Source organism: Cricetulus griseus, chromosome 7 (assembly GCF_003668045.3).
Source record: "Cricetulus griseus strain 17A/GY chromosome 7, alternate assembly CriGri-PICRH-1.0, whole genome shotgun sequence".
Lineage (NCBI taxonomy): Eukaryota > Metazoa > Chordata > Mammalia > Rodentia > Cricetidae > Cricetulus > Cricetulus griseus.
Window position 1 is genome coordinate 110,654,276 of NC_048600.1, and position 65,709 is coordinate 110,719,984.

At 53.3% G+C, this 65,709-nt stretch overlaps 1 protein-coding gene across 1 annotated transcript; it reads right to left on the reverse strand.

Annotated features, from left to right (window-relative positions):
* Window positions 1-7,852: 7,852 nt before the first annotated feature.
* Srcin1 (SRC kinase signaling inhibitor 1) lies at window positions 7,853-48,907 on the reverse strand. The gene is made up of 19 exons (XM_035448011.1): window positions 48,718-48,907; window positions 39,692-39,715; window positions 34,621-34,816; window positions 33,924-34,122; window positions 33,404-33,497; window positions 31,912-32,789; window positions 31,246-31,338; window positions 30,979-31,022; window positions 30,519-30,706; window positions 29,402-29,577; window positions 23,321-23,451; window positions 23,061-23,208; window positions 22,520-22,766; window positions 21,701-21,935; window positions 19,773-19,927; window positions 19,358-19,510; window positions 18,604-18,726; window positions 14,937-15,083; window positions 7,853-8,847 (listed from the first exon to the last, which is right to left on the reverse strand). Exons 1-19 carry the CDS (start codon window positions 48,790-48,792, stop codon window positions 8,713-8,715), a joined length of 3,441 nt encoding a protein of 1,146 aa, XP_035303902.1. The 5' UTR covers window positions 48,793-48,907; the 3' UTR covers window positions 7,853-8,712.
* Between the last annotated feature and the right edge of the window lie 16,802 nt (window positions 48,908-65,709).

Consider the following 65,709-nt stretch of genomic DNA (forward strand, 5'->3'; position numbering starts at 1 on the left):
GTGAAGCAAAATAAACCCTTTATTGACGGTCGGTGGTGGCGCATGCCTTTAATCCCAGCATTTGGGAGGCAGAGGCAGGCGGATCTCTGTGAGTTTGAGACCAGCCTGGTCTACCAGGACAGCCTCCAAAGCCACAGAGAAACCCTGTCTCGAAAAACCTAAATAAATAAATAAATAAATAAATAAATAAATAAACCTTTTATTTACTAGGTCGATTTAGATATTTGTTCATAGCAATAAATAGAATAAATTTTGAAAATGGGAGTTTAGAATAAGAAACGATGTGAGCAGTTACGGAGCTAGGGTAACTATTCCAAATACAAGACAGAAATTCTAACTAGGAACAAGGATATTTTGTAACAGTCTATAAGCCGCCAATCAGGAGATAAAGCAGGTGTGTTCCCAAGGACAGTCCAGATGCAGGGAGTCTAGCAGGCTTGATGGGAAACTATACAATTTGGTATGCTGGTTGGAGTCTTCAACAGTGCATACTCAGTGGTGGACAGAACTAAGCACACAGCAGAAAGTCCAGCACTGTTAGCCAGCTGTACTCAAGGGTTCTGAAAAACACTCCAAAGGACAGAACACACCTTCTCAGGTACACGTGGAACATTCTCTGGGGTAGACCATAGAGTAGAGCTTAAGCAAGTCACCACGCATGTCAAAGAAGACGAGTCCACAATCTTGTTCTCAACCACAATGGGATTAAGTTAGAAATTGAGAGGTTTGGGGCCACTGAAATGGCTCATCAGGTAAGGGTGCTTGCTACCAAACTTTACAACCTGAGTTTGATCTCCGCAACCCACTGCGTGGAAAAAGAACTACTCTTTTTTTTTTGTTTTGTTTTTCGAGACAGAGTTTATTTGTGCAGCCCTTGCTGTCCTGGAATTTGCTCTGTAGACCAGGCCTAGTGCTTGGGATTAAAGGTGTGCACTACCAAGTACACACACCTGGTTGAAAACCACTCTTGAAAGTTGTCCTCTGAGGCTGGGGCTTGTGGCCAATGTCTTTAATCCCAGCACTCAGGAGACATGAGTTCAAGGCTACCCTGGTCTACAGAGTGAGTTCCAGGACAGCCATGGCTGCACACAGAGAAATTCTGTCCCTAAAAAACAAAACAACAAAGCAACAACAAAAAGAAAAGAGAAAGAAAGAAAACTGTCCTCTGATCTCCACACACTCACTATGGCACAGGACCACACAGAAAAGTAAAAAAGACTCACCACAAATCAAGATATATGGCTCAGAGGCTGGGGTATAGCTCAGGTACGGGGCTCAATGCCCAGTACCACACAAGCCAGGTTGGGTGGTGCATGCCTGTGATCTCAACAATTGGGAGGTAAAGGCAGAAATATAAGAAGTTGAACATCAGCTTTTGCTACATAAAGAGTTTGAGGCCAGCCTGGAATACGTGAGACCCTGCCTAAAAAAAAAAAACAAAAAAAAAAACCCAAAAAACAAAAAACAAAAAACAAACAAACAAAAAACGGATAACAACATTGATGTTTAGACAAGATAAATAGAGCAATGTCAATACAATAACAAGAGCTGAAAAAGACATGGAGAAACTAGAACCCTCTTAGGTGGGAATGGAAACCAGAGCTGCTGCTTCAGGATGCTGTGGCTCGGCCAGAAGAGCATGTGCCACGTGCTGGGTCATGCTGGTCAGGATTTGATTCCCAGAACCCACATAAAGGTACGAGAAAGGAACTTACTCCCCAGAGTTGTTCTCTGACCTCCACATACAGACTGCGGCACGTGTCTGCTGCCAGACATACTTGACCATTCATGTCCCAATGATCTAAAGGTGGGCTGACACACACACAAATACCATGTAGCATGTACACGATGGAGAAGGGCTGGGCTGGAAAAGAATGAAGTCCCGATGCCTGTTTTACCACAGTCGCTTCTGCCAACATGGTTTGAGAAAAGAAGCCAGGCTGCTGTGTGATTCCATCCATGGGGGAAAGTATAGGGTGTCCACACAGGGGAAGGAAATGAGTAATTCCCTAGGGACAGGGAGCCACAGAGGAAGAAGCTGAAATGGGTAACAACAGCTGGGGGTCAGCATTTTTGCAAGTATTGAAAATATTCTAAAATTAGATTGCAGTGCTGGCTGCACATCTGCAAACACACTAAGCTGCAGACCTTAAGTGGGAATTTTATAGCATGTGAAATGCACCTGAATAAAGCCATGAAAACTGACAAGCCAACTGCACTCAGGCCTTGCTCCCCTGCCCATAAAGTTTGCTGTTTCCTGGGAAACGTTTCTCAGAAAAACTTCAATTCTGCTGAGCATGGTGGCACACGCCTTTAATCCCAGCACTTGGGAGTCAGAGGCAGGAGCATCTCTGTAAGTTTGAGGCCAACCTGGTCTACAAAGAGAGTTTCGATACAGCTAGAAGTCTGTTAACCAGAGAAACCGTCTGGAGAAACCAAAAATAAAAAGGAAGAAAAATTCCAATTCTATTAGTGTTGAAGGAGAGAAATGCCCCTCACCCCAGCACACACAACTACCACTTTTCTGGCATAAGTGAGGATGGGATCGTGATTACCTGGTCCAACTAAAGTAGTCAGAGATAGTGCCCATTGAAGGGAGTCCTGGGTTTCATTCTGGACCATCATTAAGTGTCACCACCAAGACTCTGACACTCCATTCTCTTCTCCTGAAACACTGGAATGTCACCCACACTGTGACAGCTACAGAAAGAGCCATCTCTGCAGAGACTGGGCAGGTCTTGGACACTTTGCTACTGAAGGGTGCATTGCTCCCACAGGGGCCTGTGTTCGGTTCCCAGCACCCACATCAGGTAGCTCACAACCTCCTGTTCCAGGGGATCCTATACCCTCTTCTAATCTTTTCAGGAACCTTTCCTCACTCATGCACACAAACTCCTCCGCCCACCCACAACATGCACACTTGATTAAAAGTAAGATTTTAAAATGTAAGACATCTTCCCATCACTCGCCACAGCTTCTGGAGACATGCAGCTGCCAGTGCCTGGCCACGACCCTGCCCATCTCCCTGACTGTCCCCCCTTGAGTTACTGGGATTTTATTTCCTAGAACCCAAAGACTACTTCTCCCCCAGCCCTGTCTAGGACTCTCAGTTATCAACTCTACAAAGTGACTCATCTGTTTGGCTGGTTGGTTGAATTTATTGAGACATCGTCCCACTCCATAACCCAGGCTTTTAACTCCAGGTAATCTTCCTGCACCATGTATGGGATTACAGGTGTGAGCCTTGTCTGACTTTTGTTTTTGGGGGAACAGGTCTCTCACTCTAATTCAAACTGGCTTTAGAGCATCCTGCCTGACTCAGTACACACACGCCCCCAACTGCTGGGATTATAGGCATGCTATTCACTTTTTGTACATTTTATTCATTTATTGATTTACATATCTTATTGGGGCGGGGCACAGTATTTATGTGGTGGTCAGAGGTCAACTTGCAGGAATCAGTGCTCTCCTTCCACCATGAGGCTTCCACCTTTACCTGCTAAGCCATTTCTCAGGTCTTGCTTGTTTTGTTTTGAGACAGGGTCAGTCTCATGAATCCCAGACTGGCCTCCAACTCACCAAGTATCACAATCTGACTTTAATTCTTAATTCTTCTGCTCCCACCTTCCAGGTGCTGGGATGACAGGCATGTGCCCACTGCCAACTCCACTCCTCCTTTTGTTACTGTTTTTGAAGACTGGGTCTCACTATGTAGCCCTGGCAGTCTGTGTAGACCAGGCTGGCCTCAAACTCATAGAGATCCACCTTTATTGGGAATTTGATTCACTTTCTAAAGTTGTATTAGTATTATGGGTGTGTGCTCATTCACACAAATATGGAGGCCAGAAGTAGGTGTCTTCTTTCTCTATTGCTCTTTAACCTCTTTTTTGAGACACCTGGAGTTCACCTATTGGATAACATGGCTGACCTCAGAACCTTCTTCCTGCCCTAGTGTCACTATACCTAGTTTTTATATGGGCAGTGGGAATCCAAACTCAAGTCTTCATGTTTGTATGACAGGCACTTAACCTGCTGAGCCAATGTTCCAGCTCTTCCATTCCTCATGCTTAAAGTCTCTGAACCAGGGGACCTCAGGGCCTGGTCATCCTGGACAGGTCCACATTGCTCATTGCACAACAGTTACAGGGTTGTCTGTCCCTTTGTTCCATTGCTTGCTGTCAGCCACAGTTTGTAGGTGTGTCCTGTTTCCCGGCTGGCTCCCCAGCCAGAGGCAAGCACTTAGTCCTGGGAGCACTAGGCACAGTAGCCAGAGCTATTCGGAAGCCATTTGAGGGTGAGGAAGTGCCTGGCATAATCTCTAGCAAGCAGGTGACAGCTTTATTTGCTCTCCACTCTAAATTGCCAGTGGAAGGGGAGGGGAAAGGAGGAGGGTTGGCTGTTCTCTTGTTTTCCAGGCATATGAAGGGAAACTGACAACAGGACCTGCTGATGTTCTAAAAGACACAGGGACAGCCTCTAGGTAGAATGAGGTCCAGCTGCATTGGCATCTGAGGTCTTTGGGGGGCAATGGCAGGAGGTGACCCATGAAGCATCATTCCCAGTCAACAGTGAGCAGTTTCTCCATTCTGGCTTGCTAGTGGTCCTTAGAAGAGAATGAGACTAAGGGTTCCAAAAACTGCTGCCAGGTTGTAGCTTCAGGACCCTGCCACCTCATGGGACTGAGGTAACTGAGGAATGGCTGGTAGAAAAGATCTGGTAATTCCAGGCTTTGCCAAGCAGAATATAGGGAAGTCTCTAAGTCAGAACATGCAGGAACCATGGCAAGACCTTTGAATTCTAGTTCCCCCCAAACCCTGAGCAGGACAGTCTGCCCATTCCCTGTACACCGCAGGGTCCATTTCATTGCATCTGGGGTGTTTCAAGTGTGAGTTACCGTTAGTTCCACAAGTCTGAAAGGACATGAAGGGTCACCCCTCGAAGAGGGCCAGAGGCTGAACCACAGCCTTGGGCTGCCCCACCTCTAAGCATTGGTTTTGGGGGCCAGGGAGAGCTGAATCCAAATCGTGAGTTCACAGACTGCTAGTTCTGTGGCTCAGGGAAGATGCCCATGGTCTCTACGCTACTTTTGTCATTCACTGGTGTAGAGTCACCTCGCTGGTGGCCATGAGGACGGGATGGGGCCTCTCCTGTGTCATCCAGTCAGAAGCTGGTTCTTTAGTGGGGTTAGCAGGGTGTGATGCCTCCCAGCATTCAGGAGGCAGAGACAAGGAGATCTCTGAGTTTGGGGTTATCCTGGTCTCCAGAACCAGTTCTGGAATAGCCAGGAGTACAGAGAATCCCTGCCTTGAAAGTCCAAATAAATAGATAGACAAATAAATAAATAAATGAAAGAATGAGTGGGGTCCGTCTTCCATATCTGGGGTATCAGTAATCATGTGTCCTGGGTGGGGCCAGCCCCATGGCTCCTGTCCTGTCTGTCCTTTCTCCAAGCATGCCCACCGTCATAAGGCATGCTGGCTTCAGGGAGTCCCCACCCCTCTGCTAGTTACCCCAATTCCTTCCAGGTCCCTGAAGGTGAAGAAGAGAAATAACGAGGCAGGAGCCCAGAGGAAGAAGATCCAGGAGAGGAAAAAGAAACAAGTTTTATTAAAGCCCCAACACTCGGCTAGAAAAACCAAAAGGAAGGGAAGGAGGCAAGGAGGCCGGGAAGAAAAAGGACAATAAAAAAAGAGACAGAAAACACAGCAACCCTTTTCATTTAGAAATTGTCAAGTTACACTGACAGAGGTCACAGAATATCCACAGAAGCCATCACTGCTACACCAACACAGGCCCTACGGGGTGGATGGGTGGGTGTGGAGCCAGGCTGGCCTTGGGGGCCACACTTGGGACCCCACTAAAGCCTTGACCCTGAGGCCCCTGGGGAAACAGTTTATTGTGGAAGGGGCCAGAGAGAACCCCCCATGCGAGTAACACAGCACAGCGGGCAGGGGTGAGGGGACCATGTACAGAGTCCCCCAATGTGGCAGTTTCTCTGGGTCAAGCACACACTGATGGACAGAGCGGCAAGGCGCATGCAGCTGAGGGGGGTATTGGCGTGCTGTGGGCTTTGAGAAGGTGCAGGGAGAGAGGCCGCAGGAGGGGAGGCGGGCGAGTGGTGCAGGGATGATGGACCTCGCACACATGCACACGCACACACACACACACAGAGAGGCCCTCTCACACGCCTGCCAACACCTGTACACAACCATACCCGCAGCTCGCGTTATCTCTATCCGTCCACATATGGTCCTCACATGAATAGCCAGGCAGGTCTGCACACACGTTACACGTGTTCTTACTGCCAGGGTTCCTTTCACACAGTCATGCTGACGCCCAGGTAGGTTACGTTCACATACATGTACACAGCTTCACACATACAATATGAGCTTTGCCTATGCACACACACTCCATGCATGTGCACACACGTAAGTTATGTAGGCGTGTGCTAATGTGCACACACAGAGGCTGCACACAATCCCATACAAATGCCTCCCAGCACAGGAACCAGAGTGAAGAACTATGCAAATCCCACAGGCCCTGCCTGAGAGCCTGGGCAGCCCCTGTATGGATGGTCACTTCTCCCAGCCCTCCCTCCACAAAGGACACTCAACTCAAGACAATGACAGAGGAGCGCGCACTCAAGTCACAGGGCTGAGGGGGTGTGGGGGCAAGCAAAGAGTAGCAAGCAAAGAGAAATGGAGTGGAGGGGCCTCTACCCCTCCCCTCCCAAGCCAGGGGTCTCTGTACAGCCAAATCAAACCAAACTGCTTCACCAACTACAGAAGCCAGGCCACACGCCTGTCCCCCAGCCCCCTCCCCTGCCAGACAGCAGCAGGGAGAGTGCGCTGTGGTTTTCTTTTTTTTTCTTTTTTAAATATTTATATATATTTATATTACGTATATTATATATATAATATGTAAATATATTTTTAAAACAATATAAAATGTTAAGACACTTCACTTAAATGTAAAGAGTTGCTTGCAATTAAAAGTAATTGCATCATTGTGAGGTCCTTTTTTTTTATCCCCTATTTTCTAGGGTTTTTTTGTTTGTTTTGTTTTTTGTTTTTTTTTTAATTTTTTGTTTTTTTTTCCTGGGAGGGATTTTTTTTTCTTCTTCTTCTTTTGTTATTTTTCAAAAAGGCTTGCTTGCCTTGGTACAAAAATGACCCAACGCTAGAAAACAAGGGTGAATCAACAAAACAGAAGCAGAAATTAAAAAAAGAAAAGAAACACACCCAGTTTTCCCTCCCTCCCCAAACTCAACAACTACTACTGGCCTACCCTGCCAGGCTCCAGGGTCTTGAGGTTCTGTCCCTTCAATGGTTCCTTTCTGTGCTTACTGGGGGACTAGTCCCAAGACCACATCTCTGTGCTTACTCTATTTGTGCTCCAAATGGAGCCCCCTCCAACCATCTAGCCCCCCCCCATAATCTTCCTTCTTATTCTGGACTCTCTGTGCCTTCTGGGGACCAGGTCAGGACCAAGCCAGCCTCTCCCTTTGCCTCCAGGACCCACCCAAAAGCCACTCTGCCTTGTTCAGGACCCCTGCAAGGTATCCATAGACTGGAGTACTAGCTGGTGGCTCTGCCTTGGGGACCCTCAAACACCTCAAAGTGGTCACCAGATCCCCATAGACAAATCACATCTCACTCCTTCCCTGAAAACCCTCAAATCATAAAGGCTGGTTGAAGGTCAAGTTACCCCCAGCTAAGGGTCAGAGTCTTTACTGTACCCACCCACCCCCTCTCTCTTCTCCCTATTTCCCTCACAACCAGACCCTTCCCACCCTCCAAACTTGTTTCTAGGCCCTTCCATCTTGCCCACCCCACCCCCATAAAATAAGTTAATGGCATTTAAAGTGCTAAATTAGGAAACTAAAAGTACCAAACGCCCCTCTCAGGGTTGCCCTCTCCCAAGGCAGAGCCCCAGGGGCAGGGTGTCTACAGGAGTACCCCTCCAGAACAAGGGGCCTCCTTCTGTCCTTTGCTAGCACCAGCCAGACACCGAGCAACAGTGAGCTGGCTCCTCCCCTGGCACCTAGTGCCCCCCCCCCACAGCCTTGACACCCTCTCTGGGGAATCTCATCCAGCAGGCCCGCTTACAGGCCCACCCTGGTTCAAGAGGAAACCGCAGACCAGCAGCAGATTTGTGTCTCTTCGAAGGCTGGACAGGCAGTGGAGTGTCTCCCAGGCCACGGTCTATCTTGTCCATTGCCAGCCTCATGCTGGGTCAGTCCATGTCCATTTGTTCCTCCAGGAAGGAACCCAGTGACAGGAGGGGGGGGTCTCTCTCCGCTGCAAGTCTCCGTGGCTCAGAGTTTGTTCCAAGTGTTCTTGGGAAGTTAGGGGAGGTTGGATGGACTTAGGAGGGAGAGGGTGAAAGAGCAGAGGGAGAAGATGACAGGAAGTAGGCCGAGTGAGGCCTGCTAGGAAACAGGAAGTCAGGGGAAGTTGGTGTGTTTGGTTTTTAGTTTTCTCTTTTGCTCTTAAGAAAGAGAGAGAGAGAGAGAGAGAGAGAGAGAGAGAGAGAGAGAGAAATTAAAAGAGAATTACTAAAAAAACCAAGACACCAGAAGGAGATGAGAGAGCTGAGGGCCATGGCCCCAAACTCCTTCAGGTGTTAGAGCAGGGAGGGTGGAGTGGGCATGAAGGAAGCAGAGAATGATGGCAGGAGTTGGGGGGGAGTGAGGGGTGGCATGAGGGCCTTCTAGAAGGAGATGGAAGAATTCCTTGCCCCAAAGGAAGTCAATACGGGGATGGAGGTTCTGGAACCAGAGGGCTTTTCTGAGACTGGGCTCGAGGTCTCATTTGACCCGCTCATCTCTTTAGATGGTTTAGTGGCCTGGAACAAAAACAGGGGTCGGGGTCAGAGAGAGCAAAGGAGAGCCTTCATGCTGGCTCCTGGCTGAAGTGTTGAAAAATGGGAAAATTCCACAAGTTCCCAGAGAAAACTAACTGCAAAAGCGAGAAACCAGAGGGGTATCTGGAGAGAGTGCCTTCCGAACTGGGGACAGGGTGGGGTAGTGTGGAGGGGCAGAAAGAAGGGTGAGGAGAACGTGGGGTTGGATCAGAGGCCTGGAAACCAGAGTGGGGGTGGCTTCAGTCCATGGTTACTGAGAGGAAAGACAGAAGACAGAGGAGATGCCAGAGAGACCCAGCCCAGGACAGGCAAAGGGGACGAGGGGTGGGAGGGGAGGGAGAGGAGGAAAAGAAGTGAAAAGTTAGCAGCAACAGGGGTGCGACTGAAGACTGAAGCCCGGCAGAGGGGGCTCGGTAGTCAGCCCAGCTCAGGCCCGCCGCAGGTCCTCACCAGAAGGCCCCTAGCGGAAGCAGGAGTGAGCCAGAAACTGGGGAAGCAACCTCCACCATGAGCATGCCCCCCCCAAGCCCAGAATCGGCACTGTAGCTCTTCCTGCTCATGTCCCCCAGCTCTGTGTGCTCCTAACAGCCGGAGACCAGGCTATGATCTCAGGCTAGCTCGCCCAGTAGGAAGCCCCCACGCACACTGCTCGCACACATAGACCCTCCTTACTTCTATATTGCCCGCTGTTCTCCCACACACACACACCCCCCCAAGGCTTGTCCTTTAGAGTCATGGTCTCCAGAGCATGGTTTCAACGCCACTTGCATCATCTCCAACAGACAATCCATGGCATGTGTCACAAATGCAGATTCCTGGGACCCCTTCCAGAATCATCTCTACTTTGGGGTGGGAATGTGCATTTTAACATTTTTAGCAGATGTCACTCACTAGTGGGTGAGAATGACACAGACCTGACTGCTCAAGCCCTGTAACTGAATCCATCCAACGACTCACCTGGAGTTTAGCTACCAGTGTGATAACTGAAAGGCCTTGATAAAAAAAAAAAAAAAAAAAAAAAAAAAAAAAAAAGCCGAGAGGTAGCGGCTCACGCCTTTAATCCCATCACTTGGGAGGTAGAGGCAGGTGGATCTCTGTGAGTTTGAGGCCAGCCTGGTCTACAGAACTAGTTCCAGGACAGCCAGGGCTACACAAAGAAATGCTGTCTCGAAAAAAAACAAAACAGGCTAAGTCAAGAACATAGCAAATTCCAACCCAGTCTGGGCTACATAGTGAGACTCTGTCTCAACAAACCAAACCAACAACAAAAGCCACTATAAAGAAAAATAGCAAAGAGAACCCTGTGTGGTACACCCTAGTGACCTGCCGGAGGTTCCTGAGATCAACACTGGGCCTGTCCTTTCCTAAGGACCTATGGGGCCACCCAGCTGCTATCCCAAGTAACCTGGGGTGGAGTGATACTATCTCAAGCAAGCCCTGCCCACTGCAGCCTTCAGGAGACCAGGAGGCTGCCACATTGTAACTGTGTTCTCCTCTTCAGCCTGTGTGCAAGTGGCCCACCAGTGATTCATACAGGCTTTTCCAAATCGCAGTTGGTAGCCAAGGCTTCGCCTTCAGGAGCATCAAAGCAAACCATGGATTCAGTAGCGTGTCCTCTAGCGTGGCCCTCATCATAAGTCAGGGTCCTACCCCAGAATATTCTTTATCCATTGCCATGAACCAGGTGTGACTCGGTCCTCCTGACTCCAGTACCTGGGCCTGGGAACAAACTCAAAACAAGCACCTAAGTGCTCTCTGCCAATTGCCTTGGGTTCAGCTCTGCTCCCCACCACCACTTAAAGTTATAACTCAGAGCTAGGAGAGACAGCTCAGTGGTTAAGAGTGTTTACTGCTCTTACAGAGGACCTGGGTGCAGTTTCCAGCACCCACATGGCAGCTCACAGCCACCTGTAAGTCTGGACTGAGGGTTTTAAAGCCCCTTTCTGGCATCCACAGGTTCCTGCACACATGTGGTATTCAGGTGCATACAAACTGACTCAGGCTCACACACGTGCACATTAATTTAAAAAAAAAATTAAGTTGGGAGGTGGTGACACACACCCAAAACTCAGGAGGCAGAGGCTCTGGAAACAAGGGTGGCCTCAAACTCAGAGCTCCTCCCACCTCTGCTGGGATTAAAAACATGTGCCACCACACCTAGCTACACTCAAACGTTTATGGGGATGGTCTCTCCCCATGGAGACCACCTGTAACTTGCAAGTTTTCTGCAGTTCTTTTTGTTTTGTTTTGTTTTGTTTTTCGAGACAGGGTTTCTCTGTGGCTTTGGAGGCTGTCCTGGAACTAGCTCTTGTAGACCAGGCTGGCCTCGAACTCACAGAGATCCGCTTTCCTCTGCCTCCCGAGTGCTGGGACTAAAGGCGTGTGCAACCAACGCCCAGCCTTTGTGCAGTTCTTAAGAGCCAGCCTCCACCTGGAGATACGCTGGCTGTAGCTCCATCCAATATCCACCATAGCAAAAGCTGCTTGGCAACACTATGCTTCTCTGAGTTCCCTGGTCACTGAGGGTCTCTGTCATGTCCACGTCACCTGCCCACAATCCCCTGTTAGTTCTTGTGTTTTGTCTTTTAAGACCTATTATTTTTATTTGTGTGTGTGTGTGTGTGTGTGTGTGTGTGTGTGTGTGTGTGTGTGTTTTGCCCGCATGTATGTTTGTGCACCACATCCATGCCTGGTGCCCATGGAGGACACCAGAGGGCGCCAGGTCCCATGCAACTGGAGCTACAGATGATTGTGAGCCACTATGTGGGCGCGAGGAATTGAACCTGGGTCCTCAGTGAGAGTGGCGATTGCTCTTGACCAGAGTCATCTCTCCAGCCCCTCCCTCCACCCATAGGTCTTGATTTTGTTAAAAGAAGCAGAATCCCCACCTCTGTGACAAGACAGAAGCCTCAGAGAGCTTCAGCTTTCCTCTGAGAGAATCGGGACAATTCAGGACCCAGAGGCCACGCCACCACCCCTCTTCTGCTAGACCACGCTGCACCTGCTGCTCAGGGTACTGCAGGACACGTGTCCCTCCAGGCTCTGACTCAGAGTTCCCATGAGGGTGCCTCAAGCTGGAGCCGCACACCCTGCTGGCTGCTACCCAGGGACTAACAGGAAGGTGCTGTTACCCCCACTCTTTCCCCCTAGGCGGCTCACAGCTCCAGCTGGTATTAGTCCCTGGGTCTATCTGTTCCCGAAGCACTCTGGTGGTTCCTTCATGTGAGCCATTAAAAGACAGAGTCTTGTGGCTGGCCTACAAGAGGTGTCCGTGGCTTCGGGTCTACACTAGGAAACTGTGCAGAGCATGCAAGGGCTCCTCCTGTCAGCTCTGCACTTCTGCCACGCCCACAGCCACGCAAGCCCACTACGCATTTCCTTCCTTCGCCTGCATCCCTGGTCTCCACCCACCCTTCCGATTCTCTCCATCTCATGAACATGAGATCTCTGAGGTCAGGCTTAGTGCCACAGGCCTGTCATCCCATAGACTCAGGATTGCCAAGGCAGAATCCACAGTTCACAGTCTGCTTGGGAAACTGAGTGAGGCCTTGTTCTTAGCCGGAGTATGTGCACGATGGAGCAGAATGCAACCGAGGACCAGCCGTGTGGAGAGAGCAGTCGGTGAAGGGCCCAGGTCAGCAGTGAAGGGATTCAGTCTGGGGTTTGAGGGCACAGATTTTAAACTGCCATGTATGTGAGTTATCATCAAATATACGCTTTAGAAAGTTCTCACGGGCCTTAGAAAATTGATGAGAGATGATAGTAGACCAGGAATTTAGGTGGTGATACCACCTGGTTTGGTTTTCTGGATTTTTGGTTGTTTTTCTACAGTACTGGGGGATCAACCCTGCTCCCCCTGCCCCAAGCAGTGGAGGCAGGCAATTCCTCCACTGAGCCAAACCTCCCCATATCTGCTTCTTTATTGTTTCCTTTATTTAAAACATTTTCTAAGAAACATGTATTGCTTTGTCAGAAAGCAAATGTGTTTTGAAAGGACAAACCCTGGCACAGAACAAGTGACAGGAATGGCTGGAACAGGGTGGCAGGGTGGGAAAGAGGCCCATCCGTGGGGACGGAGGGGCAGGAAGGGACCAGTGGTGTCCAGCAGCTGTGGGGTTTGGGGGCTGGGTGGTGGCTCTGAGGGGATTAAAACTGGAGAAGCCACAGGTTGGAAGGGGAGAGGCTGTGGTGTTCAGACAATGGAGGAGCTGGAGGCACTGACAGAGAAGGGACAGAGGTGAGGAGCCCATCACAGTGGCCCAGGCAGGCAGGGTCAAGTAGGAACAGAAAGGAGCCAGGTATGTGACAATGATTTGTCAGGGACATCTGCCACCTCACTGACTGTCAGGATTGACCTGGTTGATCTGTCTGGCTAGGTGGGTGTCCCCTCCTTCCTCATAGCTCCAGTATGCTCCAATATGCACGGTTGGTCCAGGAGGACAACCTTCTCCAGTAGATTTCCCTCCATAGAAGAGCATGCTTGGGCCAAGAGCATACACGGAGATGCACTCTCCAGTCAAACCTTCAAAGAAGCTTTGGAGGTTCATAAGGGAACCAGGGAGGGCTGATGGGAGAGCTGGAGGTGGGGGGTACCAAGCCAACATCTACAGAGGCCTAGATATGGGAGATGTCCAGATAGCCACATGACGCAGAGGTAGGGAGAGAGGGCCTGCATGGCCCTTGGAGACCTTGCTACACCCGTGGAGAGGCAGGCAGGCCCGGAATGTATAAAGCTGACCCACAGGGCAACAGATAACAGGGATGGGCTTCAGGGGAGCTAGAGGCCAGAATGAGGGTGATGTGGAACTGTAGTGGGGGTACTGACTGGACAGAAGCAAGCGCGTGCATGGCGGAGGCCTGTCAAATAGTGTGGACCGTATCCACTCTCGGTTTCTTCACCTCTCTGAGGTAAGGTCCTACCTCAGACTGCTGTGAAACAGACACTATAATGCCCAGCAGAAGAAAACATCCCATAGCCACCAGCTGTTTTTCTGGGAATGAATGAGGGGACCCCACTATCACAGACAAGACAAAATGTACCCACTGTGGTAGCAGAAAGGTACCCACTGTGGGAAGCTGGGTCTCACTATGGGGGCCTAGGGCTCATGAGAAAGTGGGGGCTGGTTAAGGAAGGCAGGTGGAGGACTGAATGCCTATCTTCCTAGGAGCCAGCAGTGAGACAAGGTCTCATGTGCTATCTGGGGTCTATGGCGGGAGGGGTTTTAAGATGGCTAGGTTAGTCTTGGCTCTAATGCCATTTGCTATGCAGGTCTGGGAAGTTTCTCTTCTGTTATAAGCTGAACCTCATAGCCTTGGACATCCCTAACCTTCCACCTCTGAGCTTAGGGTCTCCATCTGGACAGACGGAGGAAGGCCTACCCGAGACCTCAAACAGGCCTGGCACGAGGGGACACTCAGGAGAGGTTCTGAACTGAACAGGTACACTGAAGGGTTCTCAACAGCTGCATCCAGGGCCCTCCCCTACTCTCTGACCAGGCGGCCCACACAAGCAGGCTCCAGGGTCACAAGTACTATGCACAAGTAAAGTCTGTCAACTCCAAACCTGCAAATGGAACCCAAAGGGCTTGTTGCACCTGCAGGATTCCTACCACACCTCATCTGTCTTACAGAGGTCAGCCGAACCCACCAACCTGTGACTGAAAAGCAGGTGCAAAAGCAGCTTCTTCCTGAGCTGAGAGCAGAGTGAAAGGTGCAGAGCAGATGGGAGCCATGCACAGGAGAGAGACGAGCAGGAGAGTAAGATGGCTGCGGGGCAGGCTGGCTTTAGAAGCGCCCCAACCACTGAGGAAGGAAGTGAATCTGCACAGGGCAGGCCCTGCACAGGCAGGGAGACAGGCCCCTCTGCCCGTGAGCAGGAAACTGGCTGTGAATTCAGAGACTCACATCTAAACCAGATCCAAAGCACCGGGGCTGCAAGGAGGAACAAGATGGACAGCATCATGACAGGGAGGCACCCACAATGATCAGAACCATCACGGGAACAGTGACACATAGCAGAGGCTTGGTGTGTGACCCTCCAGGGGCCTGGGTGTCCAGTAACCCACCCTCACCTGCTGCTGGGCTTGGATCCTCATGTACTCCGCCCTCTGCTTGGTGTGTTTGCCTTTGTCGGGGCTGCCTGCTGGGCCCTGGGTCGCCTTCAGCCGAGAGGCTCCTGGAGTCACCACCTTCATGGGTGGCACGCTGCCACCACCACTCTGTGGAGAGAGAGATAGGGCTGGGGTGGGACAGCTCTGCATAGAACTCTAAGCACTGGGTGGAGTCTCCAGGGTTAGGACCTCCTCAGGGAGGTCCTTGGAGGCCTGGAGATCCCTCCCTGACTCCACATAAGCAGCCTGGAAACTTAAGTCCCTCTTAGCCCAGGTTCAAGGACTCCCTGCAGGAGATGATCACTAGGCCCTGTCCTTCGTGAGAGCTCATTAGTGACTTTCCTGAGTGGCCCAGGGGCAGCTAGTACCCTCCTAGGAAGCCTCTTTTACAGGGAAGGCCCCAGTACCACTCAACTCCCAGCCAAGGACACCATCCTGGTCCAGGAGATAGAGTTGGAATTGGGGGGGTCTCTAATGAGTAAGCATCCCCAGGTCCACACTACCCCCAGAATGGAAGGCAAGAGGTAAAACTTCCCCCAGAGATGGGCACATGTGGCCCCCTGGCCACCCTCTCATGTAACAGCCCTTTCCAGAAGAGACTCTGGGGACCCAGAGTCGCGAGCAGTGAAATGACAGGTGACAGAAAGAGTCAGAGACAGGAGGGGGACTAGGGGGTGGAGAAAAAGAGAAAGCTTTATTCTCTGGCTTACAGAGATCAGACAGGGACAGAGCCCATCTGGTTCATGCTCAAACAGTAGAGCTGAGTCCTGGGTGGGCCGGCTTCCCGGCCGCCCCTGGCTCTGCCCATAGGCCCTGGCCTGGAAGCAGGCTCCCAGAGGGTGGTAGGCTGAAACACAGACAGTGGGGATGAGGGAGGTGAGGGAGGTGGGCAGAGCTCCTGGGGCCCCACTTTCTCCACTCTGAAGGCCCAGAGACCGGAGCAGGAAGGCATCAGCAGAGAAGGGGGAGGCAGCCACCTGGGGGCTGGGGAGTGGGGGCTGGGGGCTGCTTGGACACTTCAGAGTCGTGTTGGCGCCCATCTTGCTCAGGGTGGCTTCTAACTCCTGGATCGTCTCCTCCAGGCTGTCCATGCGCAGCGGGGTAGCATATTGCACTGTGCTGTCTGAGCTGATGGCCTGCTGTCCTATCCTGCAAGCTTGAGTGTCACACTCAGAGTTTTGAGAGGTCTCCTCTGAGTGGGTCTCAGCAGTAAAAGGCCTCTGAGTCTCATCTGGGGACGGTCCCCAAGGACAGTGAACTCCGGCTTCTGCATTGTGTGGGCTCCGTAGAATCGCTAGTTCCTTTCTGGGCAGTGAGCTGCTCCTGGGCCAGAGTACCTCAGCAGCTAGTCCCGGCAAAGCCCCTGGGCCATTCCAAGCCCTTCCGCTGCCAGCCAGGGTCCGGGGTCTTGGCGTGGGGACTGTCCTGGGACCCAGTTCCTCTAAGCCGGCCTCTGGCAGAGAGGGAGATCTGGGAGTGCATTCTGTCAAGATGATCTGAGGGATACAGAGGACCCTGGGACCTGAGGCAGCCTGGGGGGACAGAAAACGAGGAGTGTGATCCCTGCAGACTGAATCCTGAGCTGGGATCACCCCACTTCCTTCCTGTCCCAGACAGGGAAACTGAGTATCCAATAAACTGGGGGCAAAGCTGAGCCTAGAGGGCAGGTGCCTCTCCATCCCACATAACCGTGGTATCAAGGCCTGCGGGGGAGCACTGGAGTGTGTTCCTTTCCCACCACCCATGTCAACTTGGGAGTAAATCTCAGGCTTCATCCCATGCACGATGGGACTGTAACATGGGGTGAGCAGCAAGTTAAATGAGTCCATGAGGACACTCCATTAGGTGCCTGGCATCATTTGAGTAAAGACAAGCTACTGGCTCACTCGAACCTTCTGCTGTTGTGAGTAGACTAGACGCTGACCTCTACCTCAAGGAATGACCATCTTTCTCATCTTGGGCCCTGGACTCACACCTGTGAGGTCTTCCCCAGTGAACCCAGCTATAAAGGGGAGGAGCTTGGCCATGGCCAGTTCCTTGTTCTCACACACTGGGCAATGCTCCTGTTAGGCGCCGGTTTCTATGTGAGCATCTTGGCTATGGCTCTGGAATAGACCCAGAGGCCTCAGGGACCCTGTGAACCTGGATGAATTCTGCCCTAACTCTAAGTACCAGCCCATGTCGGGCACTATGACTTCATCTTCAATGTCATCTGCAAACCCTGAAGTGGCTGTCACTCTCCTTGTCCCCACTTCACAAGTCAGGAGCATTACAGCTCACACCCTGTCCATTCCTCAGCTAGTTAGTGGCAGAGCTAGGATGTGGACCCAGATAGCCTGGGTTCAAGTCCAGCGCTCTTTTCACTTAACGAGCCGTGAGGAGACCCCTCCTATACCTCCCAAGGCAAGCCACCCAGCCCTGCCACTGCTTACCTGCAAACCGGGTGCACACAGGGAAGGCAGAGAGGGCCCTCCGCTCGCCAGGCTCCACTGCCTGGCAGCGCCTCAGGATGCAGAGAGGCAGCCAAAGAAAGGGCCTGCCTGCTGGGTCCCCTCATGACTGAGCCCCAGAACCAGAAAGGGGCAGAGCTGGGTGCTGAGGACAAAACCAGTCAGGAAATGCGCCTCTCATACTGCTCAGCCCTGAGGATTCCTGGGACAGACTGCAGACAGCATTGTCCACCTTCTGATGCCCGTCTGCACCCCTGCCAGAAAACCAAAGGCCACCAGGCCTCAAGCCAGGCCACAATGCTGGTGGCTGCCATCATGGACCCCATTGTGAGCTGGGAAAAACCACACAAGGAGTGGGAAGGGGTGTGTGTGTGCCTGAGAAGGTGAGGACAGAGGTCCTCTTATCCCAACCTGGCTGTGAAGAGGGAGAACTACCCAGGCCTTTCCCCAGCCTCCTCCTTAAGCACAGTCCCCTGGAGTGCAGACAGCAGCCGCCCCCCCCCCCCACAATCCCAAGAGGAAATAAGTGCAGCAGGAGAGTGTCGAAGGCTTCAGTCAGAAGGGAGAACTTCAACACTGAAAGAGAAACCGGCAGCCAAGGAAGGCCATGGACTTCTCTCATTTCATTCCCAGCTCCTTGGTCTGTCCAGACCCCTCCCCCAGTGCAAGGCATAGATTTCAGTGGGAGAAGCAGAGCCCCTTCCCTAGCATGAGCAGCAGAGCAGGGCATAAGGAAGGGACCAGACAAGGTCTCAGGACAAGGTCAGACTGAGCTGGGCTCTAAGTCATTTCCTGAAAAAGATCCAAATTCCAATCTTGGCCCAAGACAATGCACAGGCTTTGGACCCAGCCTAAACTCAGGTCACAAATGGGGACAAAACGTCCAAGAGCCAGATAGAGTCAGGCCTGGAAGGGAACTCAAGGATCACACCAGACACCCAGGCTGCAGTCTCCAAGGAAGACCCCCGGGGAAGCCTCGGGGAGGGACAAGTTGTGCAGTTGTGCGCTGCCCTTGGCGTGTGCAGGAGGGTGAGTCCACGGGCGGGCGTGAAGCTGGGGCAGTGGCAGAGGGGCTGGCGTGGATGGCGTGTTAGCGGGTTAGCGTGAAAGGTGCGGAAAAAGAAAGCTGTGGAGGAACAGGCAGAGAGAGCCGTGAGAGGTGCGGGGAGACCCGTTACCTTCCATGGGGAGCCCAGAGCTGAGCCCCCAGGGGACCCCAGGTCCTGGGGGGACAGCAAGGTGGGGATCGGCTGGCGGCGGGGCGTAGGGGGAAGGGAAGATACTGAACTTCTTTCAAACACCTGGGGAGCAGAAGGCAGGGGCAGGTTTGGAGGTTGGGACTCCCGTGAGGCCCCAGGCACTGACTGAGGACCCAGGCACCTATGGAGAATGGTCCAGGATGGCATGGGCCCCTGTCTCACCCCTTGGCACCTCACCATAGTCACTGACCCACTTGGGCCTCGAATCTCTCCTCCGCAGGGCACTGATATGCAGGGACGCTGGCGTGGGGCAAAGATTTCTGGGAACCCTATAAGCTGTGGCTTGTAGTAATGCTAGGCCCTGTGGCATAAGGGGCTCCAAGATTCTGGTCCCAGAATACTGAGGCATGAGGGGTTTGGAGCATGAACTGTCCTCAAGATTGCTTGGGTAGGGTCTCAGTAAGCTCAGAATATGCAGGTCTGGGGCTTTCAGAGTACAGTGGGTCTTTAGGTGGTCAGGGGAGCTGAGAGATTATGATGAAAACTCAAACTTCCCAGGAGGAACTTTAGACCTTCTCCTTCCTTTTCCAAGTGGATAAGAAATGGAGGCTAAGAAGCATGGGTCCTGGGGCCAGCACTCTTCCGCCTGCCTGGGGCCAGCTGCCCAGCCCTGAGGGAGGCTTGGCAGGGAACCTGGCCTGGCTGAGGCCTTATTCAGTCACGTGTGACCCACCTCCAGCTCAGCAATGATACGCTCCTCATCGTCTTCATCCTTGATGGCAGAGGCCATGATGGGCGGTGTGGAGGCAGGGCGGGCCACCTCAGACACAGCCCTGCGTAGCTTCACCTGGGGCTTCTGGACCTCCAGCTCCTCAGACTCGGCCTTCTGAAAAGCCCAGGTGTCTTATCAAGCCTAGGTCCTTCCCTCCCTCCAGCAGCGACTCACCCCTCCAACCCTAGCTCCACCAGTTCCCTGCCAGGAAGACCCACCCCTGACCCTGCCAGAGCCTGCTGTGGGATTAGAGCAACACCCAGCCCTAGATTCCAAACTAGAAGTCAAGCTGGATTGCACCGGTAGCCTGTCCTCTCAGAAGACATCTCAAGCTCCCCCTTAAAGTACCCCTGAACCCCACCAATTGGGAGTGTACCTTGATGAAGGCCGAGTCTTTCTTGCTGGTGACCACCACCTCTCCAGTGCGAGTGGTAGTCAGGCCATGGGAGGAAGGGAAACTCCGGCGAGGAGGGGGTGGTGGGGGCGACTTGGAGGGCTTCTCTGTGCGGTACCGGGGCACTGTGAGCTCATCTGCAAGCAGTGGGGACCTGGGGTCAGGGACCCAGCACAACAGTGTCCACAAGTGCTTGTTTCTCCAGGAATGACCAAGAGAACAGCTCAGGAGAGAAGGAGTCAGGACCCCTCTCTTTCCAGTTCCCCGTGCCTGCCATCCACTCACACAGCCCCACTTCCTCCAACAGCTCTGTGTGCTGTCAGGGAGCCAGGAACACTGCAGCACCTGCTGGGCTCTGGGCCCTGAGATGCTGACCCAGCATGGGCATCCTAACATCCCCAGGGGTTCATGGTTACAGTCAAGCCTGGGATTGTGTGCACTCTGAGCTGTCTCATGGCCACAGCTGTTCCTCAGCCCCACCAGACTCACAGTTCCATCCTTTCTCTGAGGAGGCTGGTCTGGCTCACCACCCCCCTTCCTCCAGCCTGGTTTCCACAGCAACCCACTGAAAGGTCACTCAAACCATAACACCCTTGCCTTTGATTCTACTGTGGCTTTCCACCAAGATGAACAGTCGAGTTCCTAATCCAGCACCTTCCACAACCTCTCAGCCTTGCTGTGCACTAAGGCCCGGCTCGGACCCTGTTCCAGCCAAGCAGCACCTCCCCGGCACTTGCCGCTCTGCCCCTGGTAGGGTGGCAGGGAAGTGCCTGCTCATACCTAGGGCTCCACTGGGGAGCACTTCCTCCCTTCCAGGGCTGCACAGTTCCAGCCCAGCTCGGGAGCCACACTTAGCCCCTTTGTTCTAGGGACACACTAAGTGTGGCCTGGGACAGATTACATAACATCACATTTGGAGTCTGTCCTCTTTGTAAGGAGGGAATGACTGTGTCTGCCTTCTGCAACTGCTGTAAAATCAGAAGGCACCGTGTAGTAAGCGCCTAACAAATGTCACACCTGTCCCGCCATTATATCCTAAGCAGCCTGTAGAGATGGCTCAGAGGTTAAAGGTGTCTGTTGTACAAACCTGATGACCTGAGGCTGATCCCAGGATTCCATATTGGATGAAGAAAATAATTCCCACAATTGGTCCCCTGATGTATATGCACTTACACACACACACACACACACACACACACACACACACACACACACACACGGACAAATAATAATAAAATAAGTAAAAATCTTTTAAATAAGAAAGTTCTGAGCTGGAGAGATGGTTCAGTAATTAAGAGCCCTGGCTGCTCTCCCAGACTCAGGCTTGATTCCCAGCACCCGAGTGGCAGCTCATAGCCATCTGTAACTTCAGTTCCAGGGGATTCAACACTCTCGGGCCTCCTCAAGCACCAGGCATGCATGTGATGCGCATACCATACATACAAGCAAAGCATCTATACACATAAAAATACAAAGATAAATTCTGTGCTTTCTGAAGCCCCCTTCACAGTCAGGGCTGCTGGAAGGAATGCGTGAACCAATGATGGCCATACCTCTCCTTCAGATGCTGCCTCCCGCCATCCTGCCAGCTTGGGATGTCACACTGGTCAGGGCCCTGTCATACTGGACAGCACTGAACTGCTCTCAGAGCAGACTGTCTCTTGTCTGTCTGTCTCTCTGAGTGAGCAAGCATCACTCTGCTTGGATGTACCTCCTGCATGAGCCTTCCAGAAATAGTGGCGAGAAAACTGGACGGACTCCAGCTTACCCTGTTCCTCTGTGTTCCGGTCCCTTCGGTGACTGCTAATGGCTAGCACCCCATTTCTCTGGCAGCCTGGCTACCACAATGCTCACTCCCAACGCTTCCCCTACGAGCCAAGCTCTAGGGATGGGGCCTTAAACCTCCATACCTGAACCTCTTCTCCCACTGGGCTCTGTCCGGGGAGCAGCCTTCTGACCATGGGGTGCCTTGGGGGGCTTGTGGTCTGGGGTGGGGGTGGGTCCTGGGTGGGCCTTGCTGGCACAGTCCAGGTCAGGGATGGCCTTGAGCAGCTCAGCCTGTGTCTCCTCCAGCAGCCGGTTGATGTCCTTGGCGCTGTACTGGGTCAGGGCTGCCCGTTTCTCTTCCCAGTCTCTCTCTGCAGCCTTGAGAGAGGAAGCAGAGCTGGTGTCAGGATTCCTGCCCAGGACCCCAGGCCTTTGGCAATCAGCCCCTACTCCTGCCACATGTGCTAAGAAAAAGAAGAGAACTTCATAGAAAATTAACCCCTCCTACTGGGCACTACACCCCATCCCTGTAGCCTAGAGAGACTTTTTTGTTTTGTTTTTTCGAGACAGAGTTTCTCTGTAGCTTTGGAGGCTATCCTGGAACAGGACCAGGCTGGTCTCGAACTCACAGAGATCCTCCACCTGCTTTTGCTTCCTGAGTGCTGGGATTAAAGGCGTGCACCACCACCGCCTGGCTGAGACCACTTTCATTAAATACAGCGTCATTAGGTTTATTTCTGGACATTCTATTCTGTTTCATTGACCACCCAGCTTGTGTTTACACCAACACCATATTGCTGTAATTATTGTGACTTTATAGTATACTTCCTATGTGTCACCATATTATGCTTTTCAGACTTCTGATCCTCCTCCTAAAGGGTCCCCGTGCTCCTTCAGTACCTGCTATTCCAGGTGACAGCAAGACCTGTGAGCCTAGCTTGTGCCCCGCCCTAGCCCATCACCTCAACAGTCACAGCTTTGTCCACGCTTCTCTTGCCGGGAGCATCCAGGCCTTTGGTGGGGTTGCTGCTCTTTGGGGTCAGAGGGGCTCCTTCAGCAGGCCCACTCAGCTCATGGAGATTCAGTGGAGGACTTGGGGGTGGTATTTCAAAGTCCAAGCCCTTGCTGAAGTCTGTTTCAGCTGCCACCTTCTTGGGAGACTGGCTCAGGAGATTGTTGGGGGGTGGCCACACACCCTCATCCACTTGCCTATGGTTGGGAGAGTTAGGAGCAGCTAGTGAGAGGTGGTTGCCCCTGTGGGGTGGGAGGGTGCTGCTGCAGGAAGGCTCTGGGATCTTGCAGAAGACATGGGAGAGCCTCAGAAGGAAGGCATGCGAGGGATTGCCAAGGCATTTGCACGCAGGGTCCCAGGTCAGAACAGAAGAAGAGATCTAGCTGGCACACCTCTGAGGAGCCAGGATAGAGGGCGGGGGTCAGGTGTTCCTATGGGTCTGGGCCCAGTGTGCAATCCCATGGGAAATTAGAGACAGAGGAGAGAATGACCTGCGGATCTGGGCCAGCGTGTCAGTGACCCCCCGGCAGCGCTTGAGAAGGCCATCGAGGCGCTGGGGCTCCTCCTTCAGGAACTTCACAGCTTCCACCTCCACGCGCAGCACCACCCGCATCTTACTCTGCAGGCCTGGGAAATGAGCTGGGAGGCCGGGAAGAGTAAGCTGGCTGGGAAGGAGCACCGAGGAGGGGGCACACTGCAGGGGAGCACAGCAGGGACCCCTTCAGGACCACCCTTGCCAGGGAAGGCTCACCTTTGAGCTCCGTTAACGTCTCCCCAAGCTGCTTCAGCACCAGGGCCTTCTCTTCCAACTCAGGACCGGGCACCAGGCGGTGGTTATGGGCCACATCCCTCTGGATCTTCTCCACAGACTTCTCCAGATCACTGCAGGCACAGAGAGACCCTTCTCAGCCCCTCTGGCCCCAGCCTAGCCCCCTGAAATGAGCAGCTGGAAAGAAATTATGCCACCAATCAGATCAAAATTAAAAGCTACAGCCAGGTGCAATGGCTTACTCCTGTAATCCTAGCACTTGGGAGGCTGAGGCAGGAGGATTGTTGAAACTTTGAGACCAGCCTGAGGTACACAGTAAGACCCTGACTCAAACAAAACATTAAAAAAAAAATTACAAAATCAAAAGCCAGCTATCCACCAGGCTACATGCCCAAGTGACATTGGAAATGCTATATCTCAAAGATGAGACTTTTACATAGTTCCTTAAGAGGTCCCCAGGCCTCCCCACAAGCCCTAATCTACAATAACGTCAGCACTCACCTGTCGCCCTATACTGTGAAACCTCAGACTAACTCTTCCACAGAAGCAGTAGAGAAGATGGCGGCCACACAGAGCATTACAGAGCCTATAGGCAGCTGTACATGTCTGAGAGTACATCACCTTTTGTCAAATGACCCTGCCACTGAGCCTTTCTCCTTGAGGCCAAAACCACCCCAGGTTTTCAGCCGGTTCATTGAAAACATTTATGAGCCCACATCTTCCTAAAAAAGTAAATCAGGAGCGGAGCATAGCGCAGAGATGTGTAACCCGGCATTTGTGAGGGAGCGTGCGGGGGGGAAGGGGATCACATGTTTAAGGCCAGCCTGGGCTACAGCAAGATGCTGCCTCAAAGCAAACAATCAACCAACCAAAACCCAACAAAAGCAAACCAAGTCGTCACCCTTTGTGTCAGGCTCTTATGGGTGGGTGAAGGGAGGCCGAGGGACAGTTCAGGGGGTAGGGTGCTTGCTCTACAAGTTTGAGAACCTGAATTCAAATCCCCAACACCCATCTGTAACATGAGCACAAGGGTGAACAACTTTCACTCCAGCACTGGGTGAGAAGGGACCATAGACAGACCCATTTGGGAGCTCACTGGCCGGTTCCAGGATCAGCGGGAGACTCTGACTCCAAAATTAAGTAGAGAGGTTGGAGAGATGTTTTAGCAGCCAGTGAGCACTTGTTGCTTTTGCAGAGGACCTGGGCTCAGTTCTCTGCACCTGCATGGTGGTTCAGAATCCTAACTCCAGTTTCAGGGGATCCAACGCCCTCTTCTGATCTCCCTGGGCACCAGACATATACATGGTGCACACAGACCTATGCGAGCAAGCATATGCATAAAATAAAATCCGTAGATCTTAAAGGAAAGTGGTAGAGAAAGACACCTGATAATAACCTCTCACATACACATGTGCAGCCACAAAAACAAGTGCACTCACAGCCACTTGTGTATAACACACACACACACACACACACACACACAATATACATATACATATACATGTGTTAGAGAAATAAAAATGAAAGTCTAAGTAGAACCATCATCTTGAGGCTAAACCCCAAACTTAGCTCTACGGTCAGCAAGATCTGAATCTTGTCCCTTCTCTGCTTTCCCAGCAGAAAGCTCTTGTACAAATGTCCCAGGGCTCCCTAGCTCTTCATCTTCTCACTCAGAAGAGGAGTATGCTGGGGCTGGTGAGCTGGCTCAGCAAGGAAGCACACTTGCTGCCAAGCCTAAGACACTTCCAGGACCCACATGGTAGAAGAACCAAAGAGCCTGGACATTCGCACTGTGGCACTCACACATACACACCCAGCAAATAAGTAAATGTAATTTCATTGACAGGATATCAAAAGTTCTAAGTTCCAGGTGGAACTCACTATGCAGACTCATCCAATCGTCCTGGATAGAATGCACCACCATATCCAGCTTAAAAACACGTTTAAGAAAGGAAATGGATATGCTAGGAGCGTCTCTTGCGACTACCATGAGGACTAAAGGAACCAATGGTCCCTGGAGATTACTCTTGCTTCTTTCTCTCTGCACCGCTACCTTCCCTGCTTGCTTCTGCTTAGATCATTCAGAATTTCTCCAAAGTCCTTATAGGCAATGCCCTCTCTGGGCCTTTAGAACACCATACTCTCTTAGCCTAGAGTATTCCATTTGCCTGTACATGCGCACTAATTTCCATGCTAATGTCATCTCAGGTCTCAAAAAGAAGCTTCGCCCCTGTCTCCCCACTCAGGTTTGGGAGTCTTCTCCTGCCTCCCAAACTCACTTAGGCTCCTTTTTGTTGGCTTGTGAACTTTCTGTGCCACTAGCCCCAGATAGGCAAGAACCGTGTCTTTCACCCAGAGCTGCTACCTGCTCAATAACTGTGGAATTGGGGCCGGAGAGACGGCTCTGTGATTTTGCACACACGTGCTCTTGCGGAGGACCTGAGTTGGAGTCCCAGTATCCACATCTGACTCTCTGGCCTTGGTGGGAACCAGGACACACGTGCATATACGCACACACAGACAGGTACTATAGGTAATTTTTAAAAAATAATTTTAAAAAATTAAAATTTGTAAATTGTAGGATGAGGAAGTGAGAGAAAGAAGTGTAGGTGTGTCATCTCAGTCCTGAACTTGGGTCAATGGCGCCCCTCACCCAGATGCAGGGCTTCACATACTACACATGCATGCAGGACTTGACATGCATGCAGGACTTGACATGAATGCAGGACTTGACATGCATGCAGGTCAAGTCCCACCTGTTGGATTTCAACTCAGCCATGCAGGTGTGACTTGAATCTGTTCTACCATGTGATGTGTCTTCTCTCTCTCTCTCTCTCTCTCTCTCTCTCTCTCTCTCTCTCTCTGTTCCGTGTCATCAACCTAGCTCAGCAGCATGCCTTGGACATCACCATCCATCCAAACAGCAGGTGAAAAGACAAACCAGGGCAGAGCCAAGGGCAAAACTGAGCTTCAGCACCACTGGTTAAAAAACTACTTTGCACTAAGCACTTCCTGCTCATCAGGTGCCGCATCCACCCTGTACATTCATGTCCTCATTTTAACCTTAAAACAGGTCCTGGAGGGAGGAACATGACTTCCAGTTAGCACATGGGCAAACAGTGCTTCAAAGACTAAACTACATTTCCCAGCTTTCCTTGTGATTAGAAGTGGATGTTCAACTTTGCCCATGCAGTGAAATAGGGATGGAAAGGGCACATGCTGTCTCCAGATCTAGTCCATAAGGACCTCCTATGCAAGCTCCTGCTACTCCCTTTCCCTTTCTGATTGGTTATAAAGACCATGATCATCTGGGTGATTTTGGAAGGCACGTACCAAACACGGCAGAAACTCCATCGGCCTGGATCCCTGACTGACTGCATATGGGAGAGACCTGTCTATCTTTTTTTTCATAAAGTTGTATTTTTTGAGCTTTAGGTATATAAGTATTTTGTTTGTGTGTGTGTGTGTGTGTGTGTGTGTGTGTGTGTGTGTGTGTGTGTATGGTGTGCAGGCCTGGTGTCCACGGAGGCCAGAAGCATACATCAGAACCTCTGGAACGGATGGTCCATGTGGGTGCTGGGAATTGAATCTGGGTCTTTTTTTTTTTAAAACGGGAGCAGTAAGTGTTCTTAAGCCCTGAGTCATCTCTCTAGTCCCTTTAGTTAAGTTTCTAAGATATGATCTCAATATATCCCAGGCTGGCTGAAGATATGTCGCTCATGATGCCTTTGCCTCTACCTTCTGAGTACTAGGACTGCAGGCTTACACCACCACACCCAGCTTAATATCTTTTATTTTAGAACCATTAAATGATTTTGGAGCTTCTTCTTGTAGCAGCTGCCTTAAATAAATAAGAAACCCCAGCTAAGGGGGATGACAGAGGCTCTGAAATGAACTAATTCAAGGTCACACAACTATTCTGGGGCACAGCAGTGTCTACTCATGTGGGGCTTCAGCCATTGGCTCTGGTGTGTCTCACTTCCAAACTGAATGATGTCACTACCTGCTGTCCCACCCAGCCCTCACTCTACCACATGGGAAAAACCAGCCCTTTCTCACAGCTAGCAATGGGTCAGCAGACAGACTCGGGAGTTAACAGGCTTCAGTCAATGGGGACAATATCCAGAGAGAGCCCAAGACTCTGGCTAGACAGGCAGGTGAGTGAGCCCAGCAGGAATGAAACCAAAACCCAGCTTCAGGTGCCCGCAGGATGCCAGCAAAGAGGAAGGAACAAAGGAAAATGGACATGAGAGAGGGAAAGAGAGAGACAGACAGAACAGGCGAGCATGCAGGGGCTGCAGGGCTAGTGTGGGTGGCGAGGGCAGGAGGCAGGGGATGGGTCTTGAAGGCCAGACCAGAGCCATCACAGGGTCCGGTGCCTGCCGCACTCCAAAGGGACAAGCGCTAGGCTGGAGAATCCCACGGGCAGCTCCTAGGTTCTCGACAGTGAGCATAATGGGTGTGACAAGGCATAGAGGATGGGGATTCTCAGTGTTCCTAGAGAACTGAGGTCCCCAGGAAGGCAGGAACCAGACACTCATGAAGACCAGAGCATAAATCAGTCCTTTTATCTCTTTTGCCTCGGTTCTTTGATGGTTCTCTTAATTTCCCTTTAATGTCTCGGTCTAACTTCTTTTGAAAATCCCGGCCCAGCTCCTCTGTGCAGAATGGAAGGAGACAAGGGAGGGACAGGGAATGGGGAAACAGAATCCCTGGAAGCATCTAGTCTCTTAGAGATCTGGCTGGGCTGTCACTGTCACCCCGCCTGGACATGACGGAGAGTTGGCGTTGCTGCTGCTGGCTTATTTCGATGCGAGATGGTCCCTTACTGCATCTCAGCTGCACGGTGTCACTGGACTGTAGGATTCCTTGCTGTAAACACTGCTAAAATGCATACCAGGTTTGCATGGGCCCCCAGGCTGAGCTGTGACCTTCTCATGGAGCCCCTGGTGAGGGGTTCCAAATATGACTTAGTAGGGTAGCACTGTGCAGCAGCTCTCTTGGCTCCCTAGTCTCAAGACCCTTAGTATGAAACAAGCCCTTAACTGCTTCACAAAGAACTGCAAAAAAATCTTAGGCCGGGTGGTAATGGTGCACACCTTTAATCCTAGCACTTGTGAAGCAGAGGCAGGCGGATCTCTGTGAGTTTCAGGCCAACCTGGTCTACAGAGATAGTTCTAGGACAGCCAGAGCTACACAAAGAAACCCTGTATGAAAAACAAAACAAACAAACAAAACCTCCCAAAAAAACGTTAGTGCTGATGAGGACACATCAGAGGGGTAGCAGCTACCTCGATCACAGAGCCCCTTGATTCTGGAGTTGTCTCTGGATCCCCTACTGCCCTGTGTCACTAATAGGGACCACATGAAGCCCAAGTAGCTCAGGAGAAAAAGCTGCGGTGGGTGGCAGAGCTGCTTCCTGAATGGACACAGGAAAAACAGCAGCATCTCTCTTCACAGGTGCCAGACAATGGAATTGTGGCCAGACAGCCATTTGCTAAATGTGGATCAGACTGTCTTCTGTTAACCCTTCTGTGTCTAAGCACTCGGAGTAGGTTGTTCTCTCTTCGTCCTCCTGCAAAAGTACTAGAGCCTAGCTTCACTATACTGAGAAGGGGAGCTGGTTTCCTTGACTCTTGGTCTCAGGGATCAGGGTGACAAAGGGTCAGCCACCAGGTGACAACACCCCTGATACTCCACCTCCTTGCTCAGCTCGAGGGTGAAATTGCAAGCCTTAAGTCAAAAGGAAAGCAGAGGACAGAGAGAAAACAGACAGCCAGCTTCATGAGAGTAGGCTGCAGGGAACAGGAAATAACAACATGGCAGAGGCAGGCACCAAGCCAGAAAAAAAGAAAGAAAGAAAGAAATCAGGAATTATGCCAGATGGCCAAAGGTTTGTGGGTCATGGAGAAATCAGGCCACAGTAGAGGGTGAAATCAGACTTCAGAACGCAGCAACGTCATCTGTGATTCCGAAGTAAAGGAACTGTGACTCCCATGCAAATCAGGCTGGTTCACCCTGGCCGCCTCCCCGCCCGCTCTGCGCGCAGGGGCCCAGCCTCACTTGAGCTGCTGAGTTATGAGCTCCTCGTCGTTGAGATAACGCAACCGCTCCTCCTCCACCAGGGTGCGCTGCCGCTGCAGCGGGTCCTCCTGCCGCCGCGCCGCCTCCGACACGCGCATGCTCAGCTCCGCCTCGGTGCGCTTCAGCAACGCGCGTACCGACTCTTGGTTCTGGAGCTGCGGGACACAAGGATGTCCGCGTGGGCAAGGATGCCCGTGTGGACCGGGTGGGAGGAGGATGCATGAGCTGGGAAAGGGTGAGCAGAATGCAGAGATCCGGACCGAGGATGATATAGCTCATGGAGAGGGCAAAGTTATGGGTTTCGCTTAAGTCACAGTGGCAAGGCTGTGGCTGCAGCCTTGAGCAACAGCGAAGGGTGGAGCAGCTGGGAGCAGAGATCAAGATTAATATTCTGGAGGAGTATAGGGCAGGAGAACGGGATGAGAATTTGTGTGGCCAAAGGGTGACACTAGGTAGGACCCTGACGACAGTGTGACTGTGTAGCTATATGGCCTCAAATAACTCTGAGTGGAGATAGGGCTTGAGGTGAGGGACTCAAACTCTGGTAGGGTCTGCAGCTGTAGGTGGGACTACAAGATGAAGGTCCAGTTCCGAGCCCAAATGACGTGGGTGGGCGAGTTCTTATCCGTGGCCCAGATGGCAGCTCTCTGCCTCCGCCTCTCAGCCTGTCTCTGCTCATTATCCTCACCTGACAAGCCCTGAGCCCCTCTTGAGGAGCCGGCACAGTGATGCCAGGCTCCTGACAGGTGGGACCATCTGCCAGGCAGGGCAGGACAGCCACTCCAGGCTCAGGAAGGGGGAGCTGAGAGGACTGGAGGAACTGGGACAGCCTCTAGGGATGGTGCAGGGGGAGGGGTGGGCTAAGGCTCTGGGAGGTGGAAGGGGATTGACTGGGGGTCAGTGAAGGGTTGGGGCTTGGTGATGTTTAATGAGGAAGTGGAAACTAGAAAGGGAAGAGAAGAAAGGGTCCGAAGAAAGACCACTGAGCAGTGAGGGACTCCGCCAGGTGGGGAAAGGTGGGGCAGAGCTTTGGGAGAGGAGTTACAGCCAGTGGCGGGGGCGGGTGGGGGCGGGGAGGGGGGTGGCGTGCGTGTACCTGGAGCTTTCGCAATTGCTGAAGCTGGCCTCGAAGGTCACTAGCGCTGTTCTGTAGGCCACGCAAGTGCAGCTGCATCTGTAGGCGGCTGACAGCAGTGGGCTGCCCTGCAGGGGTGCTGCTGGCCGAGGGTGGGGGAGGGCCTGACACTGGAGTAGCCCCGCTGCTCCGACTGCCTGATCCACATGCTGCTGGGAGGGACCAGAAGGATGAACCAAAAGGAAAGCAGAGCAAAAAGTGAGGGGGGGGGGAGAGGAGCCACCCTCTCCACTCACGACCGCATACACTACATGGTGTGACTGTCACCCTAAGTGGTGGCAAGTCCTAGCAGGAGTAAAGCATCTGGGCTAAGTAAGACTACTCATTTATCTATGCAAAGCCCCACGATGTCGCTACCAGTCCAGTTTAAGGATTAGGAAACGGATCCTAAGACTCAGAGAGAAAAAGAAGGGTCACTCACGTGCTGAGGGCGTGGCTGCTCCATTGGAGCCTTCAATCTTCTCACTGTGGTGGGAAAAAGCGGGATGTTCATAGGAGTTTGGGCTGGCCTCAGATCATCAAAGTTGAATGGGACCTTAAATGTCACCCCAGCTCCCTGATCTCAGGATAGAGCCACAGAAAAGTAGACACAGGCAGAACCGAGTCCAGAACTTCCAATTTAGCTCACTGCCCTCTTTGCTGCCCCAAGCCCAGGCCCTGATAGTGGTGTTGGGAGAGGGGTTTTCACCTTGGGGTCTCAGGCTCTGAACCTCGCAGTAGGGCACTCTGCACCAGCCCTGTGAGGCTGGCAATCTGCTTCTCCATGGCCTCCATGCGCTCCCTGGGGAGGAAGGTGGCTCTGAGCAAGCGCTCCTGTGAGTTTGTGGTCCCTCCTGCCCAACCCACTCCCCACTCCTAAGATTAGCAGCCAGATGACAAACAGCTAATCTTCCCTTGGCTGACACACAGAACAGGGACCCAAAGGCAAGAATCAAACTCCTAGCTCTCCACTGCCTCTCTCACAACTGCTACCACAGGACACTCTGATGCAGGAGGATTGCTGAGAGTTTGAGTAGCCTGGGCCACACAGCAAGGCCCTGTCTCAAGAACACAAAACATAAACACAAAAAGCCCAACTCCTCCCCATCCCGAGCCTGCTCCGGGGGATTTCAGCCGGGCCCCGTGTTGGACAGCTCTCACTGTCAGAGCACTAAAAGGGCTGAGTCGGCACTCCATTTTACCTCTGGGTACACCGAGGCTTGGGGAATAAATACAAACTCGGGTCTTTACAGTCATCACTCATCCATTCAGTGTCCTCCCTGTCAAATCGAAGACACTGTTGCCATCCCTGTGAACTAACTCCAGAAAGAACCTGCGACTTTCTGCAGTGCCTCCTTCTTCTATGTCCCCTCACCTGGTTTCTGTGTCCTTGGCTGGCACTGGCGGCCCGAACCCTACTAGGGAGCGCTCCCCGGGTCCAGGGAAGAGCTCAGAAGGTGGTGCTCCGGCCGTGGAGGCGCTGCCGGTGCTGCGGGCCTTGCCTCCGGGACTCTCTGCAAAGACCGACGAGGAGCCCGAGTCTTTGCGGAAGGACTGGCGCACTGGCGAGCCACGACTGGGCGGCCCCGAGTAGGGGCTGTGTGGGGGCGGGGGTCCCCCAGAGGGTGCCGACACGTCGGCCAGCTTCTGCGGGGACGAAGGCGGCAGGCGGAAGCCATAACCATCGCCGCCGTAGAGCGGGCCGCCGGCGCCGGCCTTGTATAGCGAGTCCTCCAGGTCGGACTGCAGCGCGGCGGCCGAGTAGGTGCTGAGCGAGCGCACTGAGCCCCGCTTGTACAAGCCACCTGCGCCTGGGTATGCGAACGGGTCACCCGCCGCGGCGGCCAGGCTCAGGCGGCCCTCGTGCAGAAGCCCGTAGGGATCGGCGTAGAGGCCCTCGCCCTTCACCAGCACCATGCCGCCCGCCTTGCCCGCCAGGTCTTCGTCCGGCTTCACGTCGCGCCGCTCCAGGATGGCGCTGGGGCTGGGACTCACGCCCTGGCTGGCCGGGGCACCTCCCAGCCGCTCAGCCGCGTGGTGCACCGGACTGCCGGCGTAAGAGGGCGGGCGGCCCCCAGCGTAGGAGAGGCGTGAGCGCGAGGGCGAGCCCGATGGCAGTCCCGACGGCAGTCCCGACGGCAGCCCCGATGGGAGCCCCGGAGGTGGTGAGCTAGATGCTAGGTGCGATGCGGGCGACAGGTTGTTGAGGCGCCGCGTGGGCGACGACTCCCGCGACGCATACACCATCTCTCTCTGCGCAGAAAACAACCCCCAAAGCCCATGAAGCTGGTCACAAAGGGGACTTCTTTCCCCTTGTTTGAGGAGCCAGCAACTCACCCCCTCCCCCAACCAGGTTTAGGAAGGCCCCCTCCCGTCTCCTGCTGCATCCTGGGCCCCTTGCCCATCAGCACTCCCAGCGTGGGAGCGAGCGGGCAGATGGGAAGACATCAGAAAGGCAACCTCAGCCTATTCTTGATGGGGACCAGGAAGGAGAAGAGAAAAGGGAGTGGCCGGGAGAGAGGCCTTACAATATCTAAAGGCCCTTTAGAGAAGTCTTGGGTAGGGGGCTGGAGAGATGGCTCAGTGGTTAAGAGCAGTGGCTGCCCTTCCAGAGGACCCGGGTTCTGTACCCAACACCCACATGGCAGCTCCCCTGTGTGTAACTCCAGCACCAGGGGATCTTGTATCCTTACACCAATGCACGTTAAATACAGTACTTAAAAAAAAAAAAGGTAAGTCTTGGGTAGACAGTGGGGATGGTAGAGGGTGAGCAGGTGGCATAACCTCACAACTAATTAGGAAAACCTAGTTCTGCCTAGATTCTTCCTGCCCAATCTCACCAGTGCCCTGGGTACTCCCAGACATACCCGGAGGTCCCCGTTGGTGAGGTGTGAGCCAGGAAAAGCAGCATACAGTGGCTCCTTCCTATAGATCTTGATGATACTGCGGTCCTGGATATCCCTATCAGGTGGAGAGAGGGGCAGAGGGTCACCATGTGCTCCCCCTAGCGGTGCACAATGAGGAGAGGGGGCAACAGCTACTTCAGGCAGACGAGAGCGCCCTGACACCAAATCCTTTCCCCCTTTCCTAACCTCTATTTTCAGTGACTCCTGGTGCCTTGGGATGCCTGCCACCATCAGGCAAGCACGAGTGTGCAACACACACACACACACACACACACACACACACACGGAGGGAGGGAAGGGGGGTGGTCTCCCATAGCTTCCTGCCAGTGGGAACCCACAGAGAGGGCGGGGCGGCTAGGGCTTCCGGAGGGGAGGCAAAGGGTGAAAACAGGGTGCACAATGATCTCGGGAGGGGCCACCAGAGGTCCAGCACTCTTCAGAGAAGGGGGGGGAGTCTACCCAACCCTGGGGCCGCGCCCACCGGACGTCCTCCAGCTCGTAGAAGATATTCCGAGCTTCGTCTTTGATGAGGATGGCGGTGTTGGGCGACTTAAGCATGCCCATGGTGAGCTTCTGCGGGAACATGTGCGCGATGAGTGCGTGCAGCGTGTCCAGGCTGCTGACCTCATGCGTGATGTGTACGCGTCGCGTCTCCTCCCCGAACTGCAGGAACAGGACCCCTGCGAAGGAGACGCAGCCCTCACGGTCACTACCTCTATCAGCCCGCCTGGCGCCAGGGCAGTGCGGTGAGTCCTCGGGAGCAGCATCCAAGGTCCCACAGCGGCAAGGTCTGAGGCCAGAGGCTGCCCCCGAGTGCAAGTGCACCCACGCGCTCCTCATGCCGCCTCTCCAAGCTCCCACCGGACCCCAGGCAGCTGGAGTGCGGACGGGATAACGGGGCTGGGGACTGGAGCTGATGGGGCAGAAACGGAAGAAGAGAATGGGAAAAGCCTAGCAGAAAGAGAAAAGGGTTGGACAGAGAGGAGCCTGAAAGAGCATAAGGGCCAGCAGGGTATGCTAAGGGCTAGCAGAGAGGAAAGAGTGCCAAGGACTGCAAGGATTTCGAGGAGGTGGCCCCTGCTAGAGGAGGGAGTGGCAGGATGTGGAGTAGCGAAGGGCGGGAGAAGCCGGAGGGAGGAGCTGTGGCAGGGCCCGAAGACGAGCAGGCTGGGCAGTACCTGGTGAGCGCAGCTTGGTCTGGCTGGCAGAGCGGGAGAGAGGCAAGCTCTGTCGGAAGCGGTTCATCCTGCTGAAGCCTAGGGGCAGCTCGGCCTCGGACATGGTCTCCAGCGACTCAGCCGAGGCGTAGGACAGCTTGGCTGCCTGGTCTGCCAGCCCTGGCTGGGCTCCCTGAGTATGGCGCGAGCTGCGGGTCTGCAAGGGTAGGGCAGGGCGAGAGGCACCAAGCATGAGCCCCCACCCCCATCCCTTGCTCTGCCACTGCCTCCATCTGGGCCACAGAGCTCTGGCTAGCCAGACACACACACACACACACACACACACACACACACACACACACACACACACACTCAGAGGAGGGTCTCCTGGGTTCCAGACTCGCTGGGCAGCTGTAGAAAAGATCCCCCAACTCTCGAAGGCCTTGGCTTCCCCGGGACACCCTCCGATAGGCAGTGGGCAAAAGACTCACGCACCCTGGGAAACCATACAAGAAACCATCTCAGTTGGACCCTTGGGCACGCCTGCTATTTTAAGCTTCCAACGAACAAAAACAACACAAATTTGTCACTGAGGTGAGCAGCAGAATTGTTGAGCAAATTGGAGCATTAGTTCCAGACATTAATTAACCGGCTGGTGTGTGAGCGGCGGATTTATTCTTCATGGAGTTCAGGGGCTTGGGGGAGCCCGGAGAAAGCAAAGAAAATGAGGGACCCCAGGTTTTCAGCACTGAGAGGTGTCCATGCCCAGCTCTTGACTTAGAGGATTTTGCAACTGGGGAGAGTCTCCCAAACCCTTGAGTCAACTGAAACACGATTTAAACTGTACATTCAGTGTTCATGCAAAACCAAGCGTGACACACACAAGTGTACTGTGCCCCTCCCTGGGACACAAACACTGTCACACAGCCCGGTTGGTCTCCCCTAGCCCCTTCCCTAAAGCTATAGCTGAGAGCCATCTACAGCTGAGGTGGAGAAGGATGTCAGTGAATCCCTAGGTTCAATTCCCAGTACCCCTCCCCAAAATAAAGGCTCAGTGGGAAGGATGCCACAAGACAGCATGATCCCTGTCTCCTGGGAGGTGGTGTCTCTCCTTATTTCAAATGTCTTTCTAGATCTTACTTTTGGCTGTCACCTAAGGCGGCAGCCTCTGCCTTTTTGCCCTAGTTCCCACACTAAACCTGGCTACTATATAGACACTCAGTGGTTTAAAATGTTACTATTTTTTTTTAAAGACAGAATCTCACAATGTAGCCCTGGCTACCTGGAACTGGCTAAGTAGACCAGGCTGGCCTTGAACTCACAGAGAGATCCACCTGCCTCTGCCTCCCAAGAGCTGGGATTAAAGGCATTCTCAACCATGCTCAGCTTTCATTTAAATTATTTAAAGGAATCAGATGATGAATCAAATCTACACCGTTCTGTGGCATGTGCATTTTACATTCAAATATAAGCTTACTACTGAGTTGCTCAACTGTACTTAATAGTCTTATCTTCTTTCTTTCTTTTTAATAGTCTTATTTTCACAGGCAGGTATGCTGGTGCATGCCTATAATCCCACCACACAAAAGACTGAGACAGGAGGATAGCCATGAGTTTGAGACTATACTGGGTTACTCTGTGAGACCTAGTTTGAAAACAAACACAAATAAACTTATTTTTAACGCTTAAGTCACACAAATCACTTGAAACCACCACCTTTACAATCTCTGGGGCTGAAAGATCTTTTTTTTTTTTTTTTTCCCTGGTTTTTCCAAGACAGGGTTTCTCTGTGTATGTAATACTGGCTGTCCTGGAACTTGCTCTGTAGACCAGGCTGGCCTTTAACTCAGAGATTCAACTGCCTCTGCCTCCCAAGTCCTGGGACTAAAGGTGTGTGCCACCACTGCCAGGTTTGAGAGAGCTTTATTTATTTATTTAATTCCTTTATGAAACTGAATTTTGAACAATTGTAATATATCATTTATACAATTAAGACAATAGCAAAGGCATCTCTCTTATTTTGTTTTGTGCTTTTGAGACAGGGTCTCACTATGTAGCCATGACTGGCCTACCAAGTACTTGATATATAGGCCAGGCTGGCCTCAAACTTGTGTTCATCCTCCTGTTTCTGCCTCCTAAGTGTGGAATTACAGGCAAGCACCACCCCTCCTAACAAAAATCTCTAAAAAAGAATAATTTATTCTCCTGTCAGTCCCTTCTTCCCCCAAATCCTGATTATCCCCTAATTAATCTCTGTCTTCCTATTAAAGCCAGTTTAATGTTCCATCCAATTAGCAATCTCAGAAAGGGAGAGCACCTCCCAACAAGCAGTGTGCCCAGCTGTCCTCAAAGTAGCCTTGAAACTTGGGGACATGGAGGCTACCAAGGGGCTTCCAGCCTCAAACACAATACCTTGACCAGCAGGGATGAATATGGTCTGGGGTGGGGGCGGGAGGTGGTGTATGAACTGGGAGCCCTCTTGGGAGATTGAGCGTCCAGACTTCAGAGCCCAGGCTTCAGGTCTAGGCTGGCCAACAGTGACAGAGCCCCTCCCACCTTCATCCCCAGAGAAGCTACTGCAGTGGGCAACCTATGCAGGAATGGGGGAGTCTGAACCAAGCTGGTGGGCATGGGGTTGCCAGGCAACTGAAAGGTCAGTGGTTGCCAGGCTGGGGTCGATGAGAGGCTACAGAATGCAGCAGCTGGAAGAGATGAGGAATAGGAATGGCCCTGGGTCAGAGTGGGGGGCACAACGGAGAAGTCAGGAAGAGAATGGAGTGAACAGCACGAAGGGGGCAGGGTCCTAGGGATGGCTGGCCACAAAAAAACGGGAACTCTAGGGGGGAAAGATAGCCACACCCCTTCCTCTGCCTGCTCCGCCTCCATCCTAGCCCCAAGGGCACCTTTCCATCCTTTCTACCTTTATAGAAAACCCTAGTCCGGGTGGTGGTGGTGCACACCTTTAATCCCGGTACTCGGGAGACAGAGGCAAGTGGAGCTCTGAGTTCGAGGCCAGCCTGGCCTACAGAGTGAGTTCCAGGACAGCCAGAGCTACACAGAGAAACCTTGGGGGAGGGGCGCTAAGAAGAAGGGAAGTCTATTAACACTTCTTTCTGCTCCCTGGCCTCCATCAAAGCAGAGAAAATTAAACATCTAGAAGCCATTAACAGGCATGTCCAACTTTTGACATGGTGTCTACCAAATTCACAGTTGAGAACTGAAAAAAAGTTACAAAAAAAATCACAAAATAAATCTTATAATGTTTTAAATAAGCTCATGATTTTGTCTTTGACCCAACTGACAGCCACTGCTGGTCATGGTTTAGATGTGCTGGCTAAGGGAGGAGGCAAGAAAAGGAAACAGGAATTCAAACGGAACTTGAATACTGGATGGGGCTGCCAAGGGAGGCAGTGAGCTCAACCACTGGACTTGTTCCACCAATAAGCTAATGAAACCTTGCCTGAGGCCAGGCAGAAGGAGCCACAGCTAAGACAGTCAAACCAGGATCTGGACTCCCAACAGCTCTCTACAGACTTGGGCAGAAGCACCTGGGAAGTTTCACGAACTCTCTTTCCAGGACCCACGGTCGCTTAATCTGAATCTCTGTGGGTGGAAGCCTGGGACTCCAGATTTCCTATGAAAGCCTAAGGCGACTGTAGCATCCAGAGGTTGGAATCAGGCCAGCACCCATGACTCTAACACTGATAAAGTCAACTACCAGGGAAAGCTTACTAACAGCACAAACTACCTTGGACATACATTTTTTTTTCATCTTTTCAATCTTTCAACAACTCTGAGTCAGCCCTGATGGCACATGCCTGTAATCCAGCAATTTAGGAGGCTGAGGCCTGCTGGAGTTACAGAGGTGGCATGGACAACTTAGTGGCACGCTGACTCAAAAGGTGTAAAAGGATTGGGGTGCTGGGTATGCAGGCACACACCTTTATACCTAACACTCTGGAGGCAGAGGCAGGTGGCTTTTTGTGAGTTTAAGGCCAGCTTAGCCTACATAATCTATTCCAGACCAGTCATGGAGACTTTGTCTCAAAAGCAAGCAAAACAAACAAAACAATATCACCCTTGAGTTTCATGCTCATGGGCTGGATTTAATCCCCACAGGGCGAGTGGGGGACCCCTCTGATAGAGACACCGTTTGCTCTCCAAGGGAAAAAACAAGGCCCAGAGAACTATAAGTTACTGCTGGGTCACTGAGTCACCACCAGGCCATCAGACCCTCATTTCTCCTGCCCCTTCCAGAGAGGCAGGCTGACAGGCAGATACGGGATCCCATGGTACTCTGATTCGAAAGCTTCTTAAGAAAAAAGAAGTTCGCCCACAGGAGACCCGGTGAGGCTGGGTGATAGACAGCCTGCTACCCTTTGATAATGTCTGAGTTTCCGGGGAAAACAGAACTACACAATAAGCCACAGCACAACTTGTCCCACCCAGCTCTGGGTGTGGGGGCCAAGGAAGATGGAGGGTGTGCCTGAGGGTGATCCCCCAGGGGTACTGTGGTATCCTGGGAGTGGGGAGAAAGCCTTTCAGTTCTCAGTAATGCAAACTGCTCAGAGAAGTAGGAAGGCATCCATTCCCCAGGCCTGGTCCCCAAGGTGAACAAATTTAAGGCTACAGGGCAAGTGTGCTGCCTAGTCCTAACATAGTGAGGAGTAAGAAAGGCAGCCATGAGGCCTTCCTTTGAGGGACAATGTGAGAATAGGGTCCAGGGCCCATAGAGAACTCATGCATTCAGCTCCCTGTCTCTGTTGGCCAACTCTCTAGACTGAGAAGTGTTAGGAGCCCTTCTCATTCTAAAACACCCCTAGCAGGCTGGGAGAGCTGGGGACTTGAGCATCTCTAGGCCAAACCTCCAAGCAGAGGTGACAGAACTCCCACTCTGGATCCATAAGGCCCTGCAGACAAACCCAGACTCTCCCCCAAGCAGCAGCCATAGCCAGCAGCCCCAGGCCCACCGCCGCAAAGGAGGGGGGCCCCTGCAGACGCACACCCCAGTGCAAAGCATGTGCAAGGCAGAGGTGGGGAGGGGAGGGCAGGACATGCAGTTGTCACAGAGGCAGAAGCATCTCGCACTGACCTTGAAACTCCAGTAGTTTGGTTGCTAATGGGAATAAGAGAAGAGATGGTTATGAGGGGGGCTGCCAGGAGGGGACAGGGACAGGATAGAGACTCTCAGTATGAAACCCTGGGTCACAGGCCTCCACCCTCTGGGGGACGGACAGTAGGCAATGCCTGCGCCTCTTAATTCTCTCTTGAGGCTAGAATATTCTTGGTTCACCAAGGATGGACAGGGTTCCAGGTCTACTGGTAGGGAGCAGGATAGGATGGTCCAGATGTTTTAAGTGTCTTTCTAGGCATGGCAATTGACCTCAGTTAATGAAAAGCACAGATGACTACAAGACGGTCAAAGATTTGAGGGGAGGGCAGTGGTAAATCTGGGCTGTGGGGTCAGAGAGAGGTTGGGTCAAATGTCCCAGAAAAGATGGCAATCCAGCTTGGTTGGGAAAGTGAAGAGCTGGAGAGGGGAGAAAGGTGTGTTGAGCAGAACTACATAAGGCTTAAATAGGTACCCTGGAGAGGGCAGGAGGACTGGGAAGAAGGAGATGGAGGTGAGGGGTCAAAGGCGGAGGCTAGATACTGGCCAGTCTTCAGCGGGGTGACAACTACAGATCAAAGTACAGAAAACATAGGTATGACATCGAGAAAAGGAAATGGAACCCCAGCAGGGCTAAGGGCAGGGAGTAGATGGTGGTGGCTGGGACCAAGGCCAGGGTAGGCAGGCCTGTGTGCCAGGATGTGCAAGGATTGTGGAGAAAAGTGGACCACTGCCAGTGACCTCTGGCACTGGGCAGTGCATGGGAGCTCGGGCAGCACTTGGAGCCACAGAAACAGCGGAGAATTGTAAGGGGGCCCGAGGATTCTCCTCACTCACAGTAACGTAGGGTCACCCTGCCCTCCCTAGAGACCAGAAGGTCCTTCCAGATGGTTAGCAACAAGGAAAGGACAGCCCTGAGGGCAGGCTGGTTCTTGGCAAAGCTGAGGGTATCCTGCTGACCGGTGCCAGCCTCAGCAGGAGGACAGAGGCAGCAGATGGCCTGGCCCTAGGGTGCCTGGCACGAGCAGACAAGATTCCCCAGACCTCAGAGCCAATGGCAGAGGAGAGGGACCTTGAGGGTTCCTGCTGGGAGAACACCATGCTGTGGTGCCCTGTGCCCCCTGGATGTGTTGGGGGCAGGGGAGAACCAGGATGGGGCTGAGGATGGCTACTGCTAGATACAGACTTTAGAGTGACAACTCTTCAGGGTGGGGATGATGCCAACCTGGACCTGGAATAAGGTTTATTTGTCACCCCCTATACACATACCTGATCCACCATCCCTACATCTCCCAAATTACTGGATCCAAAAGATGAAAAGTAACCACAATGCAGGCAGCAGAAGGAGTCAGCAAAGGCTGTATGGACACAGGGTACCCCTGAAGTGGGAAGGGATGCCCTCAGATAACACAGGAAGGGACAAAGCTTAGACCTGAGCCACAGCTTCTGTGACCTTGGATAGAAGGGGAAGCATGGAGAGTAGACTCATAGGAGACATCAGAGCCAGGCTGAGGACTTGGAGAGGTTTATGCTGAAACTCATGTCTGCAGACCAGGAATGATGGACAGCTCTGCAGAGACAGTGGGCACGGGAGCCATCCACAGCTCCCTGCAACATGCACACTGTTCCTGCAGCGAGCTAGTAGACTCAAGACACAGCCTTGGGTAGACAAGGATGTCACAAACATGCCCAGAACAACAAACACACCCACCCACCAAGGTGCACAGCACTAAGGGAAGCCATGAGAAATGGTCCTGGGAACACAGCAACACGGAGACATCCACACAGACCCCCCAACGTACTCCCAAGGACCCTCGCTAGCACTATGCCCAGACAAAGACACAGAGGGTAGTAAGGCCAGTCACACCCCTCAGCATAACACAAAGCCATAGAGGCATGGACACCCATTCACACCATACACAAAATAGTACACAAGGGCCAGCAGGACAGCGCCGTGGGTAAAGGTGCTTACTGCCAAGCCTGATGACCTGAGTTCAATACCTGAAGCCCACGTGGTGGAATGGAGAACCAACTCCCCCACGCTGTCCTCTGACTTCCATACATATATACCATGGCAAGCGCATACTAAATTATTATTTTTTTAATCAGAGCAATGTATGAAATACAGAGACTCAGAGAAAATGTCATTTTTCTGCTCCCCTCTACGAGCCGGTTCAGGACATTTGTGGCACCTTTAGCCAGTATCCAGTGGCTATGACAGCGCCATCATTGTGTGTCAGGGGGTTGACTTCTTGAACCAAGAGCCATAAAAGTTGCCCCATCCCTAAGCCTGTACACACCCACCAGACAGTGCCTGGAAGGCTTGGGTCACAAACGAGCCTGAGGGAAATAACAGGATGGTAGTATCAGTGTCTGAAAAAGATCATCCTAGCTCTGGGAAGGGTACAGATGGAAGAGAATCTATTTTTGTGTTTGGGGGACTTGGCTGGACTGATGACACCATCACCCAGCCTTATAACTTGCAGCTCTGAGTGTCAGAGCATTCTCAAGAGACTGCTGCCTCTTTCCTTGCTCCTCTCCTCAAATAGGGAAAAGGGTCCTCTCAGCTGGCCCCAGCACGAACCAGGTCTCCCAGCAACTCTATCCTGGGAGAGTTGCAGTGGGGAGAAGTCCCTGGGAGATGGGCCATCATCCACCCTTCCAGAAGTTAACCCATGGGACCATACCTGATGATAGAAAGCAGAGGCTGCTCTCCGTTGTGCAAGAGGGACACCTCTGGTCTCTACCCTGACCTCCTTCCTAGTTGTAGATTCCTCAGTCTGTGCCCAGCTCAGTACCTGGTACGTAGCAATGCCCTCAACAAATCTGCATCAATAAATAAATGCCAATCAAGTAAACCAGGGAGGGGAAGTTCTAAATACTAGGCCTGGCCCAACTCCCTCCAAGTCCTAGCCCCAGCTGTTGAGACTTTTTCCTGACACAGGTCTAAAAAACCCTGAGCTGAGGGTGGTGGTGCACACCTTTAATCCCAGCACAGAGGCAGGTGGATCTCTGGGAGTTCGAGGCCAACCTAGTCTACCTGGAGAGATCCAAGGCAGCCAGAGCTACATAACAGAGAGACCCTGTCTCAAAAATAAGCAGATAGATAGATAGATAGATAGATAGATAGATAGATAGATAGATAAAGCAAGGACAGGGGTTCCTCTTCTCTTCACTCAACAAAAACCTCACCAAAGCCAAAACATATCTACATGCAGGGACATCTAGACTTCCCAGAGCTCAGGCACTGGGAAAGTAAGAGCTGGGCAGGAGAGAGACAAGCAGGACCCGCCGCTGGTGGTGAGGCTTGGAGAGCTGGGGCAAAAACAAGAGCCAACCATCCCTGAGGTACAACCTTTCAACCATGGGGGAGGGAACTCCCCCAGGGAGACCAGGAAGTAAGCTAACTCCCCCAGAGTGGAGGAAACAGCTTCTTCCCTCTAGGGCTGAGGAGTTAACCCGTCAGTCCTCACCTCTCCAGTAGTTTAGTCTTGGGGTTCTCTTCCCCTACAGATGACCCTCCTCCACCCACTCCATGCCTGTAGGGGAGAACGGATCCCCATCAGGACCTTACCACAGCTCCTTCCCCTTCCCCTGGGCAGACATCCTGGGGTAGGCTAGGTGTCCATAAGACCCCTCCTTGACCTCGGGCACCAAGGAGCATCCTCCAGAGAGGAAGGCAACCCACGAGTCGCACCCCCTTCCTTAATCACCAGACTGGCGCACACACCCACCTCCCAACTCCTGTAAATCCAAGTCCACGGAAAGGCCAGCTCCCAGTCTAGGGCTACGCCACGGGCCTGTGTGGCCGCCAGCCTGCAACTGCCACGCCGCGAACGGCCCTCCCCTAAGGGTTTGCAGCGACAGCAGCGGCTCGGAGCCCTGCGGAGGCTGAGTGTGTGAGGAGGGGGTGCGTTGCGGGAGTCGCACGGCGCCCTGGGCCGGGGCGCACCCAGGGAAGGTCATGACTTTCCGAGGTTGGGGGAGGGGGCGCATGCCGCATTTGGGGGCGGGGGCCGACCCACGTGGAAGGCACCTGCCGCGGTGGGCTAAGGAGGGGGCGTTTCTCCGGGATCGGGAACCCGCTGCAGCCGCACGCCCGCACCCCTAGACCAATCCTCCGAACCGTGGATCGGGACTCGATCTCCAGGTCCCCGCGCCCCCCCGCCGAACCTCACGCGGCTACCGCGTCCCCACAGCCGCTCGCCCTTACCTGCGGCCACAGGTGCACGCGCGGAGCTCGGTCCCGCGCCGGGCGGGGGAGGGAGAACCGCCTGCTACTCCCACCCGCGCAGGCTCTCCCCTCCCCCGGCCGCCTCCGCAGCCGCCGCCGGTGCCCTTTGCTGCAGTACGAGAGCCGCCGCCGCCGAGCGGGCCCGGGCCCCGGTCGCCCCGGTAACCGCGACTCCACCTGGCGCCGCGCGTTGCGCTGCCGTGCGCATCCCCTCTCGGCCCCCTCCCGCGGCGCGGCCCCGCCGGCGCAGCCCCGCCGAAGAGCAAAGGAGGCTGGTGGCTACGTCGCCGCGGTCACCCGATACGCCGGCCCGCCGCCCGGGACTCGGGTTGCAGCAGAAAGGAGGGAGGTTAGACAGCCTAGTGGAAGCGAGGGGGAGGGGCTGTGGCTCGGTTTAACCTCTGGTCCCTTCCCAGGATCCTCTTCACTGTTCCCATCTCCAAAGGTCTTAGTTACCCCCACCTTCTCGGCCCTTAGCCTCCTCTCGGCAGCGCCCTTTTGGCCCTTTAATCCTTCCCTGACTTAATCTCCGACTTTGTAGGGGAGGCCTAGGACTGCCTGAATTTCCTTGTTGACGTCTGATCCTGCCTTGCTGTGTGTGGTTCTGGTCCTTTGCTGGGTGTCTCTGTGCCTTAATTTTACAAAACCGGACCTCTGACTTATTCCTGGTGGGGAAAAATGTGATAAGCTGTATCAAGAAATGACAAGATGCTGTGCTTCTTAAATTCTGGAACAAAGGCCCCCCACAAACTCCCCTTCTTCCATTGGAGCAGAATTCCAGACATGCAGACCGACCTAACTCTACCACGGGGCACAACTCTGCCCATTTCTGCCCTTCACCCCAGCCCTATCACTGCCCCACACTCCATCTAAGGGACCTGAGGCACCAAGGAAGGACCTGGCTGTCTATCCTGTGCCTGACTTCAGTCCATCACCATCATTGGCCCAGCCCTCTGCCTGTCTGTGGTCTCCATCCATCCACATGGCCACTCCCACATGGCGCTCTCCCGCCTGTCATCCAGCCGTAAGAACAAGCACTCCCCCTGCTCCCTTGTTACCCAAATTCAGCCAAAATAAGGCTGAGAGCTGGACATGAAGCAGCTCCGTGCCCCGAGAACGATGTTCAGTGTGCCAAGCTGTTACTAGACAAGTTCCTCTCATTCCAAGTGCCCCCAGCTCTCCAGGTTCCTTTTATCCTAGCTGCTCACAATATCCTTTCTTTTTATTTTCCTTGGGAAAGTCAAGCCTTGGCACACTCCAGTGCATGAAGACCGAACCTCTTCCATCCAATTACCTAGCAGCTGCTACCCTTCTCCTACCTATGACCATAACCAGCAAGTCCTAAACTCCCTGGCTCCAGATACAGCTTGAACTCCTGATCCCCCATGTCTGTTGTTTCTCCCCTGCCAGTGTCCAGGCCTGAGCTGGGAGCATTTGCTGAAATACATCTTTCTATCAGGGAAAATGAGGCTCTGTGAGGAAGGGGGAAACAGGCTCAGAAGCAATGGCTAGACACCTAATTCTTTTAAAAATTACAAGAAGGGTGAGAGAAAGACACCACGCAGAACTTCCTGGTGGTCAGATGGGGGACGGGGGACTCTACTTAGAACAGAAGAGTGTGGCATAGATGGGGCTATAAGATGAGAACAATAAGAGGCTCCTAAAAGCCCAAGAACAAGAGGCAGTCCTCTTGTTTAAAAGAGAGAAACATCTGCTTGTTTTTTAAATCACAACTATCCCTCAAAAAGGTTCTAGCTCGATTTGGGGAGATGAAGTAAGGACTCAGGGGAGATGTAAATATGGGCATGGAAGTTTCCTGAAAATGGAGGGTTCATACATAAAAGAGAAGGGGTTCAAAATAAAAATTATCAACATCCCCCCCTACAAAAAAGGTCTCCCCAAAGCCAGGCTCCACCATGGATTTTGGGGGAGATGGGTGGCTCACCTGGGAAGGCTGGCCAGCCCCGGAGGGGGTGGAATCGCCGTGGAGGTGGGAACAGAGGGAGCTGAGGAGGCACACAGGGTCCACGGTCCAGCCGCCGACCTGTGTGTGTGAAGCAAGGGACACCCCATTAGGGGGAGCGGGCAGGAGCCGCTGGGGATGGAACGGTATAGGGACAGATGCTCCCAGGGCAAGCCCTGGCGTAGGGAAGAGGGTCAGAGTCATGGAGGGGGGTCCTTCAGAGTGGCTGGTACTGTGGGCCCCAAGGTTTTCTGCATGTCTGTCTTTCCTCTGACAGGACAGGGTTTCACCACCTGACAGAACCCTGATTTCCAGTTTCCAGCTGCCTCCTTGCACACTCCTTGAGCATTTGCCTTCTCTCCTCACAAGGAGGTCACCTCTGACCTCACAGTAATGGGGATCAATGGGCAGGAGTGACCTCACTCCTGTTGTCTATGCCATCTCTGTAAAAGTGACTTCCTTCTACCCAAGGCCACCAGACTTGACTCCTCTGGGACTGTTTTCTCCTGCCCCTGGCCCTCTGGCCCCCTGAGTCTTCTCTCTGTCAACCAACCATTCCTTCTCCAAATGTTCACCCAACTTTGCACCATTGCTGCTCCATGCTCAGGTACTCCGCCCAATTGAAAGGGCCCTGGGTCCTGCCACTGAGCTTCTAGGGGAGCAGCCGGGGGTGAGGCAGATGAAAGGGATGAACTTGAGCATGAGTGAGCTACCATTTACTCCAGAAGTATTTGCTAATTGCTTGCTGAATGTACATAAATGTTCCATGCCAGACTCGCTGCCCTTGGAGCTTTTTCTGCTAAACTTCCCAGACAGGTGTGTAACCAGGGTGTCCAGTTCCGAACCACACCTGGTCTCCAAACCATTGAAACTGGCCCCACTTCTTCTCACCCCTGCCCAGACCCACCTAGCCTTCTGAAGTGTAGGCACTGCTTGCCCCACAGCCCCATCTCTCACCATCATACCCTGCTTTAATGGCCCTTACATGCCCTCATCCACTTCTATCTCTGTCTTGACTGCTCTGGGTTCTCCTGAAGTCATGGTCCCTCTGGAGTCCAGAAATGTATATAAGGAGTCCACTTGGATCGTAGGAAGCTCCCTCCCAACTCCTCACCCCGCCCCGTGATTCTCATCCATTTCCTTCCCAGGGATTGGCAGTCATCTTCCTGTCAATCAAGAGCTAGATTTTAGTCTTTGAGACAGTGTCTCATGTAGCGCCCATTGGTAGCTTAGGATGGCCTTGAACTTCTGATTATCTTGCCTCCCCGTCTAGAGTGATGGGATTATAGACATGTACCACTACAGCACTGGGAATCAAACCCACAGCCTCCTGCTACCAGGCCAGCACTTAGTACCAAGCCCTTAGCTGTCATTCCCTTATAGATCCAGACAGCCAACAACCCTTGCCTAGTCTCCCCTCCCCTTCCTTTCCTCCTTCCCCTGCCTCAAGCCTCCAAACCCCCAGATTCAATTAACTGTCCATAAAAAATATAACACTCTGTCCTCTACTGGCTCACCCCACTCTGTCAGTCTGGTACCACTTGCCCAACTGCACCCGCCCCCAGTCTTCTGTGTTGGCCAGGACTTCTGTGCCACGCTCCAGATCAACTCAAGTCCGTGCTGCATCCCCAGCACCTGCTCATACAGCATCCTCTTCCTCTCTTCAAACCCTTTCACCCTGCTAGGCTTCATATAGGTACCACCTCCTCGAGGTAGCCTTCCCATAAGGCCTCTGTAACTGATATCCCTGATCCTAAGCCCCTTCCAACCTCACCAGGACCCTCATACAATGTAATCGTCCGTTCCCCAGCTAAGGAGGTCAGGGCCCTTTATGAGTCTAAAATTCCTGATCCTCACCAACCTGAATCCTGCTCCCAGGGGGACTCTGTAGCCAGAAAAAATGCAAAAGCCAGACTGAAGTAGAGAGGATGTCTGGGGGCAAGCAAGACCCCAGAAAAATGGCAGGCAGTGTGTCCTGTGTCCTTGATCTTGGCAAGAAGAGGGGCATGTCCCTCGTCTGATCCCTAGTCACACTGAGTAGCACCAGGAAAAGGAACTGTGGTCCAACACTCCTCAGTGTGACTGAAGGGATGCTGGCAAGTGAACCACTATACACCGTGTCCCCTAAAGGGGACGATGCTAGGATTCCCAGAGATGGGGTACAGGAGCCATAATGGCCCCTTTGCCAATGCAGGCCTAAATATAGAATACTAGTCCTGAGAGAAAGAATTCAAAGAAGACCTAGTGCTTGGGTGTAGAGGGCATTAAGGAATCCAAGCTGGGAGAGGCTGAGAAGAGAAGCACCCTACTCCATGTATGTCCTAGGTCAGAGGCAACCCCTCCCTAAGCCTTACTGGGGGGCAGGAAACAGCCAAGGCACATACAGGCTTCCAGCTCAGTCACACAGCCAGTCTGTGTTCTCAAAGAAGGTAGTGAGTACCCCAGTTCTGGACTCTGTTCAGGCTAGGACTGGAGACAGGTTAGATTCAGCTTTCAGAAGCTCCCAAGCCTGAGACAGGTGCCACAGCCAAGCCTAATACCCTCAGCCCAAAAGTGTCCCTTCCCTTCTTCCCAATCATTCCTTTGGCCTCCAAGATACACCTTCCGTGCCTTCTTCCCACATTCCGCCCAAACCCAGGCTCCAATGTGTCAAGCGGATGGCAGGGGCCTGGAGTCTAAGCCCCACCCCTTTCTCCACCAGGCTCCAGAAAAGACCAAAGAGGGCCACGGTCCAGGGGATAAAACTCCCCAACTCCAAGCTCCCAGCTCTGCCCCAGAGCCACAAAGTACCCTGCCCCTGCTCACACTCACCTGCTCCCGCATCCTGTCCTGCTGACCTCGCAGGGCCAGGGCATGCTGGGGGTACTTGCTCTTCAGATGGTCCATGAATGCATCTCGCTTGCGGTCAGCATCCGCCTTCTGGAGCCCGCTGAGCGCCTCCAGGCTCTGGGCAGCAATCACGGTGTGCCGCCGCTCGGAGGTGTGCACCAGCCCCACATTGGAGAAGCGCCGGCCCCCGCTGCCCCCGCCGCCCCCACCCCCCAGGGTCCGGTACTCCCGAGGGTACTCGGCATCGTCGGCAGACAGCATGGGGGGGCTGCTCCGCTCCGGATCTGCGAGAGGGGTAAGAGGATCTAGGGTCACCAGGATGTCATGCCAAAGGGCTGCCTATCTCCCACAAGGATCCCTGTGGGGCGGGGCCTGGCCTGATAGAGCAGAGAGGTCTTTGAGAGAGATGGATGGGGACAGAAGCGTATATGAGATAAACCTGGAATTCCATGTTGGGGGCGGGCAGTTCCTGGATGCAGGTTGCTCATTGGTGGGCTTTGGAGCAAGAAGGGAATATTGTTGGGCAGGGAGACAGGGTGAAGTGTGGAGTACTGGAGGCGTCCTGGCCACCTCTCTGACTAACACACTCGGTCCCCTTCCTAAAGATAGGGAAAGGAGCTCCACTGTGCTCTAGAACATTCTCTAAGAAGGCTGAAGCCTGGAGCCCCTTGTGCAGGACTGTATCCTCCAGCTGGGGTTATCTAGGACAGGGGCCAGGAAATTATGGGGGTGGGGTGAGGGCAAAGGTCAGTCACAGGGCTTCTGCTCAGGGATGGATGGAGGCCCAGAATCTGGGGCAGACAGACTCCCTTTCCCTCCCTCCCCAGAGACAGACAGATGGACAGACAGCAGAGGCTGGGCACAGAGAGGACAGAGAGATGGACTGGGACAAACTTAAGAGAAAGCAGGCAGACAAAACAGGTCTACTCCCTCCTCCCCTCCCCATCCAAGCTCTCCTCCCAACACACAGGCAAGCTCAAGACCCACAAGTGACTCACAGGGGACAAAGGACAAACAGAAGTGGGGGGGGAGGCCGGGGGTTGAGTCTCCACACTCTTAACGCCCTCCCAAATTCCTTCAACCTCTTCCTCCAGCTCTCAGCCTCCCCCCCCCCCAGCCCTGTTTTCCCCACCCTGACCCCTAAGGAAGGCAGGCCCTGCTGGGTATCCACATTAACCATGCTCCAGACAAGGAATACAGAGTATGCCTTCTCCCCCAGAAGCCACCCATTAAGAGTCTCCATAACCCACCTAAGCCCTGCAACCCATGGAATGGCAGCCTCTAAACATGGCCTAAGCAGGCCTGGAGCATCGGCCCCACCAGCTAGGTTTGCACGCACACCCACATGACCCCACTGTAGAGCTCCTGGAAGGCCACACTGAGGCAAAAGGAGACAAGGCTGGGAATCCTGAGATTCAGCCAGGTTCGTGAAAGCCGTCTTCCCTCCACACAACTGTTTACCAGGCCTGCTGCCAGGCCACACTTACCTGATGCCCAACCACAGGAGGAAAGGAGCGACTGAGCCATATTTCAAGGCTAAGCTACCTCAGTGCCAACACACATACTACACGCATGTACACACACACACACACACACAGAGAGAGAGAGAGAGAGAGAGAGAGAGAGAGAGAGAGAGCCATTCCACCAACAACATATGGACACTCCACCCACCGACACACACAGGGGTGTGGGGGAGAGCCACCCTGACACATACAGCATACTCTTCCAGGCTGTGGCCCAGGCATGTCCAACTGGGATTCACAGCCTCGGAGGATCCAGCCTCTCTCATTAAACCGAATGACAGCAGCTCCTACAGGCACTTAAGTCACTGGCTTACAAGCCCCCCCTCTCCCCCCCTCCCCCGCATCAACATGACTCTCAACACTCCTGTCTCGTAGGTGTTATTGTGGTCCCCATTTCAGAGATGGCTGCCAAACTGCAGAAGCCCAATGACAAGTCCAAAGCTGTAGGAAGTAGCAGAGGTGTGGTGTGACCCCAGTATTTACTAGGTTTGTACTGCCATACTTCTCTGGACAGCTGATACTGTGTATTGAGCAGAGCGGACACTGAGCACACAACACACCATGTAGGCTTCCGTCTTTACTCTCTGGTACCCCATCCCCCCAAAGCTCAGGGTCTGAGTCACCACCTCTGACCTTCCAGGCACCCTTTATCCCTTTCACCACAGTTACCATCCTTTGTGAGGCTCCCCCAGTGAGGTCCACACACACAGCAATGACTTTGAAGACACTGTTTTATATCTCTAGCTACATAAGTGTGTCTGCGTATACATATCTGTGACACATAGGACATATATAGTTTATTTACCTATTCTGCATCTTGATATATAGTTCAGGCTGGCCTTGAACTCTGGTTCTCCTGCTTCAGCTGGGGGTTTACAGCAGTGTTTTATACTTTCCTGACTACACCTTTATTTTCATAAGGATTAGAACAAATCTGAGGAAGGGGGACTAATCGCTGGTTTTATAGATCTTGTTAATATAGATAATATAGATCTCGGGATGGTAATGAGATATTTTTCCTCTTAAGTATATACAGTCAAGTTCAAAGTGAAGCTTTGAACAAACAGAAGCAATACTAAGTTGGTACAATGCAAACAGTCCCCTGATAACAAAAGAAACTGGGGAAGAAGCCTGCTGACCCAGTAAGGCTAGGTACACAGGGGCCATCTTCCTGACGGTTTCAGACCCTTTGTCAAGCCAGGGTAACCAGTGACTGAGGCTGAGAAGGATGGCCTGGGGGAGCAGGCTGAGTAAGTGTAGACCCCAACCTCTGTCCTTCACTCACCCTCACTGACACCTAGAGGACAGGAGAAGGAGCCTCCATGGCCAAGGGCACCGGGCACTTTGCAGTCTCCCCTCTTCCCTGTGTGTGCCTGGCCTTGTTGCTACACCTAACTCTAGGCCCAGACCACCTCTCTTCCTGCTAGCCTCCCCTGTCCCAGAGAACTCTGGACACCCATGGCCTTCCCTCCAGGCCCCAGAAGCTCTCCTCCTCCATCCCTACCCCACACACCAGCCCTCCTTCCCCACTCCCAGGAAGACATCAACATTTCTGGTGTACTAGCCCAAGGCAGGTTCCATGGGGAACCCTAGGAGCTACGGAATTCTCCCAGGACAGTGATGGCAGGGAGGAGGAAGGGGCTGAATCTGAAAGGCTGTAGGATCAGTTTAACAACTTTGGAGAGGAAGTAACCCAGGAGTCCTGACGCCCCGCTGGGTGTGTATGGAATATCTTTCTACAGGGCCTGGTGGAGCTGGGAGGACCAACCTGGACTGAAAGGGAGTCAGCTCAGGAATAATCAAAGCACATTCATTTATATCCATTTATTCTTTCTCTACCCCCCCCCAAACAGAGTTCCAGATAACTGAAGCTGGTCTCAAACTCCCTGTGTAGCCAAGGATAGCCTCAATCCTCTCCCCTTCGCTTCTGAGGCTGGAATGACAGGAATGAGCCACCATGTGTGCTTGAAGCAGAGCTGGGGATCAAGCCCAGGCTTCATGCATACTAGGCAAGCACTCTTCCAACTAAGCTACATCCCAGCACCTTGATCTTTTAGAGCCAGGGCACCTGAAGTTAGACTGTGGCCATGTCACCCTCACTTGGGTTAAAACAGCTCCTCCCCCAGGGATCCCAGTCATTCATACATTCAGCCAAGCAGGCCCTCCCTGATGAGTCAGGGGGTCTAATTTGTAAATGGGGGGGTTGTTAACCTCCAAACCCTGCCCCACAGGGCACAAATTGTGACAATGGTGGAGACAGTGAGTCAGCTCCAGTGAGACATCCCTGGCTGGGGAATATTGTTCTCCCCATTCCTCTGAGCCAACTCCAGCTACCTGCACAGTCTTCAAGCTGCCCTGATTCTCTCCGGATGGTGCAGTTTAAGGGGAAAAGCCAGGATGATCGATGGATCCAGGAAGCTGGCAGCAGGCTCCAGGCCCAGTGACCAAATCAATGGTGCTCAGGGATTTGGCTGGGTTTAGGCTGGGAGGAGTGTGGGGTGGGAAGACAGCAACAGAGGCGGGGAATTCAGCAAATGGGGAAGAACGAAGGGCTGGGCGTGCTGTGGGAGGGGTGTGGCAACAGGAAAGGCAGAGAGCTGAAGAAGGGATTGCAGGGTCTCCCCTCTTTCTGAGGACCCTTTACGTACAAGGCCCACTGTGACTCTTTTTTTTTTTTCTCATTCTCTTCTTGGCTTTTTTGAGACACATTCTCCACATGTATCCTGAAATTCACTGTGTAACCCAGGCTTGCCTCTGCCTCCCCCCCAAGTGCCGGATTACAGGCATGCACTGCTGCTCTGAGCTCCAAAAGTCTTGAATAGGAAAGTCCAGGTGACTGGGCAGATGCCAGGGACTGACAACATGGAGCATTGGGTCTGGAGAGGCAGAGGCGGGGCTCTGTCACCTCAGGTCAGCCTGGGCACTAAGGAAGGGGAAGGTGGTCCCGTTGGGGTGATGGGAATGAGTGAGCGCCCCCCAGTGGCTAGCTGTGATAAAGAGCAGGTGCTTCATAGAAACATTGTTACTTGTTCAGCAGCTTCCAAACCCCTCCCCCAGTTTATTTATGGGCTTGATTTATTTTTACCATCCACTGAATTCTTTTACATGAGATCACTGTAGCTCATTAGAAGAATGAAGATCCCAGCATCTCATAAGTCATCACTCTCTTCCACACCTGGCTTCTTTACCCTGGATGTTACCATCTACTCTGTCCCCTGCCTGTCGCTGGGCAGCGCTGGAACATGACATCATCTTCAGAAGAGAAGGGTGGGGGCAAAGGAGAGAAAACGGAGGGGAGATCAGAACTGCAGTCACAGAGAGTGAAAGGAAAGGACTCTCAGAACCTCCAAGACAGCCAGCTCCTTTTGCATGGACACTAAGAGGCTAAGCAAGATTGCTCTCTTGGAAGCGGGGGCTGTCTATCACAGGTGTTCCCGATCCATGGTCTGGACAGAGGCAGGGGCCTAAAGGAAGGGGGCTATTGGAGAAAGGAGAAGGCTAGGCACTCTCAGTGTGACAGCAACTCATACCCCCACCAATCAGGGCAAGGGGCTGGGGTGGGGGGGAGAAGGTGACAGATTTCAAGAAAGGAAGAGGGACTGCTTCAGAACCCACAGCACCCTGCTCATGAGCACACACACATGTGCAGGCAACAGAGTTCCTGGTGTCACCTCTATAGCCAGAGCAAGAGGCACCCAAGTCACCCAGGAGCAGCCCTGAGGCGCTGCCACGGTCATTACTTCATGACAGCTTTATCCTGCTGGCACCTGCTTCAGTCTGGAAGCATGAGGAGCTTGGAGACTAGAGGCCAGAGGTCAAAGGTCAGAGACCCAGATCTGCCTCTTAAATGGCAAGGCTCTAAGAGCCAGGCCCGCTCCTTTTTGCCCAGGGGAGGCCTCTGCTGTGGCCTGTGGGTGTCCTGCCCTCACCCTGCTTGTCTGTTTTTGGGTCCTTGGAGCAGAAGCCCATCTGTGTCTGTTTTTTAGAACCAGCTTTTCCGCCCCATACCACAGCCACCAAAGTCATTTTCCAGGCAATTGCCTTTCTGTAAACATTCCTGTGTAATATCCCCCTAAATTGCTAATGCCCAGCGCCCTGTTGAGTCTCCCTGTCACTCTAACAAGAGCTCAGAGATGGGGGTGGGGAGGAAGGGCGACTGGAGGGGAGGCAGCAAGCTTGACAGGTTGAGACAAAAGCTCCCACCCAGTTCCCAGCCACGGACCTCCATGCCTGTACCCTGCAACTCCCCAAGTTCTGCCGAACCAGCCCCACTCTCTAAAAGCCAGGCCATCTTGGCAGAACCTCATCCAAGCCAGAGGGAGGACAAGGAGGACGGAGGAGGGGATCCCATGAGATGGAGGTCTGGGAGGGAAAGGCGCTGAAAACATGAGGGGGGCAGCTAGACAATAAAGGTGACTTCCAGAGACACTAAAGTGACAGTAAACTATCATCAAAGCCAGGCTCCCAAGGAGGCTGGCTTTGATCTGGAACTGGGAAGACAGAAGGAGGGGGCAGGCAGAGCTTAGCTTCATCAAGGTGGACTCAGCATCTTCATGTCACCATGGACATGAAGTGGGCAAGGCAAGAGCGTGGCCGCTGGTGGCATAGCCAGGGCTTCCCCTACCCGACTCGGTTATCCACAGAGAGAGCCATAGGGGAGAGCTTCGGGCTGGACTCTCCTCCTGGGAATATGAGGGCCTGTGAGGTGGGGTGACGAAGGAAGGCTCAGTCACGCATGGGCCCCCTCCCTGGGAGACCGTCACCTGTGCCCCTGCGTTCTTTTCCATTCCTACGAAGCTGGGCATCCAGACTCAGGTGGGACAAGAGGTGAAAGAGCCCTAAAAGAAGCCAGGAGGAGACACGATTGGTGCTGGCCCTGCCAGTCACAACCTCACGCAGGCAGAAAAACACAAACCAATTTGCTCAGATTTAAAACCCACGGAAGGCCACTTAGTTGGTTAAACGAGGTGGAATGTAATTAAAGGACCTCCTCAGGGCTGGGGAGGGAGAGCTCACCTGCCTAGGAGGAGCAGTGGGGCGGGGTCTGAGCTTTCCCCAGCTCCCTGTGGAGTTTCTGTTGCTTTCCACAGTGTACGCTTCCTAGGTGGGAGACACTAAAAAAGGCCATTCAACCACTTCAGCTAGCTGTTGGGTCCTCTGTCATGAGCCCAGTGGAGACAGCCCTGGCCCTTAGCCTGAGCACAACATGATCTCCTCCAAACAGCCCCTAGCCTCACCTGGACTCAGGCATCCAACTGAGAGTTATTGCCCAGGGGCAGGATACAGCCCTTTCTCCACATTTAGGCCTCATCTGCCCTATGTGATGATGTGGGCCTCTTCAGGGTGGGGCCTTGCCTTCATTCTCAACTAAGAAGGCTTTCTTTCATAGAGGGGCCATTCCACCCACACTGAATGGCCCCGAAGAACAGATCCATAGGTTGAGGATACCCCACGACTGACTACCACTGGACAGTGAAGGACCTGGGAAGAGCCAGCCACACAGAGCCTGCCGCGCCGCTGGCTACATCCACTCTGTAGTCCTGGCACACACAAGTCTACTGGCTCTCCTAGCCCAGCACTGGTGGCTCAATAACCCCGGCAGGCTGTGACCCCACTCAGCTCCTACCTCCCAGACAGGGAGGACTATAGTCACCACACAGATGGTCTCCTGCTGATCCCATCCGTGCCCAAAAACCCCCATGGTGCTCTTACATCAGCCAAATGTCTTTCACAGAAGGGAAACTGAGGCCCAGAGAACAAACCTTACCAATCACAAAGAGGCCAGGGGCCAAGGCAGAAGCACAATCCAAGTGTGCTGGGCCTTGGGGGACTAGGACATTTTCGTTCTACTGTGTCACTTTCCAGAAAGCAGCTCCCAGGGGCGCCCCTCTCCAGGGGCGGGGCCCAGGGGCATAAAAGCCAACCAATTCAAATCACACAACACAGCAGCACCCAGGCCCAAAGACACAAGCCAGGGGTCACAGCCCAGCCTGACCCCAGACCCCCAGCCCATCCTGGGAGGGGTTCCCACACGGGGATAAAGGTTGTCTCACTTACAACCTTACCACACACTCAGACATGATCCCATTTCCAAATGAGCCAGCCACAAAATCAAAATCACAAACACGCAGCCCTCCCTCTGGTCCCTGCTCCCTCCCACACACAGCAGGCAAAGCTGTGGCATTACCAAAAATCACTGATTCTGCAGCTAAGACAGTTCCACTCAAACCCAGTTCTGCCAATAACCAGTTATATGACCTTGAGGAGGTCAGGCGGCTCTGCAGACCTCAGCCCTCTCATTTGTTCAAAAATAAACAAAAAACAAAAAAACAAAAAAACAAAAACAAAAGTAAAATAAAGCTAATCACAAACAGGTGCTCAAGCTGTGTGCACTGTGCACTGCACCGGGCCACAGGGGTGAGGAGAGGCCACCCCTAGTCTCACTGCCTCCCTCTTGCTGGCTGTCAGATGGGGCTGTGGGCTTTTTTCACTTCCAATGAAGCCTTGACTAATTGGCTTCCCTGGAAAGGGGGAGGTGGACATGCAGGAAGGAGCAGTCACCCTCCGTCTGAAGTGGGAACTGGAACGGCTGGAACACACAGAACAGTGTTAACAAGCTAGCTCCTGCCCTCGTGGCATCACCATCACTCATGCGCCCAGGGAAGACGTCCTGTTGGCTCCACATCTCCTTGGAGAGGCAACCGAAGAGGAAAGCAGCAACCCAGAGGGAGGGGGAGGAAGGGAAGGGAGGGAGGAAAGAGAGTCACCAAGCCTCCCAACTTACAGATTGCCAGAGTCCCCTCTCCTGAAGCGTGCACCTTGACAACAAGTGTAAACAGAGGCAGCATCGACAAGACAGAGACCCCAGTGTACTCCACATCAGGTGTCCATCTTGGGCCTCGATACTAGGCAGAAGACTTTGCCTCATCCAGACCCCTCAGTGGCCTCCTTAGAGACTCCATTCTCCTGTGGATGATCTGTCATAGTCTCATCACCAAGTGTCAGCCATCACTGTAAACACACATATATCACCACGCCTGGGTCACGTGGTACCGCTCCCACCCACCCCCCATAGCTTCTGTTCAGCCCCAATAGTTTTGGTGCAAACTCCACAGGCACTGCCACACAAAGGGACCCACAGGCCCTAGCCAGGCTGTGGTCATACATGGCACTTGTACCTGAGTCCCCAGAGAGACTGTCTACCTCTGGGTCAGAGCCCTGTAGCTCTACTTGGAGGGAAAAGCAACCTGATGCTAGCTTGATGGCTGGTCACAGGTGTTTGTAAGCCAGTACTCAAGAGAGGTAGAGACAGGAAGATCAGGAGTTTCAAGTCATCCTTGGCTACATAAGAGTTCCAGGCCTGGAATACATGACACCCTATCTCAAAAAAAAAAAAAAAAAAAAAAAGGGCAACGGGGCTGTCACGGAAACACCAACTGGCACCTTCTCCCTTCACTTCCCTAAGTATCTGGCCTGTTTGGAACTCAAAAAGCAAATCACAAATCAACCACAAGGCCACTGGCTCTGATGATAACCTGTGAGCCAGGGCCGATGCAGAGGTCCTGGGGTCCTACTTCTGTTGCTCCAGAGGCTTGGCCTCTCCTCCGGGGTACAGGTGAGCAATGTGATCACCCAGCTCCTATCAGCTGCTGAACAGCTGACACAGGGTCCCTAGGCTTCCCCTCCAGAGCAGTCACTCTAGCCCGCCTGCACTCCATTTCTCTCCCTAGTACACAAGGCTAGTGTTTTTAGAGGTCTGGAGGGAGAAGCAGAGGGCTCAGGAAAGCGAGCTGATTACATGATGCCAGGGGAAGTTCTCTCTGCTGTCCACTCTGAGTTGCTCCACCAGTGCAGGCTGGAAGGAGGAAGCTAGTCTTGTGCCCTGGCATCTGCTGAAGACTGGGGTCTTCCCTTTGCTTACTCAGGCCCCTTGAGTAAAGAGGGTGAAACCCTGGGTGGGGGAATGATGTATTCCTAGTACATGGAAGGCACTGGGTCCTATCCCCAGCACTAAGGGAAAAAGTGCTGGGCCTGATGGTGAAGGCCTGCAAACCCAGCTATTCAGGAGGCTGACATAGAATCACAAGTCAAGGCCTACCTGGACTATAGAGAGAGTTCAAGGCTAGCCTGAGTAACTTTAAATGCTGTCTCAAACAACAAAGTGGGAGATATAGCTGGGGGTATAGCTGAGTGGTAGAGTACAAAGCCTTGGGCTCCATCCCGGGTACAAGAAAGGGAAAGGAGGGAGTGGAGAAAAGGGAGGGAAGGAGAGAGGGAGGGAAGGAAAGAGAGAAGCTGAAACCAGCCAGTGTGCTGCCTGGAAAGCAAGAATGCAGCGTGGAGCAAGGCCTGTCCCTATGTAGCCTCGGGCAGGACACTTCAAAGGGCACTTGCAGCTATGACTCATAACTCTCAAAGAAGCCTTGTGAAGCTGCTCTCTGCTGTTTACAGGTCAGGAAGGGTGACTTTGCCCAAGATGGGCATGGATGAGTGGAGGCACCTGCTCTTAGAAGCAGGGTTCCCAGCCCTCCTTTCCCAGAACCCTCTACTACTGAGCCCCAAGTCCCCATCTGTTCACTTCCTAACCTTCCTGCCCACGGTCCTGACTGGAAGCCTGGTCTCCAGGGCTGGAGCAAGGGATGGACACGAAAGGGTGGGAAGATGGCAGCCTGCAGTCAGCTGAGGAGCAGGTTCCTGGAAGAGTCTCTAGGGCCCCTCTTTTCAATCTGATAGGCTCAGAGAGGCCCCCCCATCAGGCCCCAGGCTGTGGGAGACGGTCCCTCCTGTTCACCAGCCTGCAGCCAGGGCTTAGATGCCTCCAGGAATGGAGACCTCACTATAACAAAGGTGTCCATGTCATGTGTACTCCTCTTCTGGAAGTGTGCTGTAAGGAGAGCCCAGACTCCCACAGGGCCGGGGGAAGGCTATGACCTCTCCTTTTGGGAGTGAGGGAGGCTGCTACACCAGTACCTTCCTTGCTGGGACAGGTCCTCCCTGGATGGTCAAGCTTCCAGGTCCCAACTGCACTGGCCTTGATAGAGCAATCCCCCTGGTGTCACTAGCCTTCTTAGCTGGTGTCCTTCAGAACTGCTCCAGGGTCCAGTCAAGGTCTTAGGAATGTACCAGATGACCTCCTCCTTCCCCCACTGCAAAAACACTTGCCCACTGAAGCTGCCCACGACAGGAGCAGGCCAGCTTGATGTCCAGTGCTTCACCTCCTGCTGCCCCCCCTGGAATATCACACTGCCTCATCTTGAGCTTGATCAGGTGCCCCTCACTCTCCCTGCACATTCCTCCCAGTCATCCATCTGCCTCAGGGCCTGGCCTGGCTGTCAAGTGTTGGGTCCCCCATCTCTGAACCCCACTGCTCCTCACAGCCCAGCAAGGTAAAGCCAGGGTGCACACAGCATGTATTTCAGGGTCTACCTGTGAGTCTCTGGTTAGCGGTCTGGGGCCCCAGCACCCCTGTCCAGATGCCAGCCATCTCCAGGACATTCCCAGCCACCTTGAGGACCGGTAAACCACAAACCACTGGACATCGGATGCACATGAAACACACAGTGCCTCCTCCTTCTGGCCTACTTCCTCTAGGTGCTGTGCCTGTCCTGCTGCCCAGGGCTCAGAAGGAAAGCGGTTCGGCTCCCTGCCCCCAGCCACTTCCCGCACTGTGCCCGCATCTGATGCCCATGCTCACGCGGTGGCTAATTCTGGCGTCTCATCAGACGGTAATTATGGGGGAATGAGCAGCACTGTCATCTCTGCGGCTCGGCACCTGTCACCACTCTGCCATCACGGGCTGCTGGGATAGAACAGAAGCAGAGGGGGGGGAGGCTCTGGAGAAGGGCCCTGACCTCCCCACAGGTGAAAGGGAGAGAGGGAGGGAGGGGGGAAAGGGAGGGGAGGTCACTGCCTTCCTGGTCACCCTGCTCTTCAGCCAACCTGGCCAAGAGCAAAGGTCACAGAAGGAGCCTGCACATGTCCTGCTGAACTGTTTCATACGCCCTGGCACCTCCACACTGCCTGGCACACAACAGGTGTGTGCTGACTGTTGATGGACTCCATAACCATATATACACCAGATACAGTCCCAGAAGAGGAGCCAAAAAAGACCCAGACCCAGTGTAGAGAACAGAAAGCCAGGCCTGGTGGAACTGGGTACACGTCCATCAGGACACGGTGAAGATATGATAGAGGAATAAGGCTGAGGGGAGACAAACCTCACAGTTGGTTCTCTAGATCCAGGACTAACAAGGAATGCCTCTTGCGGAAAGTGAAAGGACAGCCTCTCCTACTGCCCAGACAACATGAGGCATTGAGGCTAGACTCGAGACAGGCTTTGGGAGGAAGGCAGGACAGTGAGAGGAGGCAGGGTTGGAGTCCAGGGTAATCTGTCTGACACTGGACATGTTACACGATTTCCTGTTGTATCTACCTTGTCCCCCACAAAAGACAGCATCTTCAGCACCACTCTGGGGACAGCAGAGGAGGAAGTGAACTATGGAAGTATCATTACAAAGACCTAAGCCTTCACACCTCTCAGTGTCCCCAAAACCACTGTCACCAGAAGCTCCGGGTATCACAGGCCAGCCACGCTGTGAGTAACTGCACCCACATTCCACTGCCTTATCCTCAGAGACTGGGGAACAACAGTGACATAGGGACTGAGGCTACTCAGGATGCCCTGGGCCCCGCCCCCACAGCATTCTAACAATACCCACACCCATTCTAAAATCCATCCACATCTTCCACTCAGAGCAAGGCAAGACACCTTTCTATGAATGCAGGACGTAAGTCTCCCGAAGTAGTGAGCATCCCCCCTCACTGGAGCAATTCCAGAAGCAGGTAGGGGCATTAGCCCCTCTGCTAGAGCCAGCCTCCTGCCTTCGCCCACAGACCCCCTGAAATCTGTCAGGGGTCTAGGGAGGACCCGGCCTGCTTGGGAGGGAGTGCTGGCTCCTCCCCACCTTCTCGGGTAGGAGCAGAGGCTGGGGAGGGCAGGAGCATGGCTGCTCTTTTAGGAAAACGGTAATTTTAATTAAGAGGCAGACAAACGAGCGAGCACTCCGCAGATTGTCTCAGAGCAAAGTTATTAAAAAGCCATCAAGGCGGCGGCAGCCACAGCAGTGAGGAGGGCTGCCTCCCTCTCCATGCCTGCCTGGATTGGGGATCAAGGAAGGGCAGGGGACACAGAGTCACTGCTGGGATGGGCTCTGCAGCCCCTCACCCCTGGAGTAGGTGGGCAGCACCACACAGCACCGATGCCAGCCCAGCCTTAGGCAGGAGGCAGGAAGAGAATCCACCTTCAGAGCACCCTGCTCAGGCTGGACCCCCTCTACACAGCGCTTGTCCTTCTTCACAGCCAGGTCACATGCCAATTGTCACCCTGACCCATAGGCAGAACAATGAGGCTCTGAGAGAGGGAAAGGTTGGTCCTAGGCCACATAGCTGCAATGGCTTAAATGTGGATTTGAACACAGGCCACCCTGACTCTCAGTGCCCTGAGCTGCTAGTGCTCAACCCAGAAGGAGGGCGAAGGGTTGTCCTAGTCCGGGTTCCAAAAGGCCTTCGCAGTGGCCTAATAGTACTGCTCCCAGCCTCCAGGGAATTGGAGCCTGAGTCCAATTTGCTTGGTGGGGTGATACCATGGGTCTCAGGACACTCTACAGGGACGGACAGGATGGTACAAAGGGGTTTCCAGCATTAGCAGGCCAAGCCAATAAAGTGTCAGTGGATAAGATACCATGTTGTTAGGGTGGGGGACTGACTGATGCCACCGCTGAAAGCTAGACATTACAAGGCATCTGCCCAAGGATGCACCCTACCCCTCAACCCTGCTCCCTGAGGCAGCACTGGCCAGGCAGGGTGGCAAGGTGTGGCCTTGATGGGTCTCCCTCCCATGCCCTCTGGAGCCTGTGCCGGCTGGCTCAGTGCCTCTCCAGAGTGAAGTGGATACTGAGGGGTAAAGCAACTAAAGAACAAGCCCTGAGGTCACCTGACCCAGCTCCACCCCACCTCCCACAGCAGAGACCCTGGGGCCTCATCTCTTGGCAGAGGTGGCCTACCGCTAGCCCACGCCCAGCCCACACAGACACACACACCTACGTACATGCCTGCACAGGCACTCACATGCACGCGTGCACACAGACACATATTTGCCAGGCAAGACGCCCTCCCCACGAGGATCTGCCGTCCCCTCCCCCTGACATATGCCTGGCCCCCTGGGGACGGCCCTCCCGGTGACCCATTGTGACCCTTGGCAGGCAGGGGACAGTGCTGACTAGTTGCCATGATGGGCTCCCTCCTGGCTTACTAACCTGGAGACTTTAAACAGAGGGAACAGAGTCCTGCCGGCTTCCCTCCCGCCGCTCGCTGGAGCCCTGGGTGAGGGACAGGAAAGGAGGAAACCAATGAATGAGCTGAACGAGCTAGGGGCAGGAGGGCTGGGCCAGGGGGCGGGGAGCAGCAAGGCAGGGCTTTAGGAGCTGTCCCTTCTGAGGTCACCAGGGTGTTGGGGGGTCCCTTGGTGAAAAGACCAAAGACTGGAGGAAGGACAGGGAATAAAAGGACAAAGACATCACTTGGGAACAGACAAGAAGACAGACAGCAACAATATGGAAAACATGGGGTCCCCAGAGTTAGGACCCCTAGTCAGACACGGCCCTGATCCTCTTTCTGGGAATAGGAAGCAGATGCTTGGCTTGGGTGCCCATTTAAGATCCCAAATGCAGCACCCATGGACACCTATCAGCTCCCCCTGTCCCGGTCTCCTATTTTGGGTAGGAATGGGGTCAAGGTCAGAGGGTCAGCATCACCGTTCACCACCCTTCCCCCAGCTCCAGAGACCCTCCCCTCATTCTGTCATCCCCACCCCCACCCCCAGCCTCCAACAGAGATGGGCGGGCGTTACACAGCCTACAGGTGTTCACATTCACACCTTGATTGGCCGTGGGGTGGTGAAAAGCTATGTCCCTATAGCTGTGTACCTGCCGGAGGCCCTTTGGCTGGCCTCTGGCCATGGCAGGGTCCTCACAGCTCCCTTCATACCTTTCTTGCCCTAAATGGAAGTTCTTCCTAAATCTATCCTGCCCCATGCTGACAGACACCACCTATTTTTTTGCCATGGGATCTGAGGTAGGAAGCCCCTTCCTGCCTGAAGACACCACATCTGGGCACAGCGCTCACTTGGCTAGCCCGGGCACATCCACACTCACAGCACGCACTCTCTGAGCCCCCTGCCAATCTCCCAGTTCCAATTTTCCCACCGATTACCCAACGAGGCACAGACACCCTGGGGAGAAACAGCTGCTGTACCCAGATGTGGGCAGACTACTGAGAAAGAAAGCAAGAATGCACCACCAATCCAACGCCCCAGGGTGTGCTGGATGGCGGGTGGTGACAGGGACAGACTGACTGACTAGGGTATAAAGACAGACTCAACACACCAACCTCCCCATTCCTTTTGTTTTTTGAGATGGTTGAGTGGTCCAGGATGACCTTGAACTCTGACCCACCTTCCCAGGTGCTGGAAGTACAATCCTGCTTGCACCCCCTCTCCAGTCCCTTCTCACCACCCTCCCCAGAGCCCTGCCCTCTGGGTCAGGTGAAGCACTGGGTCTCAGGAGCTTCAAGGTTTCTTGCAGCATCTTTGCCCGAATTTTCTCACTGAATCCGGAGTCTGCAAGACAGCCACCAAGAAGATTTCAAGGTACAGGGAAGTGAAGCTATGTCCTCAGTGACTGCCCATCCAGCTTCCCCTTGCATCCGTGTTTGGGAAGTTCTTCCTGAAGTCTAATCATTGTCCATCACATGCTTCAATGGGTTTTTCTACCTTTCTTTCTTTTTTCTTCACAGTCTTCCTGCCTCATCCTAGAGACAGGAAGCAGGTGACTGGCCCTCGACTGTTAGGTGGATGACAGAAAGAACAGAGTGGATGAGCCATCAGGCTCAGGGTAGGATTCAAGGTTTCCTGAGCTTTCACTGTGGGTGACTTTAGCTCTCTAGGAGCCCCTTTCCTGGCCCTCCTGATCTAGCAGCAGGGGAACCCCGCCAAGGCCCCTTCCTGTCTAACACACCGGGAGTCCCAGGCTCCTGAGCACCAGGTCTGGGGTTGGTAGTGAGGGTCTATGTCTGCCAAGGGCTGTTATGAGCCCTGGACACCCTGGGGAGCTGGGAGCTTAATTCTCCTCAATGAGGCCGCAGCTTGAATCTGGGGTGGGCATTGTAGGGACATCCAGCCCTCAGCAATTATCAGGAGACTGAACCAGGGGGACATAAGAGAAGGATATGTTACCCTCTCCCAGGCTGTGTACAAACACCTCTGGCTGGGGCCTCAAGGCAGATTGAGCTTGTTGAGTTCTGGGGTCCCCGGCGATGAGATCTACACAACTTCTCTTCTGGCTTGGGGAATTCCACCCCAGGCTTTGCAGGTAGCTGAGCCTGCTGACCGCAGTTCTCAGAAAACCTAGGAGCGGTGGCTGAAGGCCAGCCACCTGCTGGACCCGCAGCATGAAGGAAAACAAGGGCTGGATTATGGTTCCCCAGTAGAATGGAGTTCAGGGCCGGCAGGGGCTTCCAGCCACCTTATCCATCCCCAAGGCTGGAGGACAGATGCAGGCAAGGTATATCTCAGTCAGAGAGCAAGGGGCGCTGTCTGTAAGCCGCCAGCACGTGCATGTGTGCGCGCTCAAATGCCTTGGCCTTGAGCCATTTCTTCTGGCTCAGCTGAATCTGGGAAGCATTCCTCCCACCCTTCGTGTGACAAGGCATTTCTTATCTCAGGGGACAGGAGGTGGGGAAAACCTTAAACAACTGACAGAGAGATTAAACCCTCTATTTCCAACTTCTTTACTCATATCAAGGACACTGAGGACCAGAGAGGGCAACAAAGTTGCCAAAGTCACACAGCAATGGAGGAGACACCAATCTAAGCTTGTTATTTAGGGAACAATCTAAGCTTGTTATTGTTGCTTCCTGTGTTACACAAATCAGGAGCCCTCGTCATGCACAAGAGTTGGCTTCTGGGAAAGGGTGCCATGCTGACCAGTCCCCTGTCCTAGCTGGTACACGAGCTTGCACGCCCACACCACTGACACCCCCCCCCCCATATACTGGGAAGTGTTTCTAGCCAATCTCCATTCCCCCTGCTGCAGCGTGGGCTTGTTTCCTCCCAAGCTGTCCTATACTGGGACAAGGGGAGGGGAGCAGAGCAGACTTGCTACCTCCACCCCCTGCAGCACTGGGGACCAGGGCAGGGTGTCCTGGCAGTTGGCCCTACGCCCAGTTTGCACAAGGCGAAATAGTGGCAGATGTAGCAACCCGAATATAGGAAGAGCTCTTCTAGGAATTGTCCAACCAAGTCCTCTCCAAAGCCCAGCCTCGGGCTGGCAGTCTCCGCCCCTCCCTAGAACCCTGGTTTGCTAACCACAAGCCAGGCACTGTGGTTAGCACTTTC

Bases quoted from the DNA above. Each gene is read 5' to 3' on its own strand.
- Srcin1 (XM_035448011.1), bottom strand. From the start codon at position 48,792: ATGGACCATCTGAAGAGCAAGTACCCCCAGCATGCCCTGGCCCTGCGA. The intron at 34,817-39,691 runs GTCAGTGCGAGA...CTACCCTTGCAG, and splicing joins CAAACTACTGGAGTTTCAAG to ACCCGCAGCTCGCGCCATAC. The intron at 30,707-30,978 runs GTGAGTGACCCT...CCCTCCCAGCAG, and splicing joins AGCAGCCACGCCCTCAGCAC to CATGTGGATCAGGCAGTCGG.